The following is a 72089-nucleotide window of genomic DNA, read 5'->3' on the forward strand; positions in this document are numbered from 1 at the left end:
GATCCGATGACGTCATGCATGACCCAATGGTGTGTTTCTCACACATATTGACTGTATGGAGAATTTTTCTCTCGAGACAATTTCTGCAGTGTAGTCCTTTTCAAGTCCGAGTGTACACGAATATATTAAATATGGCCGTACACACCTATATTTCATTTAATGCTGCTTCATGTGTCTCTAATTAATTGATACTTTTGTTGTAGTTTTTGTTGTTGCTGTTGTTGTTCTTCATATATTTGCTTCTTTTTTTTTAAACTTTAATTGCTCTCAACTTTTTCTTTCTTTTGTAAAAAGATTTCAGCTCCGCATATCAAGACGATGATGCACGCATCAATTTTAACGATATATAAACTGTATTTCCTCCTGGTATTGATTAAACAACACCAACTGAGTCGCCTCGTATTAAGGAAGACAGCACAGATGGGCATTGCATACGATGCCGCAATATAGAAAATATGGTTGAGTGGAAACGTATAACTTGGACTCTTTGTTACTGGACGTGACACTTTCAGCTCTCCAGTAACAAAGAGTGCAAGCTATACTTCACTCAGCCATACTTGAGGATTGTTCATTTCTCTTCACATCTGAAAGTCTTTAGCATGCACCGTTCAGTAACATAAATTGGCTGTTATGAGACTAAATTTATATTACATAAATAAATGTGTGAGTGTGTAAATACATACATACATACAACCACACACACACACACACACACACACACACACACACACACACACACACACACACACACACACACAATTGACGGTATAAGTATAGACATTTAAGGCGGCAAGCTGGCAGAATCGTTAGCACGCCGGGCGAAGTGTGTAGCTGTATTTCGTCTGCCGTTACGTTCTGAGTTCAAATTCAGGCTCGATTAAATAAGTACCAGTTACGCACTGGGGTCGATAAAATCGACTTAACCCGTGTGTCTGTCCTTGTTTGTCCTCTCTGTGTTTAGCCCCTCGTGGGTAGTAAAGAAATAGATATAAGTATAGACATTAAGGTTATGACTTTTTCACAACCTACTAACCCTATGCTGTAATTCGATGAATAATTTTATAAAAATTAAGAAACTAACATTTATTTTGCTTTATTTGAAAAAAAAAAACGTCACCACCACTTAAGAAATCAATAACTACTTTTGACCCAAATCACGCAAAATTCCAGTAGGGGTGCATAACACCTGCTAAAGTTGTTACCAACTTTTGTGTACTGACTCAAATGCAATACAGAAAGAATTTATCTGAATTTTCAGCCTTCTAGTTGAAGTTTCGGAGTTATGGGCTTTTTAAACTATAATCATTATGTGGATTCACACTTCAGTATTTCCTCAGCCTAAATCCTTGCAAACGCATGGAAGATGTGGAATAAAAGTGTATTTATACATTTTAAAAGATTATTGAATTGAAATTGCTCTGTGCAAAGGTTCAAAACTATACTATTTTAAGACAGAGGCCACTACAAGCATTCGATAACTAACAAAATTAAAAACAATACATATTTTAAATTGTATAGGTTTAATTCCAATTTTGAATAACTGTATAAGAAAAAGGGTACTTAATGTTAAATTTTTTAACATAACAAAGAATTAATATGCTTTGTTAGATAAAATAAATCGAAGCTGAGGTTTCTCCTTGTTTTCAAAAACATCATAAAGATCTTGAAGGCACTTGATTGCCCATTCTGCACTCTGATTTGTTCTGGGAATTTCCAGTTTTGATGGTTCTCGACTCCAAAAGTTTTTTACTGAGTTCAGTGCTTTTTTATAAACTTGCAGGCTGCCACATAACTTCTGATAATCATGTTCATTGAACATTTGGTCAGTAAACCAAAAATCTGCCCAGCTGTAAGAGATGAATCGACAAACATTGAGAAGTAAAATTCTTTTCTGTGGTAGAAGAATAAATGCCAAAAGAGCTAGTATTGCTCGAGAATTCCATCTTGCATTACTTATGTTGGGTATTTTTTAAAACTTTACAGTAGGAAATTTTCCAGTTTCTTCAAAGAAACTAAAAATTCTGGTCAAATGAAATAGAAATTTCATGTCATCTCGCCATCCTTCTGATTCAGTAATTTTTTCTTCGCCATTGTTGAAATTAGCCTGAAATTTCTCGTAATTACTTAGAAAGCTCTGGGATGGATGTATATTCAATATTGGAAGATGACTTTTTTTTCTCCAAGTTCGTTATCCATTACAACACAAAGAACTTTATCAAGGATATGATGCTGACAACCAATAAATTTTGCGTTTCTTCAGAACCCTTTTGAGCAGACAGTCTTTGCAACTGAATGACAATGCCATTTCTTTTCCCAGTGTTCACACTCGTTGTATCAGCGACAATCATCTTTAAAACAGCTGTTATTCATTTCACAACAGTATCGGATTTTCCGTTTGGTAATTGGAGAGCTTCTAACTTAACTTCTCCCTGTTCATTCTTTTAAACTAGCACTTGGTATTCTTGGTCATCAATACCTTTACCAGCAAAATACAATGACTGTAATTATTGGGGCACTGAGATATATAACTGTTGTAGAGGAAATGGTACACCCCTCCTACGGGACAAGTGTACCAGCCACCATAAAGTGAGACAACGTCAACCAGTACGCGGAGTCGTGTGTCAGTCATTGTATGAGTTCTCAGTCGGTGTTAAGTGTCAGTTAAGTGTTATAGTCGAGTTTGAGTCACAGTCAAGGTAGACGGTTCAAATTCGGTGTCTTGCAGAGCTGTCAGCGAAAGCACGATAGACAAAGCGATATATTACCATTCCGGTATAGAAGAGATACACTGTGTCTGATACCAAGAAAATATCTTGGCTACTGGAGCAGATAGGACAGCTACAGTCACAACGGTGGGCACACCTTACAGATGTGGAAAACACCACGTCATAACAGTAACACATGCCTAAATACCAATCTTGAGAAATTAGGCTTCTCAAAACCAGAATAGAGAAAGTTGATTCGAAAACTACAAATCCAATCCATCACTGGAACTATAAAAATCTGTAATACTTTCCGGAAGTTTATCATTTAAATATATTTGAGTATGTCTAGATATGCAACTATAATGCATGAGAATACATACATAAAGCAAAACATACAAATCTGCACACACACACATATACATACATACATACATACATACATACATACATACATACATACATACATACATACATACATACATACATACATACATACATACATACATACTATTGATGGTGTTGAAGTTCCAATGAAGGAACCTTGGGTCTAGGTTAGAAACTGGTTCTTTCTTTATTGGCAAGAAATCTTGAAATAAAAATGAATAATGACATACATATATATACATAAATATACATACATATGCATGCATATATACAAACGTACATATGCCAGAACAAAAGTGTGTGTAGAAGTGAGAGGGATTTGCGGACGAAGATATTAACTAATTAAAAATTTCTTGCATTCCTAAACAAAATAGACTTCTTCCGATCCTGTTCGTGTAAGAATCTACTAAACGCAGACAAAAAGCTGGTTGTAAGTAAATGTTAAAATATGTAACTGATCATAATTTACATCATCAATCCCTGTAAAATTTCACAAAACTGTTTGTGAGTTGTGGTTATAATAAAACATTACATCTACAACAGTGAAGACTAATAAAATTGATTACACGGTATCAATAATAAATGTGTGCATAATGTATTATGGTACCGTACATACATATCTTTTTCGTTTACAAAGTCGATTTAATAATTTGAGTTGCAATTCTTACGTATTTTCTAGTTTATAAGGTCAATATATACAAATGTATATTACTGTGAAAAAACATAATATACGTGTTTTTGAATTGTTAACATTATTAACAAATATGATTTCACATTCAGATTCAAGTATCGCACATTCTAAGACTGCCGATTTAGTTTTATCGAAACTAGATCAAGAGCTAATGTTTTACTAATAGTTAAGTGGGGAGCGAAGTAAAGGCATATGGATCGTGTCTGGATGTTAACAGACAGGAGCAAAAAAAAAAGAGAGAGTTTCACTTAAGTTTCGTTGCCTAAAATTCTAGTATTTATAATAGAGCAGACTAGCTAAGAAAATAGATACACCGTTCTAAAATTGGCTAAATTAATATAGGTCATTCATGATATATATTTCTTTACTACCCACAAGGGGCTAAACACAGAGGGGACACACAAGGACAGACAAACGGATTAAGTCGATTACATCGACCCCAGTGCGTAACTGGTACTTAATTTATCGACCCCGAAAGGATGGAAGGCAAAGTCGACCTCGGCGGAATTTGAACTCAGAACGTAACGGCAGACGAAATATGGCTACGCATTTCGCCCGGCGTGCTAACGATTCTGCCAGCTCGCCACCCTCCATTCATGATTTATTTCAACTTTGCATGGTATAGAAAAGGTTAAGAGTCAAGTGGAAAATACATAGATCTGCGTTCCTCCTTGACAGAACAATAGGCCATATGGCTAAGGAGAATCTACAGATTCAGTTTCGAATCTCAGGTAGGACCAAGCGAAGTCCTACACGTTCTTGTAAAATTTCCTATCTTCTTAATGAATGTATGATTACATCTGATTTAAAAAAAAAAATCTAACACCTTGTTTGCTTTTCTAAAATCTTTTTTTTTTTTTTTGTGGATAATATTTTGCCAGATGCGCCTATGGTATTGTAAAGTTATTCCACTTTGCGGAAATAATCCACATTGTTTTTTACGGCATTTAAAGCCATAATCTTATAATTACTTTAATATTAATTCCAAATTATCAAGATATTCTTCACCTGTTGCCCTGGTGACAGTGACGTCATCTCTGTATTTATTCCAGACAAAAGGAATCTTTATCACAAGTAATTTTTGTGATTCTTCAGTTAATTCGATTGGTAAATGTGAGTATTATAACGAAACTAACTAAAGAAATGTTTGCCTAATTAATAGGAAAGATATAATGATAATTAATTATAAAATTAGGAAGGCAACTAATTTACAACTCTGGACAACTAGTAACACCATAAAGTTCGAATGGTTTGAAACGATTATGGAGGAAATGAATTCTAGATTTACGTAGGTTAGAAATGTTGACTTTTACCTGGCAATAATCATTTCTTTATAAGAGATTAGAATACGTCCATTAATATTTTGCGTTGACGAAATTGTCATAGAGATAATCTTACATGCTAAGAAAACTTTACTGTTTGATAAAGACTCTGTCAGCGTAAAGGCATTTTCACTTTGAGTACGGAGTCATATGATAGTGTAGATATCTGTGTTCTTTTCAGTCTACATATGCTACAAGTCCTAAAGGCTAAATTCGAAAGTCGTAATATTTGTATATACAGCGACGACGGTTTAGTAATGACTTCCCATGCTAACGGCCATACTTTAGATAGATTTAGAAAGGAACTTGACAGCTGAGACTGAAAATCGCCATAAACTCCAACCTTAAGGTAGCTAATTTCTTAGATATTACGTTAATTTTGACATGAATACCCACAGATATTAAAAGAAAATCGTCTGAGAAACTAAAATCATTAATAAGAGCTCATGCCAACTGCCTAAAGTTTTTAAGAACGTAATTAAAAACGTAGTTAAGATCGTTAGTTGAACGAGCTCCATGTCTTCTAGTAAAGTTAATTTTGCCAAGGCAGTACCTATTACAAAAACGTCGCAGCAAATAGTACCTTCAGTGATAGGATTACTTATAAATCACACCCACCAACATAAAAATAGGTTCCAGAATACATCTGGTTCAACATCCCTTTCAGATCTTTTCATTTTGAAGGCCAGATTTTCCTAGTTAACTAAACAATTTGAAACTTCGTATACTGGTAGAATGTGTCAAAAGAAAACATTATTGTAAACAAAATTGAAAACAAAATTGTAATTCGTAACTTAAACGTAGTTTAATTTTAAGAATTTTAACCAATGAAATCGCAGCATTCGAGCTCAAATTATTTACCTCTTCTTCTGTCTTCTACATGTGCTAGAAATAACAGCTATATCTCTTAAATCGATTAATTTCGTCGCCCAATAAAAATATTAACGATATTTTTTGAATATTTTCTTTATTTTTTTTTACCGAAAAGGCTTCTCCCATGGTTTTGAAGGGCCAGAAACAACAAAAACAAAACAATAATATGCCTAAATAACATGAAAATGACTTATAGTGGTAAACCTAATATGATTGATGTATTAGCAAATACAGTCCCAACGCTCACAGCGGAGATGTGTGCATTCAGGAATAAGGAATGGTAATCGTTAAAACAGAGCTATAACAGGAAAAGAGTGAGATGGAAGTCAATGCCATTAATAGAAACGAGAAGATGGAAATCACAATTTAAGATGTTTCAAGATGGAAGAAGCATTGTGTTGGTGGGAGAAAAGAAATGAATATATATTTCTTTACTACCCACAAGGTGCTAAACACAGAGGGGACAAACAAGGACAGACAAACGGATTAAGTCGATTACATCGACCCCAGTGCATAACTGGTACTTAATTTATTGACCCCGAAAAGATGAAAGTCAAAGTCGACCTCGGCGGAATTTGAACTCAGAATGTAACGGCAGACGAAATACGGCTACGCACTTCGGCCGGCACGCTAACGATTCTGCCAGCTCGCCGCCCTCAAAAGAAATTAATATAACCAAGCATCACATTAAGTGTTGGTTGAGACGAATGAAATATGAACGATTGTAACAAGAAGGAACTGGCTGGACACTAACTAAAAGAAAAACTACACCGACAGATGACACTCATATCCTCTCCCTCTCTCCTCTTTCTTTCTCACTCTCCCCATCTCTCCTCTCTCTCCTTCTCTCATGCCTACAAAACTACACTAGTGTTTGAAAAAAAAAACTTTCTTTCAATTTTCCGTAGTACCGTATTAGCATGAAGGGGCATAGCTTAGTGGTTAGGGTACTTGGTTCATAGTCGTGGCTTAGTGGTTAGGGTGCTCGGTTCACGGTCGTGGGTTCAATACTCAGCAGTGCATTGTGCCCTTGGGCAAGACACATTATTTCACGCTGCACCATCTCACTTGGCTGGCAAAAATGATTTGTAATTCAAAGGGGCCAGCCTTGTTACATTCTGTGTCACGTTAAATCTCCCTGAGAACTATGTTAAGGGTACACGTGTCTGTGGAGTACTCAGCCACTTGCATGTTAATTTCATAAACGAACTGTTCTGTTGATCGAAACAATTGGAACCCTTGCTGTCACAGCCAACAGGGTACCAGTAACTCTTTTGGTCCACTGGGTCCAATTCAATCTTTTAAGAATAAAGACATTCTCATGAAACGAAGCTACAACTTCTTTCATCATTCTCTGCCTCCCTATTAATTTTATTTTCGTTAAATTAAAAACATAAATGCTGTAATTCTATTCAATTAATGTAAACGAATACACAATTAGGTGTTCCTCATTACCGAATACTTTCTCCTCGCATTACACAATATTTTGAAATTCATTAAGGTAGCGAGAATCGTTAGCATGCCGGACAAACTGCCACTAAGCATTTTGTCTGTTTTCATGTTCTGAGGTCAAATTCCGTTGAGGTTGACTTTACCTTTCATCTTTTCGGGGTCAATAAAATAAGTACCAGTCGAGTAGTGGGGTTGATGTAATCAACTTAGCCCCTCCCTTCAAATTGCTGGCCTTGTACCAAAATTTGAAACCAGTATTTTGAAATTCATAATTTGATGTGTCGTGATAAAAATGCCGACAGATGGGTTTCATTGAAAGTTTGTCAGTAAAATGGTTCTCTGATGATTTGATAGGAATTATAACCAGTCCCAGAAACAAAAACATCTCTCAGAGAACTTGAACTCGAAATTTTGTCTTTGGCTCAACTGAGTCTGTGTGTATCCTGGTACTGAATTCTTCATTGAAAGTCTGGTCTGATAAATCATTAAATTATGGGCAAACATGTGTGTGTGTGTGTGTGTGTGTGTGTGCGGTGTGTGCGTGCGTGCGTGTGTGTGTGTGCATGCGTGTGTGTGTGTTTAAAAAACTCAAACAAAAAAAACAAAGACAACACCACAACCAAAGTGTCCATTTCTTGTTTCCTCAGAACTTAGTTACGAATTGAAGAAAGTCAACTTTTTCACAGGAAATCCTGTTTGTGATGAAAACATCTTCATCATTGCTAAGGAGCGATACAGTCACAATTTAAATAAATTGTCACATTGTTATAATTTATTTAGTCAGACAAACTACTGGTTTCTAAGGACTTGGATTGAAATTGGGTTCTTGCTAGGGAAAAGTTTGCAAACAATCATGTTATGCAACTTTTGTCAGTTCATCTTGTTTATAAAATACTTTATATTGTCTGTCTGTCTGTATATCTTCATATTTATCTACCTACTTATATATCTGTCTGTCTGCCTGCCTTTCTGCCTGTTTGCCTGTCTGTCTATCTGTCTGTCTATCTGTCTGTCTATCTGCTTGTCTATGTATGTATGTACGTATGTATGTATGTATGTATGTATGTATGTATGTATGTATGTATGTATGTATGTATGTGCATGTGTGTATGTATGTATGTATGTATAAATGTATGTATGTATTTATGTATGTAAGAATGGATGTATGTATGTATTTATGTATGTATGTATTTATGTATGTATGTATGTATGTATGTATGTATGTATGTATGTATGTATGTATGTATGTATGTATGTATTATTTATGTATGTAAGTATGGATGTATGTATATATGTATGTATGTATGTATGTATGTATGTTTTTATGTATGTATGTATGTATGTATGTATGTATCTATCTATCTATCGCTCGATCTATGTATTTGTCTGTCTGTCTGTTTGTCTGTCTATCTACCTTCCTACCTTTGTAGGAAAGATGTAGGCAAGAACTCCATACGGTGTTCCCAGTGCAGGCTATGGGCACACAAGAGGTGCAGTGGGTTAACTGGAAGGTTATCAGAAAAGATAGTTTTTGTATGTGGAAGATGCACAGGATCCATAAAAAAATTTAGAAACTCGAGAAACTGATTCTCTCAAATGCCCTGGTGGCTTATTAAAGGTGGCAGGTAATTTCTGCTATCCAGGAGACCGAATTAGTAGTGGGGGAAGATGCATGGAGAGTGTGGTAGCTAGAATAAGAAAAGGATGGAGGAAATTCAGAGAGCTGGTAACTCTGTTGGCCACTAAAGGTTTTTCTCTTTGAGTGAAAAGAAGATTGTATGATGCACATATACGGACAGCAATTCTACATGGTAGTGAGACATGGATCCTGAATGCGAAAGTTAAAAAGGAATGAATCTAGCGTGCTCTGCTGGATGTGTAATGTAAGTGTACATGTTCGAGCTGGCAGAAACGTTAGCACACCGGGCGAAATGCGTAGCCATATTTTGTCTGCCGTTACGTTCTGGGTTCAAATTCCGCCGAGGTCGATTTTGCCTTTCATACATACATAAATACATACATACATCCATACTTACATACATAAATACATACATACATATATACATACATACATACATACACACATACATACACACACACATACATTAAGTACCAGTTACGCACTGGGGTTGATGTAATCGACTTAATCCGTTTGTCTGTCCTTGTTTGTCCTCTCTGTGTTTAGCCCCTTGTGGGTAGTAAAGAAATATGTACATGTTCGAGAGTGTGCTGGTGTTTTGAGAGAGAAGATTGGCATAAGAGGAATTGGTTGCTGTGTTTGGTTATGTGGTGTGGATTGATGCAGACAGCTCCATAAAGAAGTGCTGATCTCTCAAAGTGGATGGAACACATGGAAGTGGGAGACCCAGGAAGACATGGGATGAAGTACTGAAGAGCAACCTCAGGAAGCTGAATCTTTCAGGCAAGATGACAAAGAACTGAGATGCCTGGCACCTGGCTGTTCCCTGAGAAGAACTGAACCCTGCAGCAGAAGTGTTAAGACCAATCCTGCCACTGATGTAAAGCACTTGTGGTGGTTCCACGTAAAAGTGCCCATGTGGCACCACATAAAAGCACTCAGTACATTGTGAAAAGTGGTTGGTATTAGGAAGGGCATCCAGCCATAGAAAGCATGCCAAATCAGACTGGAGTCTGGTTCAGCTCCCCAGCTTGTCAGCTCTGGTCAAACCATCCAACCCATACCAGCATGGACAACAGACGTTAAATGATGATGATGATGATGATGATATTAACCAAATAACTTGGAATTATTTTGTTGATATCCATTAAGTCTGAAAGTGTTGTTTCTGGTGTTGTTTAACTTCATGCCACAGCTGCTCCTGCAGGCTTACAATGCTTAAGGAACTCCAGCAAGGCCACAAAGCCATGCTCACATATAGATTATATCACACTACATTATCCAATGGGTTGTCTCCTTATTTAAAATGGTAGGGTGTGATTTGGCTGCTACTTCTAGCAAGTTGAACGTTCATGTAGGGTCCCCCAGATATTGCCATTTTCAAGGAAATGTTCTACAGAAGCTTCTGGGTCTTTATAAAGTCTAACCATTCAAATGTAAGGGGATTCTGCATTGAGACCAATGAAAAACTCATAATATGGACTCTAAGAATAGAATGGAGTTTCCATACAGATGGTGCATGATTCCAGAAAATATTTTAAGTTCCACTATAAATTCTTCAAAGCAGTATCACAAAGACAGGATTTCTTCATTTTCAAGGAATTTAGCCCTAATATTTTTCTGTTTCATAAACAGAATCAAAGCACTGGTACAACAACAACCACATTGTACAGGGTGCGTAAGATATTTGAGGACAGATTTATGTTTATGAAAAAAAACCCAGCTATATAATAACAGATGATAACTTTATTTATCAAAAAATACTATGAGGATAAAAATAAGCCTTCTTTTCTATAATGTTACTCAATAAAGCCACCTTCAGCTTCAACAACTGCTTCTATATGAGATCTAAATCATCTACATGCTTGAATCAAGTGGTCCTGGTTCATTTTGGACATTACTCTGACTATGGCAGCTTTCAAAGAACCTGTGGTGTTATGGGCATGTTCATTGACCTCTCTCTCAACAACACTCCACATATACTAGTTCAATGGATTGAGATCTGGGGAATTACAAGGCCAAATGTTAGGGTTATGTGATCATGAAAATGTTCAGCCATCCATTCGTGTGTTACTAGAGCCATGTGTGATAGTGCAGAGTCTTACTGAAACATATATGGCCTTCCATTGCATACAGTGTCTATCCAGGGCTTAACAATTATTTCCAGAACCCCAATGTAGGTGGCAGAATTAACTCTAAGGCCTTGTGGAAAGAAATAAGGAGGCATCACATGTCCTTCATTGCTGACAACCCCTAAAACTATGACAATTTCAGGAAATGTTGTATGCATAACACTTGGAACTTCAGAAGGGTCTGCACATAGCTGTCTGTCATTTCTTCTGTTAACTTTTTGATCTTGGTTGAAGTTTTTCCCATTTGAGAAAAAACCAAATCAAATCTTCTTCTACTGGATTTTTCCAGATTTCTTTAAGAGCTTTTTAAATGTGATGTAGTGATTTTCTTTTGCTTTTTCTGATAAATTGACCTTTCCTTATCATATAAGACTTATATCTGATGTCTTTGTGGACATTTCTGACTGTTCCTTCGGACACATGGAGATCTTTTGCAATTGACCTCATGGACTCTCTGGGATTGTAATCAAAGGGCTGTTGAACTTGTTGGATAAATTCAGGTGTTCTGATGATTTCAGAGCATTTAGAATGCATTTTATCGCTGTGATACATTTCCATCTTCAGTCTCTAGCTCCTTACAAACTTTGAAGACGAAAGATCTGGCAACTTTTAATAACTGAGATATTTTTAACCACAATAATAGCATGCCTCTTCATTTCTTGAGTAAGATGAGGGTCTGCCATTTTTATTTTCTGAAACAAAGATTATACAAAGTTAGCAAAAAAATGCAGCAATGACCCAAAAAAGGTATGTCCTCAAACACCCCTACTCACCCTGTAGAGACCATTTCAAGATGGCAGCAATAACCATGATAGACATATCCACATTTTACCAAACATTGAAATGTCAATGTATTCTTATTTTATTCATTTTAACCCCTTTAGGGAAGACAATGCCTGTGATCTTCTATTGTGGGCCCTTGGAAACTAATGGCAGGAACAGCAAAAGTTATCTTCAAATTGAAGAGCTGTTCCAAATGTTGGAAGACCAACTTTTGACAAGAGTTTCCAGAGCACCTCGAGATTCACGATATCCAAGGCCTTGGTCAGATCGACAAAGACTGTGTACAGGTCAGTATTCTGTTCACATGCTTTTTTCTTAAAATTCTGGTGCCTGGTGGTGATGTTTTAAGCCATCCAACAGAATAAATATATTGAGGATATAAAAGCAACCACATAGGAAAATTCTCCCTTCAGCCCATCTTATTGAAGCTGATTTTCCTGCTGGCTTGATCATGTTTGATCTTAATTAGTATTGGTACTAATATTTATTGTTATTTATCTCAGAATTCCTCACTATTCAATCACAAACGTACTGAGGTACATTTCCTTTGGAAATCTTCAGAAGCCCTCACAAGAAGTACGATTAAAGAGTACCTACATTAGAGAGTACTACTGAATCAATCTGGCTTTTCTTGCATGGGCGGAAATGAATGTTTTTTTTTCCGATCTGGTTCATTCTTTTCTCACCTCTGTCCCAATAGTTACACCATACTGGCTACCATATCACCTCACAATTCTATCATTACCCTAATCAAACCTGCAGTAATTAACTATTTAAGTCTTAACAATTAATGTCTTGGAAACATCTATCAGTTTATTGCACTCATGCTGCATCTTATCTGGGATCAAAACCATTTTTGTATCCAACTTTGGGAAGTTATAAATGTCAGTGACACTGCATGATACGAGGGATAGGTGTTATCCATGGAATAGTTCTGCGGGAATTTGTCCTCTTCATTGGATAAAGGCATCACAGAACCAATTATCTGGTTGCTATAAGAAATGAATGAAGTTAAACCAAATCAAGTTTTGCTTATCATGAAATACAAAGAGGAATTCAGAATTCTTGACACTTCCACGATATCATCATCATCATTTAGCGTCCGCTTTCCATGCTAGCATGGGTTGGACGGTTCAACTGGGGTCTGTGAAGCTGGAAGGCTTCGTCAGGCCCAGTTAGATCTGGCAGTGTTTCTACGGCTGGATGCCCTTCCTAACGCCAACCACTCCGTGAGTATCGTGGGTGCTTTTTACGTGCCACCTGCACAGGTGCCAGACAAGTCAAGAGTGAAGACATTTTTATAGCAAAATGGCGACATTTATTCCATTTGTCTAGAATTTTATATTACATGGTATACCATTCTTGAGTGAAAGGAGTCTAAAAGGAGTATAGTGGTTTAAGCAACCATGCTTCTCTTATGTTATATATTATAGTGAATATTTTCTCGTTAGTTTTGTTTACAGTTAATGCAATGCTACTTATGTTTCCTATTTGGAAATAGACAAAATTATTTAGCTTTTAAAGTAAGGATATATATAATGATAAAACCATCACTTATAACTTACTTAAGTGTTATCATTATACGCAGGTCCTAACTACAGCTATATAAACGCCATAGCGAAATATACTTTCTGGAATGCTAACGAACATTAGCGGGCATGTATGTTAAATATATTTTTGTGTTCTTTTAACCGCTATAAAAAAATACAGTTTAATAATTACAGAAATATATTTTATATATAGTTGACGAACGTGAAGAAAGCGAAAACATTTTCTACATTAATTTTTATTATATACATATAGCATTTTTATATAATATACATTTTGAAGAAAGTAAATTTTGTCGTAGAGATTTACGACTATATATTTTAACTATCTAATTTCTCATTCTCGCTGATATTAAATCTCAACAATTCAAACAAGACTTGTTGGATTTTCCTTGGACATGGCATGAAAAATCACCAATGTCTCAAAGGAGTGAGTGTCGTGGAGTTTAGTTACATCCAACAATCACTGAAGTTTTTCCCCAAATCCAAGGTTTTTATAACTGTTCAACTTGACTTTAAAGAATCGAAATCACATACAAATATTCTTTAACTAGTTCTTAGAATTCCTATATGAGCAGTTATATTAACTAATGGAAAAAGAACAATTATATTTCTTCGGCAATATGACATTACATTATATTGCCAGCTACCACAAATTGGCGCACTTATTTAAAAATTGCTACTTGCTACAGGAGGAATTACATGTTGGTTTACAGAACAATAAATTCTCATCCTGGAACCCCACCTCCCTGACTCACTTTTCATATTTAAGATCCCCATACATTAGCTAATGACATATAGAAAATAATACAGAGTATAAGAGCAAATGTGTATGCATGTGTGTGTGTGTACATATGTGTGCGCGTGTGCGTGAATATAATACCATAAAAGAAAAATTTAATAATAGGTGAAACTAGTCTAGTAACCTCAGAGGTGCTCATGGGGTGGTTATCTCCCCTGTCAGTGTATAGATATTGTGTGCTTCTTACAGCCTTAAGAGTTTTTAACTCTTATTTCATGCAACATAGCTGCTTCGGCATTCACAGTCACAATTAGTGATGATTAAGTTTGCCCTTTATCATATTTTATTGCACCAAACTGTTTATATTAATTTATATATATATATATATAAAAATGTTTGCTTCCATGTCAAGTTACATATAAAAATAATTTCACACTAAATTGAAGTATGTGTGTGTGTGTGTGTGAGTGTTTGTGTGTCTGTCCTTGCTTCCATTGCTTGACAGCCGATAGTGATGTGTCTATGTCCCCATAACTTAGTGGTTCGGCAAAAGAGACCGATAGAATAAGTACTAGGCTTACAAAGAATAAGCCCAGGGGTCGATTTGTTTAACTAAAGGCGGTGCTCCAGCATGGCTGCAGTCAAATGACTGAAGGAAATAAAAGAATAAAAGAATATTATTCAATGTTTTTCAGTATGTTTATTTACTTTATACGGAAAAGGTTGACAGTAACTTCGAAGTTTTGTCTTACTTGCCTTTGTCAGATTTTCTGCACATCTATATACATAAATGTGTGTGTGTTAGGGGTTACTCTAACTCCTCCCACACCATCCAACCAATTTTAATGATTTTCGGCACATATGTAGATCACATGCCCTGAAGTTCAAATAAGGCTGAAATTTTCCGAAAACTCAATAATGCTCAGTTGGCATTGATTTTTGTGAGCTCAATTGGGTGTCTGAATGGAAATTCCCATAACGATGTTATTTTTCCTGCAGCTTTTGCATTGTTTCACATGTAAAATTTCAACAAAATCAGTAGAATAGTCTCTGAGGAAATGCTTATTCAGTACAAAGTCAGAAGTGGGCTTAACATCAACATGGAGAACACGAGCAACGCTGGGTCCAACAGCTAGTATACACATAAATGCGTATGTGTGTATGTATTTATGCAGACTGAAATATGTGTGTGGAGAGATTAGTAGTCTTCATATTTTTTACGCCTGTATTTAGAAGGTACAAACTGAACGTTGTAGTTGTCTTCCGAATAATCACACTGAGTTGTACTCCGAGTATAAACTATAGCTTCACCAGAGAAGATATTCCTCCGGAGATAATTAGACAAGTCTCTGTAACGTAGTTGTGTTTGAATAGCAGATGGATAACAATGATTCAGTTGACCTTGTAGGTAATAGTTACCTCCCTTCTTCTCACGGAACTCTTTTCTTTCAATCTTTGACATTGTTTCATTGACCATGTTTTCGTTGTTCAATAATTCACTGCAGACAGCGCTACCTGTTGGTACAAGAAGATACAACTTTTAAGAATTGTTAAAGCAATCAGATAATGACTTTACAGACAAGAGTCCTATAATAACTGCTTATATTAAATGGAACATTGTCAATGGATTTGGTAGGCAAGAAATGAAAGAAGCTTGTTATATATATATATATATATATATATACCTATTTCTTTATTACCCACAAGAGGCTAAACACAGAGAGGACAAACAAGGACAGACAAATGGATTAAGTTGATTATATCGACCCCAGTGCATAACTGGTACTTATTCAATCGACCCCAAAAGGATGAAAGGCAAAGTCGAACGTAGCGGCAGATGAAATACCGCTAAGCATTTTGCCTGGCGTGCTAACGTTTCTGCCAGCTCACTGCCTTTTGTTGTATATATATATATACCATCATAATCTTTTAAACGTCCAACTTCCATGCTGGCTTGGGTTGTATGGTTTGAGAGGAGCTGGCAAGCAGGAGAATTGCACCTGGCTCTACTTTACAGTGTGTACCGGCTGCCTTTTGTGTGGCACCGGTACCAGTGGGGTTGCCAGGTAACTTGCAAGACAAAGAGCCCTTGGCTGGGAGAGTGAATGGAACCAAAGGGAGGCGGGTTTGAGTTGGTTGAGTGGTTAGGGATAGAGAGGGGTGTCTTGCTATGGAAGAGATATTTGGCTAAGCAAGAAGGAAAACAAAGGAAAGTAAGATAGAGAAACAAACAGTGAGAGAGAGAGAGAGAGAGAGAGAGAGAGAGAGAGAGAGAGGCCGGTAAGTAGATGGTGTTGGAGAAGCATTGAAACATAACCTCAAGGGGGATGGAATATAAGTATTACAGTGGGGGAGAGTGGGAGATGTTTCATTATGTATTATAACTCACAACCTTCCATCTGAATGGAATGGCAGTCTGTGACAGGGTTTATAAATTAATGGCCAAGTGGACTGGGGCAGTGTGAAAATGAAGTGCTTTGCTCAAGGACACAATGTACTGCTTGTCCTAGGAACTGAAACTATGACCTTGCCATCATGAGAGCTACACCCTAACCACCAGGCAAAGCACTAGGATGGAAAAGGGGATATAAAATGGTGATTATGATGATGGTGATGATGATGACTACAATAGCAGTGACAATGATGACAATGACAATGATGATGATGATGATGGTGATGGCGGTGATGATGGTGATGATGATGCTGCTGCTGACGATAATGGTGATAATGATGGTAATGCTGCTACTGTTGCAGAAGATGATGCTGCTGCTGATGGTGGTGGTAGTGGTGCTGCTGCTACTGATGATGAGGATGATGGTGATGGTGATAATGGTGATGCTGCTGCTGATGATGATGACAATGGTGATGGTGATGATGGTGATGCTGCTACTGTTGCAGATGCTGCTGCTGCTGCTGCTGCTGATAGTAGTGGTGGTTCTGCTGCTGCTGCTGCTGATGATGATGACGACGACGATGATGATGATGGTGATGAAAATAAAATGTTTTCAGAAAATTACCAAATTGATGTTTAATATTTCTGGGTAATTTTGGTCGTTCGTAAATGTCAATTGGCGATGCCACTTGTGGGATTGTCTGTCTTCTGTTAGATGGGATTCTTTGGAAAACTTCTCTTTCACTGTTGTCGGCATCATGATCAATTTCGGTCAGAAGAAACCGTGTTCTTGGTGTTCCAGATCTGTGGGACATTGAGACATGTCTTGGTAAATGGTAAGAATTGCTGGGAGCACTTCTAAGAAGTCTGTCACGGTGGAAATAATCATTTTCATCATCATCAAAATATTTACACCTGTTAATTGCTTTCACCTGCGGATTGAATTTTTGGTTGGTGAGGTTACTGGAAGAAGGAAGGGTTCTAATAGTCTGTTCATTAGCACTAAATGTTAAATAAGCTTTGGTGGACTTTTGCCAATCCTTCATAAATGTTGCTAATTTCTTCTTTTGCCTTTTATATTTATCTTCAGCATCCCAGAGAGTGTAGTAATCTGTGGAAAGAATATGCAAATATGACATAGAATGGATGGGCAGATATGGAAGGGTGGGTAGACATAGATGGGTCAGTGGGTACAATGTGATTAGGTGCCTAAAAAGCTCACTACGTAACTATGTGGTTTCAAGTTTGGACTCCACTGAGCAAAACCTTGGTCAACAAAAATGGATGGAGAGTCTTGGGTGGATTCATTGCTATTGTTGGGTGGAACACTTAAAGCATCACCCAGTCTCTTTCTGCCTTAGGTTCTTTTAGTGGAGTCCATTCTGTTGCAAGTTCTTTGAATAAGCTCCCTGGTTTGACAAAATCTTTCATCCTTCTGCCTATTAATCTTAGAACCTTGGGAAGGGTTTCAGTATTAACTCTTCCTTCTCTCATTCAACCATATAAAAAAAGTGACATATAACATTGCATAACAACACGTATATACTATATATATGTGTGTATGTATATATCATCATCATCCTTTAATGTCTGCTTGCCGTGCTGGCATGGGTTGGACTGTTTCACTGAGCACTGGCAAGCCAGGAGGCTGCACCAGGCTATATATGTGTGTATGTGTGTGCATGTGCATGTGTGTGCGTGTGCATGTGTGTGTGTGTATTATATTAGAGGGAGAAGGACAACAAAAACCATGTCAAGACAGATATCTCAAGAATTTCATTCACACATATTCACCTCATCTCTGATAATGGAATACTCAGTATCTGCCATGACTAAAATTTTATTTGGCTTGATGGGTCTTCTTCAGAAGCCCAACATAATGCCAAAGGTCTTGGTCATTCGGCATTGCCTCCATAAGGCCCAACACTTGAAAGGTGCTTTTCATGTGATACCAGCATCGGTCACCTTGCCTCTGGGAAGCCCAACATTTGACATGCTACCAGAACAGATACCAGTTATGTGACACCAGCATCAGTCACAGCCACGATTTCACTTGGCTGGAAGAGTCTTCTCAAGCACAGTTTATTGCCAAAGGTCTCGGTCACTAGTCATTGCCTCTGTGAGGCTCGAAGTGCCTCTATACACAAATATACATATATAATGAAGGCACATAGCTCAGTGGTTAGAGCATCGAGCTTACGATTGTGAGGTTGTGAGTTCAATTCACGGACTAGGCTGTGTGTTGTGTTCTTGAGCAAGACACTTTATTTCACATTGCTCCAGTTCACTCAGCTGTAGAAATGAGTTGTGACGTCACAGGTGAGAGCTGTATTGGCCCCTTTGCCTTTCCCTTGGATAACACTGGTGGCATGGAGAGGAGAGGCCGGTATGCATATAACCTTGCCCAGACTTGTGCCTGGGAGGGTAACTTACTAGGTACAATCCCATGGTCAGTCATGACTGAAGGGGGTCTCAGCTTAGCTCATATATACATATATGTATGTATAACAACATAAAAAGACACACAATGTAACATTACATAATGCTAAGGATATTTAATCATCATCATCATCATCAACATAATTTTATGTCCACGTTTCCTTGTTGATATGGGTTGAGCAAGTCCCATCACATGTTAAAGAGCATGGGATGTGGCACAACACACACACATGCACACACACACACACACACTCAAAATTGTCCATTTTTGTGGTTGTGAATGACTTAGAATCTCTTTTATCTTTTCTTTTATCTTTTACTTGTTTCAGTCATTTGACTGCGGCCATGCTGGAGCACCGCCTTTAGTCGAGCAAATCGACCCCGGGACTTATTCTTTGTAAGCCCAGTACTTATTCTATCGGTCTCTTTTGCCGAACCGCTAAGTGACGGGGACGTAAACACACCAGCATCGGTTGTCAAGCAATGCTAGGGGGACAAACACACAAACATATATATATATATACATATATATGACAGGCTTCTTTCAGTTTCTGTCTACCAAATCCACTCACAAGGCATTGGTCGGCCCGGGGCTATAGCAGAAGACACTTGCCCAAGATGCCACGCAGTGGGACTGAACCCGGAGCCATGTGGTTGGTTAGCAAGCTACTTACCACACAGCCACTCCTGCGCCTTTTGTATTTTTTTGTATCACAACACTGGAGAGGTTGTCTTATGCCTCAAGGAAGACTAAAATCTCGCCTTTCTCCATCATTGCTTTCTTAGTGTTATGTGTTATGATGTCTCTAGAATCGACATAGATCCATAAAGCTAACATTTATCTTATGATTCATTGCTAACGAAAGAAACATAAACTGAAGTTTATGTATTCCATGTTAGATGAGTGAACAAAATCATTTAGAATTAATGGTAGCACCAGGCCCAGGCAATCCTGGGCTTCTAAAAGACTTTCCAGGGTTTGCAAAACATGATTTTTATTTTCAATATAACATCATTCGTTCCATGTTTGTGAATGAAAGAAGAAAAAAATACCTGATCCTGCTGCTGCTGCTGTAGTTGTTGTTGTTGTTATCATTTAGGTGGGGGTGAGGGAGCTGACAGAATTGTTACGGCACCCAGACAAACTGCTTAACAGTATTTCTTCTGGCTTTACATTTTGAGTTCAAATGCTGCCGAGGTGAACTTTGCCTGTCGTCCTTTTAGGAACAATAAAATAAGTACCAGTTGAACACTGGGGTTGATGATATCGACTTACCCCTCCACCAAAACTGCTGGCCTTGTGCCAAAATTTGAAGTCATTATTATTATTATTGAGTGAGAGAGAGCAATTCATGCCATCAAAGTGACACTGGGGTAAAATATACGCAGCCCAGCATACCCATCATGACTAACTGTCTGATAAGGGTACACTAGGCACATGCATCACAACCATATGCGCGCGACATGGTGATCTCATATCAAGATAAACAGCACATGACCTTGCAGGTGGGGCTCAGTTAGAATTTTCTTCAGGTCGAGTAACCCATCCCACTTAAATGGTCCCTGAATAAGGGATGTTTAAGGAAGTTGAACGAAACACCCATGTTTCCAGAGGTGAATTATTCAAGCCCCAAAGAATCACTCTCAACACATGACCATGATGCTCCCCCACTACTTCTGCTCGTGATCAGAGATGCACATATCGTCAGCCACTAAGGGACATGCTCAACTGGTTAAGGTCAAACAACTGACAGGCAAATCTGTGGTATTGAGCAGAATATTTGCTGTAGACCATCTTTTATACCAAGAGAAAATAATTCACATAACACTTCCAATCAGTTAAGATCAGAAGCCATGAAAGCTACTGTCTGGTACGGCATCAGGGCATTTATTATTATTATTATTATTATTATTATTATTATTGAGTGAAAGAGCAGCCCATGCTATCAAAGTGATGCTGAGATATAAATATACGAAGTGTAGTGTACCCATCATGACTACTTGTCTGATAAGGGTACACCAGGCACATGCAACATGATCATATGTACATAACATGATGATCTTATCAGAAGACATGGGAGCCACTACTTGGTACTGAATCAGGACATTAGTATTGTTGTTGTTGTTGTATCTCGCAGCAAACTTTGACATCTTATGCAATCAGGATCAGGTGTTGTACAATCATTCTTTCAAGAGAGAGAGAGAGAGAGAGAGAGAGAGAGATAAGATAAGATGTTTATTGATGTTATTCTTTTGGAAACCCAATGATCCATTTATCAGTGAAAGAGAACAGCTTTGTTATTGTGTGAGTGTGTGTGTGTGTGTGTGTGTGTGTGCGTGCGTGCATGTATGCATATATGTATGTTTGTATGTATGTATGTAGGGGTGTGTGCGTGTATTTGTGTGTATACAGTGACTTAAACTAATTTAACTAAATCATCTCAGATAATTACCTGATTGAAAATGCTTGTTTCTATTCATATTATCAGTTCTGCTGTTAATGTATCGCTGGAGACAAACAACACAAACACATTTACATACAATATTATCAGCCTGAGATGATAACAAAGCAGAAATATTTCTGACTGGCTGAAACAGAGAAAACAAAAACAAAAATAAGAAAAAGAAGGACAATAAAATGAAACTTCTGTAAAATAAATTTTGTTATTTTCTGGTTGAAAGGGAAGGAAACTGTCCAGAATATGTCATCCTAGCGTGAAATAATGGAGTTTATCGTGAAGGGATGGGATATACAATGAATAGCGATTCCTTTCATACTGACCCTACTTTTTCGTGACTTTTTTTTGAAGGAAGAAGGCTGGGGACAGGATATTTTGGAGTTTGAGTTGTTCATACTGAGTGATAGAAAGTGTCCAGACTTGTGTCCAGACACTGGCTCCTTGATATGGGCGTAACAGCTTACTTAACTTTGCTGTAAATCCATGCCCTGCTTCATAGATACTTCTTGCAGCAGTAAATTGCATTAAAAAACAACAACAACATATTTGAGCTTTGTTATTGTGTTGTACTAAATTCAAATTTGCTTTAACCGTTTAACTTCGTCAGTAGGATATTTTCTAAATTGATTCGCATTGCAAGATTTCATGCCGCAGAGAATAGAGAGGAGGAAGTGAGTTGGAGATGAGTAAAGAGATGCAGAATTTTCTTTGTTTATGTAGTTACAGGAGAAGATACAGTGAGCATTTAAAACTTAATATTGGGGTAGTATCTGGATGGTTCACCTATCAAACTAATTACCTTGGCTACACACCTGCTTGATCTTAGCTATTCACTTCAATGACATATCAATATTTCTTGAAAATGATGAACAATATAAAGAAGATTATTGCAATTAAAACTGCTCTGATGAACTCAATTTTACTTACGTCTTAGAAGCTCAATACTTGATATGGATAACTCTGCTTATCATACCAGTAATACACCAACCCCATTCCATGTCTGAACAAATGAAATCAATATTATTATGTTTTGGTTAATTTAATTTGCTGAATCCTGAGTTTATCTTTGTTTCCAATTCCACTTGTAGAATTTTTTTTACTTTGACCATTATCTCATCCATCTTCTGTTCTTTGTACTTTCTCGCCAATAGTTCCATAAGCCTAAATCATATAATATATTCATGTTCTTCAGTTCTAAAGATGGTTCTACTGTCAATGAAACTAGGTTTTTTCTGTCCAAGAAAACATTGTCTTTTGATTGATAATTCCAGCTTTAATGTCAGGAACTGCTAATGTTAACTGATTTTAAAAAACTAAGCAATTTATAATTCCCTTGGACTTGATTTTAATAATTTCAGATCAACTTGTTTAAATGACAATTAAAAGAATAATTTTACTTAACATTAACTTATCAGGATTCTTTCAAGTTTCAGGAATTAACTTAGGCTGTGTGGCTTAGGACTTTGCTTTAGAATCACAGGATTCTGAATTTGATTGGGCAAGTGTCTTCTGCTACAGCCTTGACTTTACCAATTCTTGTGAGTGGAATTTGGCAAACAAAAACTGTGCAGAATCTCATTATATACCATTATTTTAAAAACAATTCTCACGAGTTGAATGGGTCTTCAGGGTCCAAACCAATTCTTACTCAGAGTTCTTGCTCTCCATGATGGGTCAGAAAACTATGTCTCACTCATGTCCTCCATTTTGCTATGGTTTCTATAAAGCTAGATGTCCTTCCTAATGTCAACAATTTGATGCATTTCATCAGGACAAGATGGAAGGGTTCTCTTGATGCTGGCACTGTCTGCACTTGATTGTTGGTGACATCACAAAGGTGCATTTTATTATGGAACCAGCATTAGAGAAATTGCCCCCTGTCCCTTGCATGGCTGAAGGGTCCTCTATATCATCTCAGTTCATTTTGTGATCAAAAGGTTGAATAAGATAAGAAAGTGGTGACAGAAAATGAACTGGAATATGAGGGTGAAAGAAACGAGAGTATGATAGGAGTGAGAGAGTAGTAGAGAGGGAAACAATGGAAGGGAAACAGTAATAGCAGGAATGGGAGGTAGAGAGAGAGAGAGAGAGAGAGAGAGAGAGAGAGAGAGAGAGAGAGAGAGAGAGAGAGAGAGAGAGTGATGAGTAGTGACAGAGATGGACAATGGTAAGAAAGAGCGATAGGTGTCAATATATTTCTTTACTACCCACAAGGGGCTAAACACAGAGGGGACAAACAAGGACAGACAAGGGGGTTAAGCCGATTACAACGACCCCAGTGCGAAACTGGTACTTATTTAATCGACCCCGAAAGGATGAAAGGCAAAGTTGACCTTGGCGGAATTTGAACTCTGAACGTAACGACAGACGAAATACCACTAAGCATTTCGCCCGGTGCGCTAACGTTTCTGCCAGCTCGCCGCCCTAATAGGTGTCAATAGCGAGTAACTGGGATGAGAGGGAGCAATGGCCAGATGTATAGAGCTCTTGAGATATTGGTGTGTATGCGATATGAACAGTTTTGATGATGGGAGAGGGAGGTGGAGTGATGAGGATGGAGGTAGGGGAGGATTAGAAATAAATTTAATGCAATTCCATGTTACATGAGCAGCATGGTAGAGTGAAAAGAAGAGAAAGGGTGAGTGATAGAGAGATGAGAGGATATTGTAGAAGTAGGGGAGAGCAGCAGATGGAGACTCATCTGGAATATAATGCGAAAGAGAACTCAAATGTAGACCGATCGTGCATCCTGTTAATCATTATTTTCACCCATTGGGGGATAGGTCTTCTTCTCCAGTACCACATGTTATCAAGCATCATGGTCCATTGCCATCTGCTTAATAAATACTCACATCTTGATTATTTCATCCTATGTCTTCCAAAGGTTCTCACTTCCACATGTTACATCCATTTTGGGCACTTAGTCCACCCATCTCACATCTGCATCACATGTCTGAGCAAGTACGTCTTCCCCCTTGCACACTACACTTAGTTCCTCTTATGACCAGCTTTTATTTCACTTCATTTGGCTTCCATTGTTCATACACACAAACATTATCCAGAAGAGTGTGCTCACTTCATTTTCTTTCTCGTTTTCAAAAACTTCAGTTTAGAAGCTCCACGTCTCACAGCCATGCAGTCTTGCATTTTGTACATGCGCATAGAAGCAAACATCTTACTGAACTTACTCTGACTCATTTTCTCTTTGGTTACGATGATTTCAGTACGTCCACCTTCACTGCCAATGAAGTCATCTAGATCAGAAAAACCATCAACCACTAAAATGTACTTTCTGAGTCTTTGAAGAAAATAATTTCCTTTGTATTTTTACTCCTAACTACTCCTCTTCCCATCTGATGTCTATTCTTTTTATCAGTCAGCTTATAACTTCACTACATCTCTTGTCTTTACACAAGTCATACCATTTGCAATTTCAGCTTATCAAGCCTGAATGTTTCTTTGATGGTAGCAGAATAATGGTTTTTTTTCCTATTTACTAAAATTTAGTCAACACCAACTTTACTTTGAGGCCTTTTCATTCTAGGTTTTGTTACTGAGTTTGGAATTTTCATTAAAAATTTTCTACACAATTCGCTGTAACAATTAGTCACTGTGAGAAGAGTTTCCACAGAGAGCCAGGCTTAAATTCCTTTTGACCCAGTACAGCCATCCTACTAAGTAAAATCACTGACATCCATACATACAGGCGTGTCCTTTAAGGCCATGCCTCAACTCCTTCCCTCAACTGTGAAGTCTTTGTTTTGCAGATGCAAGTGCAATGTAAACTGTACTTGTGTTAGTGTCACATAGAATGCACTTGTGCTGGTGCCACGTAAAACTCACTCATGTCAGTGGCATGTAATCGCACATGTAATGGTATCACTTAAAAAGCACTCAGCACACTCTTGTAAAGTGACTGGCATTAGGAAGGGGGTCCAACCATAGAAACCTTGCCAAAGGAAACAGTTGGAGCTTGGACAGCTCTCTGGCTGACCAACTCCTGTTAAACTGTCCAACCTATGCCAGCTTGGAAAATGGATGTTAAATGATGATGATGATGATGATGATGGCGACGACGACAACAATGTATATGGTGATGGTAGGTGAGCTCCTGAATTAACGTGTAAGTGGCTGAGTATTCCATATACACGTGTATCTTTCCTGTAATTCTCAGGTAGAATCAATGTGACGCACATGGTGTGACAAGACTGAACTTTTCGAATTACAGGAGCAATCCATTCGAGGAGCTTCGGTACAGTTTCCGTTTTCCAGTTTCACTTTTACAGGATTTAGATCCAACACGAGGTTTAGGAATATTAAGGATATTTGTCTAAGACGTCACGAAGTGTGACAGAACCCGGGATTCCGTGGTTTCAAGAGGAACTTCTCAACCATTCGTTGCGCGCGTAGACAGACAGACAGACACACACACACACACAAAAACACAATCATTTACGCTAAATTCCTTTTAAAAAATGATGGAAAATACCATAAAAACATATACATGCGTTCTATTAGAATCGTGAATTAATTCTTTACGAAAAAAAAAAACATTGAAAAATTATTATTAAAATATTTTCAAGAAACTTTTCAACAGATCGTAATATAAAGCTGTTTAACAACTTCTTTTAATAAAACGATATCTCCGAAAATTATTACCATTTCTTTCATTCGTTGTTTTCGTTCTTCAGCCTTTCATGAGAAATCGACACATTTCCCGTGGTTGCATATTGTTTTAGCAACTCGTAACTAAGTAATTGAGACACGTACTCGTGACGTAGATCCCACTTTTATTATTGTACGCACAGCTTGATGACGAAACAAGCATCCGTGTTCCTTTCGTGTTCTCATCCCAACATTGCTTTGACTTCTATTTGTAAGTTTCTTGTTTCTTTTCGTTCGTTGTTGTCATGCAGACTTACATCTTCTTACCATTACATGGATCTGTAATACATCCGTGTTTACATTACCCTTTTTTCTTATGTTACATTTCACAAACTCTGTTTTCTTCTTTTTCTCTTTGTTATTTTACACTTTCGATACATTTGACCTTGTTAAACATTACGCGTGTTTATTATACAACACATGTGTTGCGTATATAAACTGTTAACTGATTCCAAAACAACGGAGTTTATCGTGAAGCAATGAGATGTACAATGAATAGCAATTCCTTTCATACTGACCCTACTTTTTCGTGACTTTTTTTTGAAGGAAGAAAGCTGGGGACAGGATATTTGGAGTTTGAGTTGTTCATACTGAGTGATAGAAAGAGTCCGGACTTGTGTCCAGACACTGACTCCTTGATATGGGCGTAACAGCTTACATAACTTTGCTGTAAATACTTCATAGATACTTCTTGCAGCAGTAAATTGCATTAAAAAACAACAACATATTTGAGCTTTGTTATTGTGTTGTACTAAATTCAAATTTGCTTTAACCGCTTAACTTCGTCGGTAGGATATTTTCTAAATTAATTCGCATTGCAAGATTTCATGCTGAAAATTTTATCTTACTCTCGCAGTTCGTCTTGAGTAAACTCTTCTTACGAAGACTTCAGGTTAATTTCCGCAAAAGATAATTGAACCCCAGTAAATTACTGATACTGATTTTGAATGACTTCGTTTTTGATTTTATTACTCTGTGTAATAAAAATTAAAGTCAGACTCAATTTCAATGTACAGATTTTATTAGTTTGTTAGAAGAAAAGGGACAAATTCATGACCTTTGTTAAGGTTCAAAGAAGGTGAAATTCATCTATAATAATAATAATATGAAATTATTGTATACAGTGCTCAGGTGATTCACAACTTGTCAAAAGTGCGTATAAAGTATATGCAGTAATGTAAAAATGTCTGGAAAGTGAACAGTGTATGAGTCAGATACATGCTTGCGTGTGTATGGAGGTGAGAAAATCAGGTGTAGTGTTGGCGAATCTCAGGAAGCATGGAAGTTTTGAAGGATGCAGTGCTCCGACAACTAACAACTGATGCCGGTAGTTTGTTCCATGCTTCAGCAATTCTTAGCATGAAAAAATGTTTCTGAAAGTCATGGGAGCTGTGCTGTTTTCTGACTTTGTAAACATGTCCATGGATGGGGTTTGAAAAGGTACTCAGAGTTATTGTTTGTAAGATGGTTAATAATTTTATGGGTGTCTGCCAAGTTAGCTGCCAGACGTCGGAGTTTCAATGTATCCATGCCCAGGGAAGTAAGGCATTCAGAATATGGCAAATGCCTGATGGAGGGTATTCTCGTGGTTGCACGTCGCTGAACGGCTTCCAGATGATTAATATCCTGGGCAAGATAGGGGTTCTAGACCAGTGATGCAAATTTCAGGTGAGGTCGTACCATAGCTATATAAAGCCGCGGATAGATAGCCAGAGAGTGGCTCACAAAGGACTTGGTAAGTGATGCCAAGACACCCTCGGCCTTGGCAATTTTAGCGATGTGTTTTGTCCAACTCAAATCGCTGTCGACAATAACGCCCAGGTCATGATCATCAAGGTGTTTTGTGAGGGATTTCCAAGTAGGGGCCAATAAGATTTAGTTGGGGTTTATGTAGCTAGTTAGTATTAAAGGTGCTGGAGTGTATGTAGCTAGTTCGTAAAGGAACTGCAGTAATGAAAGAAGAGAGTGTCTTCATGAGCCAATATTTGATATGAGTTGCTCAGTATTTGTCAGTTGCATTATGATCTTTTGGTAGCAGTCTTGGCTATTGGTAGGCATGGTAGCAATACTGTCTGAGTCAAGGTGGCCATTTGTCAAGTCAGAGCAACAGCATAATTCTTATGTCCACTTTACTATCTTTGCATGGGTCAGACTAAATTTACTGGGGCAGTTTTCTATGGCCAGATGCCTTTCCTTTTTCCAACACTTACCTACCTCCAAACAATGAAATATTTCTCCATGGCCAGTCATGTTTTTTCATGGAAGACCTGAAATGAAAGACATTGTTTCTATGATGATAATGCTTGTCTACAATCATCACACACACACACACAGTGGCTTATAGTAGAAGTCACTTGCTGAAGGTGCTGTGTAGTGGAACTGAACCCAAATTCACAAGCAAGCTAATGCCTTGTATTTGTTCCTACTGTGTATACTTTGTGCCTAAATCCTGGCAAACCCTACTTTGCCTTTCATCTTTTTGGCGTTGATGACTAAATTCCAGTCTGGGTGAGGGCTTGATTCTTGTGTCTCTCTTCCTTTCTCTCTAGAAGAAATCAGTCATAAGAGGCCCTGAAAGAGAGAGAGAGAGAATCTTCTATGGTTTTAAAAAACTTAAGATACACTGTACGTTATAATGATTTCAAGCAATTTTGGGGGTGGGGTAAGTCGGTTACATTGATGCCGGTGATCAACTGGTACTTATTTTATCGAACCCTAAAGGATGAAAGATGAAGTGGATGTCAGCAGGATTTGAACTCAGAACGTAAAGATGAATGAAATGCAGCAGAGCATTTCGCCCAGTGTGCTAACGATTCTGCCAGCTTTCTGAATGGCACCTCTTTGACACCATCAAGGCTTAATTTATCAAAGTACTATGGAAGCCCTCTAACATAGGTAACATTTGTATTTTGTTGTATCATGATTAGTAACTATTTCTGGTTGAAGTAGTTCCTGGCCTGGAACTGTAGAGACCCTGTCTTTGTGCTGTAGTTTTTACAGCATTTGCTGCAATGCCAAAGTAATTTTGCTCGTTATGTGCCATTCATGGTTGTTTCCTTGAGGTGTGAAGTGATTGTGTCTTGGAGTTGTTGAAATCCTCTCAAGTTGTCCAGCATATTTCTGGAAGCAATACAGAAATGTATTTAGGTTATTACTCTACTATTTGTGCCATCTTACTGTTCTTTTTGAGAAGACTTATTGTGGGAAGATAGAAAGGAAATTATGTGACCTCCATGTTTCTTTAATGGGCGCGTAAAAAGCACCAACTGATCGTGGTCATTGCCAGCCTCCCCTGGCACCTGTGCTGATGGCACGTAAAAAGCACCCACTATACTCCCAGAGTGGTTGGCGTTAGGAAGGGCATCCAGCTGTAGAAACACTGCCAGATCAGACTGGAGCCTGATGCAGCCTCCTGGCTTCCCAGACCCCGGTCGAACCGTCCAACCCATGCCAGCATGGAAAACGGACGTTAAACGATGATGATGTTAGCCATGCTACATGGCAGTGAAACATGGGCTGTGACTGCAGAGGACATGTTAAAGCTTGAAAGAATTGAAGCTACTTTACTCTGCTGGATATGCAATGTCGGTATGCATGTATGACAAAGTGTGTCTTCAGAGAAAAATTGGGTACGTCAGGCATCAGATGTAGTATGCAAGAGAGAAGACTGCACTGGTATGGCCATGTGATGTGTATGGACAAGGACAGCTGTGTAAAGAGGTGCCAGTCCCTCACTGGAGGGAACCTGTGGAAGAGGTAGACCTAGGAAGATGTGGAATGAAATGATAAAATATGATCTTTGGTTGTGGAGTTTCACAGATGTGATAATAATTGACTGAAACTTTTGTTGGTTTGCTGCACTTGAAGAACCATGTGAAGCTTGTCATGGCCAATGCCAAACACTCTCTATAATGATGCCATCCTATAGCAGATATCATTTGCAAGTGATCTGGTATTGATTATTGAGTGTTTGGTAAATGAAGACATGTTATATTAAGAGTCCTGTTTAAATATATTTATGCTGGATTTGAAACCAAAACTCTGGAATTTTTCTTCTAACCTGTCCATCTGTCTGTTCATCTCTCTATCCATATGTTCAGAATTTCATAGTCTAAAAATTCCACTTTTTAAGATGGTAAGGTTAATTTGGCTACTATTTTTAGCAAAATCTAGAAACTTTGTAGAACTTACCACATTGTTAGTTTGAAATTATTTTGCATTTACAACACAAACTTCTTCAAAATGCAGAACGTACATAATATTGAATTATAAAATTGTAAAGTGATTAAAATTTCCTCTTTTAATTTTTGCTTGGTTTAGGTCTGTTGAAATGGCTGGAAGACAGTTCTCTAGATTGATTCCTTTATGTAGAAACATCCCAAAACATAGGATTTCATTCCTTGCTACCAGATGTCTTCATCAAAGATCCATGTTAAGTGGAGCAAAGTCTCAATTGCTTCTGATTACCTCAAATAAACAGATTAAACCATATTCTTCGGCTGCTGCTTTGGAATATATCAACATTCAAGATGAAAGTGACTTTGAGAAGCGAGTTCTGGACAGTCCAAAACCTGTCGTTGTTGATTTCCATGCTACGTGAGTTTCTTTGACTTTTTCCTTTTTTTGATTTTAAATATCCATTCCTTATTATTCATATTGGTTTATCTTTTTGATTATGTTGATTGACTAGCTTAGGTACCTGGTAAAAAATTACCATTAATAGCCGTGAAAAATTTTTTGTCAAATTTCAACATTTTTCAAAAAATTAAAATCTATATTAATGTGTAGGATCAATTCGATGAAAAAATGAGCAGTCTGGGAGCGAACCCATGTTGTTGTCGTTTTTCTGTATGTGCGTAATATGGCGAAATTTTACACTTTGGGGCAAATTTTGTCAAATTGATGTCACGACGGCTAGTGCACAAAATACCTAAATTTTGCTTCAGAAATAAAATGGTTTTATCTAATCAAAACCTGAAACACTGGAATTAAAACGAATTTAAATAATAAGTTTTAGCAAATCAAAACAATTTGCATTGAAATGAAGAATTAGCAAATGCCAAATAGATTACCATTAATAAGCTGTCTGTTTATACCCATGAAACATTTTTCTTCAAATTGATGTCACAATGGCTAGTGCAAAACATGCTGAAATTTTACAATTTTTGGAAAATCGATTTTTAAAAATTCCAAGCCCCCCCCCCCATGTGTCAAGTTTCATCAAAGTCTGTTGGATAGTCTCAGAGAAGTTGAAGCAAGAAATTCACAAACACACAAACTTTCCATTTATTATTATAGATTATGTGATACGTTGTGATCCCTGTGCCGGTGGCACGTAAAAAGCACCATCCGAACGTGGCCGATGCCAGCGCCACCTTGACTGGCTTCCGTACTGGTGTCACATAAAAAGCACCAACTGATCGTGGCCGTTGCCAGCCTTGCCTGGCACGTAAAAAGCTCCCACTACACTCACGGAGCGGTTGGCATTAGGAAGGGCATCCAGCTGTAGAAACACTGCCAGATCAGACTGGGCTTGGTGCAGCCTCCTGGGTTCCCAGACCCCGGTCGGACCGTCCAACCAGTACCGCCTGACTGGCCCCCGTGTCTGTGGCACATAAAAGCACCCACTACACTCACAGAGTGGTTGGCATTAGGAAGGGCATCCAGTTGTAGAAACTGCCAGATCAGATTGGAGTCTGGTGCAGCCATCTGGTTCGCCAGACCTCAGTCAAATCGTCCAACCCATGCTAGCATGGAAAACGGACGTTAAACATTGATGATGATGATGAGTGGCCTTACACTTTAGTGATTGTTGTAGTTTAGCGCAGATCAGCCTAGTATCAGCAGAGCTAGAATCAGTGGTATTCTTACCATGATCTCTCCATCTTTCTCTCAGGCTTTGCACATCTAAGACTACATTACTGAATGTATTCCTCTTTTTTCAAGATAGTAGGGAGTGATTTAAGAGATATTTAGCTTATTTCTAGCAGATTTGAGTGACCACATTTATCATTCCTTGAGAATTTAGCTGCCTAAGTGAAATGGACGTTTATGTGTCCATCCATGGCAATCACCACAATATTTATGAGATTATCTTGTACTGAGATTTACTGGTCTGTATGATAAATTATCATTATTAAAGGAATTGGTCTCAAGCTGCCAGAATCATTAGCATGTGGGACAAAATGCTTAACAACATTTTTTCCAGTTCTATGTTCGAATCCCACCCTGGCCAACTTTTGCCTTTCATCCTTTCGGGGTCAGTGGAATAAGTACCAGCTTCCCACTAGGGTTCATGTCATTGACTAACTCCCCAACTCCCCAAAATTTCATGCTTTTGTCTTTAGTAGAAGGAACTATTAATGGAATTGGTAGAGTTTTAGGTAAAATGCCTTTGAGTGTTTCATTTCATCTCTTTATGCACACAGTTCAAATCCTGCTGTAGTCAGCTTTGCTTTCATCCTTCAAGGGTCAGTATAATAAAATAACAGCAGCTGTTGTTTTTTAGCTTCAGTTCAAACCTGAATACAAGAGAGCCATAATTATGCTATCATGCAATAATTAGATACCATACACCCAAAGCCATGTTATTTCATGTTGTCTTCAGATTGTCAGCTGTGATATGAAATTTGGTTGCTGTTTCTAGAAGGTCAAATGGCCAAATAGTGGTGCTCTCCCCTGCTGCAATGTTTAACCATATTTCTATGAAGAACTCTTTGTTTCAATCCATTTCGAAAATAGTAAAGAATTTTGTAGAGCCACTTTGTCGTTATTAAGCTGATGTTTGAAAATTAAATTAACAAGAAATTTCGATGCCAGGTTTTAATTCAGATCACTTTAAAACGAGAAGTTGGTATCCTAGAACCAGGGGTTCTATGATGGATTGGTATCAAAAGGGTCAAATATCATCATCATATGTTTGTTTTCTATGCTGGTATGGGTTGGACAGTTTGACAGGAGTTGGCCAGGCCAGGAGCTGTACCAAATTCCTTAGTCTGTTTTGGCATGGTTTCTATGGCTGGGATACCTTTCCAACAGGAAAGGTATCCTTGTCTTGTATATAAATTTCTTTGTTTTCACAATATGTATTTTTTATTTCAACATAATAATAATCAATAATATTTACAATTAAAAAAATTATATTTAAATGAAACTAAAATAAAAAGGAAAGGAGAGAAGAAAAAAAATAAATAAAAAGAGAATTAAGCTACAAAATACTTATGTTCTTTTGATTTCCTGTAATTCAGAGCACCTCATGGTCCCAGCAGACAGAATGGAAAAGGTGTTACCTTGGAGGATGGTGAGGGAGATGCACTGGAACAGCTACCCTGACTCACAGGGCTTGCACTTGCAGAGAGCCATCTCTGCCCTGATATTGGGGAGCAGGGATATGGTCGGGGGTGCCAAGAATGCACCACATTACTTGGCAACAGGGAAAATGAGACAAGTTCAATTGGTGCATTTGTGTCTCCTATAAGTGCAGCTTCACTCGAAATGCCTTCACTGCATCATACATATCACATTAAAGACCTGGTCTTGGATGTTTAAAACGTTGAGATGTGCAGTTATGTCAACCAGAAACACTATCTTGCATTTCCACTTTTCATCCCACAGAACATTGGATTCTTTTCTTTTCCTGTCCAAGAACTGACACATCTCCTCAACCAGCACAAAAACTATATTGAGAACCTTTCCTCGACTGAGCCACCACACTTCTGTATGATAAGGCACATCACCAAACTCTGAATGCATTTCCCACAGGAAAGACTGAAATTGGCAGTGATTTAACCCTTTGGCTCGGATAAAGTTTACAGTTTGCATTACACTGCTCATTCCATGTCCCATTTTTAAGGCTTCAGCGCTCAGCGTTTCCTGGTGTATGATCCAGTGATATGTTGTCCACTCACCAGTGCAGTTCTCTTCTTGCATCTTTAAACATATCCTACCCACCAGTCCACTTTTTTCATCGCACATCACTGGTGCTCCATCTATTGTAAGTCCAATAAGTTTGTCCCAAGGCAGTTTCATGTTGGTTACACTCTGACATATCGATTTCAAAAAGGTCCTTTCCTGTTGTCCAGTGCATCGATTTAATGTCTAAAATTTCCTCCATGACAAACAAATTGGAGTCTACTCCACGGATGAAGATAGCCAGCTGTGCTGTATCAGTCATGTCAGTAGTCTCGTCCATAGCAAGAGAGTATGCCATAAAACCTTTTCACTTATCAATCAACTGTGTTTTCAAATCAGTGGCTGTCTCACACACCTGGTCAGCAACTGTATTTCTGCTAATGCTCACATTAGGGAACAGTTGCTTCTTGTCTGGACACAAAACATCACACATTTTCATCACGCAGCTCTTCGCAAACTCTCCTTCAGTAAATGGCTAGATTGATTTTGCGATCTCCGCTGCCACAATAAAACTTGCTTTAACAGCAGCTTCACTCTGTGAATTTGCTTTGGTTAAAGAAATGTCTGTTGTAATGTGAGATTCCTCTTCAACTCATCTACCTTTCGTTGCTTCTGTTCAGCAGTGAGGTATTTATACTTGTCCTGATGTTTTGTCTCATAGTGGCCTTTGAGATTATATTCTTTAAGTACAGCAACATTAGCACCACAATTAAGACACACGGGTTTGCCATCAATGTCAGCAAACATGTACTCGGTTTCCCACCGGATTTGAAAGGCTCTGCTTTCAATATCGACTTTTCTCATGGCCATTCATGTAGATAGCTATTACAACTGAATGACATCACGTGAAAATGATCACCCGAAAGAGTGGCAAGGTGGCTGTTGCAGTGCATTATGGGATTAGTAGATTTTGCATCATCAGCGCTTCACAACGTGCAATTAGAGAATCGAAGGAGGCATTTCCCAGCATGTTTGTTGCAGTTACAATTAAGACATGTGACTGTGTTATCTTGCCTCTTTAATGTGCTTTTTTTTTGTACAGACAAGGTGTAATAGTCATAGTGGTGTTGTTTCTAATCGTGTATTAAATTATTGCTACTTACACCCTTAGTAAGAAAGGTAGTGCAGTCGGTGCTATATATAATGTAATGGCCTGCTTTGGCCACACCCTTTATATGTGTAGTTGTAACAAGAAGGCATGGGTGTTGCTGAGGGCGGCAAAGTACTCTATTTGCTGATGCTGCCATTTGGACTAATTTCACATTGATATCAAGCTGGTCCTGCAGGCCAGATGAAATTGCTGCTCAGGCTGGGAATTTGGCATGTCTGTCTTAGATTTACTTCTGTGCTATTTCACCTCCGTCTTTTCATCATCATCATCATCATTTAACGTCCGTTTTCCGCGCTAGCACGGGTTGGACGGTTCGACCGGGGTCTGGGGAGCCAGGGGCTGCCCCAGGCTCCAGTCTGGTCTGGCAGTGTTTCTACAGCTGGATGCCCTTCCTAACGCCAACCACTCCGCGAGTGTAGTGGGTGCTTTTTACGTGCCACCTGCACAGGTGCCAGAGGGGTCTAGCATCGGCCACGGTCGGTTGGTGCTTTTTATGTGCCACCTGCACAGAAGCCAGTCGGGGCGGTGCTGGCATCAAAAATTTGATTTGTATAGATCTCTAATCTTTTTTCAACTATATATATATATATATATCCCACACATTCCACCCCTACCCCACATTCTCACCCCCACCCTCACATTCCCCCCCAACACCACACACTACCACCCTAGCACTAACCACTTCTTAGCACCCACACCATCATCCACACAGCCACACATTACACTTACACATCCACACGTCATAGTCACCAACCCCTATCCACATGAACATACTTACACACTGTCACATACACATGCGCACCTTTGTTTTGGGATCATCAATACTTTATTATCTCCCCTTCTACCTAGCTCTCCCGTCTAACTACCTCTGTCCAGCCAGCTGCCATGATTGACTGCTAGCTACAAAAGCTTTTTTCATTCTTTCTCTGTTTGTTTCCTTGTGTTCCTTTCTGTTGAAGAGCATAGGCTCAAAACATAAAAGACTTTCTCACCTTCCTGAGCGTTAAACTAATACACCTGTTTATTGTTTATACACCTGTCTTCATCTTTTGTTTTTCTGTAAATTCCAACTATATCTATACATATATATAATTGCTAAACAGGATGTCAAACATTTAGGCAAGGCAAACATCTCAAGTCATATACAATATTATTATGGAAAGAAATTCAAAACCTTACAGCTGTTTCTTGGATATCCCCAAGTATGGGATATTCCGTCATCAAAGACAAATAGGGGAAAAATATGGAAAATGAGAATTGTATATATCAATAAGATGAAGGGAGTAAAAGAACAAGGAGATGGAAAGAGAGAAGAAACAAGAAACATAAAAGTTCATGGTTCAACTTTCTGAAGTTATGGAAAGCAAAGCATGAGTCTTTAGGTGTAATCCTGTGGAGATCCATGAGCGTAGGTCCTTAGGTGCAATTTTACGTAGATCCTTGTTGGTTAAAGTCCTGATATAGTAGACATCCCAAGAAAAAGACGTGAACATATCAACGTTCAGTAACAAAATAAATATATTTATATTTATAAAAAATTAGAAAAAACCTCCTTTTATCAATTCAAAATAAACAATTAAATTACACCATCTAGAAAATTACATATAATAGAAATATTAAAATTAAAATAACAATAAAATACTAATGATTAAGTAAATTGCAAAAAAATAATAAAAACGTACATATTTCTATTATATGTAATTTTCTAGATGGTGTGAAATTTGATTTAGTATTTCTAAATTGAATTTTTTTTCCCCGTAAGTTAGGATTAATATTCCCTCAAATAATTATTATATTTATATTTATTTATTGGTGGGAGCAACAAAAAAAGTACTCCACCCAGTAAAAAATAAATATTATTTAATACAAATAAAGTTTAAATTTGAGTTTCTATTAGTTCTATGCCTCTGAAAATATGGTGGTGGGACTAGTCTGTATAGCATGCCTCATATTTCCAAGCAGTTGTCAGTCAGTCAGATGACTGCTTGGAGATATGTGGTATGCTATACAAGCTTGTCCAACCATCTCATTTTCAGATGCATGAACTTTGAACCTCATGGACGCAATGACTAGTGACCGAGACCTTTGGTGCTGTGCTTGAGAGGACTCATCAAGCCAAGTGCACCCGTGCTGGTGGCATGTAAAAGTACCCCGGTGTCATGTAAATAGCACCTGTGCCGGTGGCATGTAAAAGCACCCATTACACTCTCAGTGTGGTTGGCGATAGGAAGGACATCCAGCTATAGAAAACCATGCCAAATCTTACTGGAGTCTGGTGAAGCCTTCCAGCTTACCAGTCCTAGTCAAACCACCCAACCCATGCCAGCATGGACAATGGATGTTAACTGATGATGATGATGATGAAACTATATTAGCTTGAATTTAAACTCTGTATTAAAATTATGTGCGTGCATCTGTATATATCTATATATATATATATATGTATACTTTATTTAAATGCAGCAGAAATATCACAAAAACTGTTACTCAGAGTTTCACGTTCCCGTTTGTCGGACAATTTTGTTAGATTCTAACAAAAAACAAAGACAGGTGTATAAACAACAAACAGGTGTATTATTTTAATGCTCAGGAAGGTGAGAAAGTCTTTTACGTTTTGAGCCTACACTCTTCAACAGAAAGGAATATGAGGAAATAAACAGAGAGAGAATAAAAAATATATATATATACATGTGTGTGTATATTTATGCAAGTGCTATTGTTTTATTTTTAGTTGGTGTGGTCCATGCAAACTACTGGCTCCACGATTAGAAAAGATCTGTGATGAACATAAAGATGATATTATTTTGGCCAAAGTTGATATTGATGAGAACACAGAACTTGCAATGAAATATAGTGTAAGTATTTCATTTAGATTATTGTTTTTTTTCTAGTCCTTATTTTGCAAGTCTATAGTTTTTGTCATCTCAAATTTAACATGTGTAATGGTTAATAAATAATACCAAAAAAACTTTTCCAATTTCCTGTTGTGAGATATTATTACTCTGTAAACAATATTTCCAGAATTTTAAACTCTAATATGGGTCTCACTTAAATATAAAGTCTACATACGAAAGTGTAATACTGGAATAAGCTGAAGTGCTTCAAGTGGACACGTCTTGGATTTTAACCCTATCTGCACTGTGTGTGTGTATGCATGTGTGTTTGTGTTGAAGGGGAGGGTGTGTGTGTGTTGCGTGTTCTTGTTTTGATTTTGTGTGATGGTTGTAAATGAGCATCACTGTCATATAAGCTGTGTCATTTATTTCCATTATTCTTTGAAAGAGGTGAGGGTTGGGAACAGGAAAAGCATTCAGTCTTAGAAAACCTACCTCTATACACTCCATCCAAATCATCAAGCATAGAAAAGTGGATACTGAAATATCAATGATGATGATGATGATAGTGATTATCTACATTTGTAGTCTTAGAGTATAATCTGAGGGAGATTTGACTGTCATCTTGGAGGTTGAGCGGCCATGTAGGGATACTGTCATTATTTCAGAGAAGTATGGTAGACTGTACATGAATAAAACCATTTATTGTGATGGTTAAAGAGAAACTGTGAGTGGTGGTGGCAGTGGTGGTTAGGTTGAAGGGGTGAGAGAACACTTAGGTTCTGTAAACATTGACCTTTGACCTGACATGATATTGAAACAGTCTATGTTTGTGTCAGTGTCTCCTCCACTCCACTAATCTTTATAAAGTTTTCCAGTAAATATTCTGACTTCACAGCTATCAGGAGTGGTGGTCATTATTGTGTTAGTTGTTATTTCCCAGATCGATCCCGTTGGACAGGCCTATGATTATTGCTTTACCAATGTTGTTTATTTTTAGGGTATTTTGTATTCAGAACTACACTATTCTGTATGATATTTTTTACAACAGTGGCCTGTGGTTTAAGGGGGATTTGGCTACTATTTTTAATAAGCGGAACTACAAAATAAAGGCTCTCACAGTTGTTCATTTCTCCTAATTAGGGAATTAATAAAAGGAATCTCATTTATTAATATATCATAAATGTAGTTAGTTATTGAATTAATTCTTCCTTATTTGGGCGCAAGGCCAGCAATATGGAGGGGGAGAGGGCAAGTCAATTACATTGACCCCAGTATATCACTGGTAGTTTGTCATCTTCGAAAGAATAAAAGGCAAAGTTGACCTCAATGTGATTTGAACTCGGGACACAAGGAACCAGAATGAATACTGTAAAGCATTATTCTGATGCCCCAACAAATTTGCCAGCTCTCTGCCTTCAGGTGTTAAATGAAGGGCTGAAAATAGAAGCGTTGTGTTAAACCTGGTGCTAGTGCCACATTAAAAGCTGTGATACTGGGTTCCATGTGAAAAGTACAAGTGCTGGTGCCACATAAAAAAAAAAATGGTGTCATGTAAGAAGCACCCAGTACACTCTAGAGTGGTTGGTGTTAGGAAGGGCATCCAGCTGTAGGAACCATGCCAAAACGGACTGTGGAACTTGGTACAACCCCCTGGTTTTGCCAGCTCCTATCAAGCAGTCCAACCCATGCCAGCATAGAAAACAGGTGTTAAGTGAGGATTAATGATGAATGCAAGATGAACAAGATTTAAAATTAGGTTTTAGATTCACTTTCTGCTCTTTAGGGTCTTCCATAATTCTGTATAATTCTCTTCACATGACATCAGTGGGCTGGGCCTTTTATCATGCATTAATGACCTCGGGTGGAATGGGGGATCTTTGTCCTGTTTACTCAGCTCAGTAAGCCTGTTATGTAATGTATGACAGGAGTGTCTGCTCTGTGTGTGTGTAGTTGGCTACAGTAGAAACAGTGGAATTTAGTAGTTGTTGTTGTTGTAGTAGCTCACTACTGCCTAATAATAATAATGATGATTTCCTGATTTTGGCACAAGGCCAGCAAGTTTGGCAGAGGGTATAAGTCGATTACATCAACCCTAGTGCATAACTGGTACTTATTTCATTGACCCTGAAAAGATGAAAGGCAAAGTCAACCTCGGCAGAATTTGAACTCAGAACATAAAGATGGATGATATACCACTAAGCATTTCGCCCAACATGCTAACAATTCTGCCAGCTTGTCACCTTAATAATGAATTTACCCATTTCTGGCAAAGTGGGAAAATTGTCAAACTTCACTGACAGGCGCAGGAGTGGGTGTGTGGTAAGTAGCTTGCTTACCAACCATATGGTGCTGGGTTCAGTCCCACTGCATGGCACGTTGGGCAAGTGTCTTCTACTATAGCCTCGGGCTGACCAAAGCCTTGTGAGTGGATTTGGTAGACGGAAACTGAAAGAAGCCCATCGTATATATGTATATATATTTATGTATGTGTGTGTATGTGTATTTGTGTGTCTGTGTTTGTTCCCCCAACATCGCTTGAGAACTGGTGTTGGTGTGTCCTTGTAACTTAGCGGTTCGGCAAAAGAGAACCTATAGAATAAGTACTAGGCTTACAAAGAATAAGTCCTGGGGTCGATTTGCTCGACTAAAGGTGGTGCTCCAGCATGGTCGCAGTCAAATGACTGAAACAAGTAAAAGAAAGAAAAGAATAAAGAACAACAAAACTTCAACTGTAAATTAACTGAAATCTGTTGCCAGGCAAGGTTTTATGATATCGTAAATGAATAAGCTGTAGCTTTGTAGTTTGTGTTTGAGTTGACAATGGTGGAAGTGGAGGGAGAGAGAGAGAGAAAAAGAAAGAGATGATTGAGAAGCATTAAGTCGGAATCTAAGTTGTGACCTTTATTTTGACTTTATTTCCTGCCATTTGTACTTTCAGGTCAGTTCAGTGCCAACCGTTATTGGTGTCCGCAATGGGAAGACAGTGGACCAGTTTATTGGCCTACAGCCTGATGACTTAATTGAAAGCTTTATTGAGAAGCTCAAACACTGACCTCATTTCAAGCCATTAAAACTGTCAGGAGTGGTGGTGTTGTTGTTGTATGATAATGGTGGTGGTGTATATATCAGCTGTTTATTAGTCAGCAGCAAAAAAGGCCTAAGCAGGAATGAAGATGATGTGTGTATATATGTCTATGCGGGTTTGTTTATGTCTATGTGTGTGTGTGTGTGTGTGTGTATTTGTTTCTCAACATTAGATAATGTTTGGGCACAGGCCAGGCAGGGAGAGGGTTTGACAAGATCCAGCAAGCCCTTGGACCACGTGGAACTATTATGTCATCTCAATGTGACCCTGTTGCTCACCAGATCCTGTCAAGCCATTCACGCCATCCCTGTAAGGAAAACACATTCAATAAATATGAGGACCTAATATTCAATGTGTATATTTGGGTGTCTGATGTCTTGTTTTTGTGTATATAAATATGTGTGCATTATATTTGTATGTATGTTTTTTTTTTTCCTTTGTGTTGATTAAATTTTAGCTTTAATGTAATGATGTTTGAGATTTGTGTTTTCTTTTATATTTTTTTAAAACTTATCTATTTTGAATTGAAGAGATGTTGGTATGTGTTAATTATTTTTTTAATGAACCTCTCTTAATTATGCCCAGCAGATTGAAATAAAATATAAATGCATACAAAGATTCGTTAGTAATTCATTTTATGAAGTTTAATTTTCTTTATACATCATCATCATCGTTTAACATCCGTTTTCCATGCTAGCATGGGTTGGACGGTTCGACTGGGATCCTGGGAAGCCAGGAGGCTGCACCAGGCTCCAGTGTTTCTACAGCTGGATGCCCTTCCTAAAGCCAACCACACCGTGAGTGTAGAGGCAAGGCTGGCAACGGCCACGATCGGTTGGTGCTTTTTACATGCCACCGGCACGGAGGCCAGTCAAGGCGGCACTGGCAACTGCCACGTTCGGCTGGTTCTTTTACGTGCCACCGGCACTGGTATCACAACTGCAATTTCCATTGGTTTTTGGTGTTTCAGCCATGACCTTAGCCACTGTGTCTTTCTCCATTTAAGTTAGCAAGGTGAGACTTGAAGGAAACTTGGCTACCATCTCCAGCAGTTTTAATAACTTCATAGACTGAACAAACCAATTACAATAACAAGAGCACTCAGAGAGTGCAAATGTCCACCAAGGCAACACCAATGTCCTCTCAATGATTAGCTGGAAATGACTTTTAAAATGAGGATATCTGAAATAAACATGATTGCTCTCACAAACGAGAATACTAAATATGAAGTAAAGAAAAAGGAAAAATAGTCCAGAATCCTTGTCCAGTACTGGATTAATCCCAAAATCTAATAGGTTTGTGCCAGTTATGTGGCCAAACATCCCTGAAAGTTTCATCCGAATCCATCCAGCGGTTCTTGAGATACCTTGTCTACGGACAAACAGGCAAACACAACTGGAAACAATACCTCTGCATTCGCTAAGGCAAAGGTAATAAATTAAAATATAGACAGGAACAGATAATTTGTTTGTTACTGTTGTTGTTGAAGGGGGTACTTTGTGGGTAGCATCAGGGGGTATAGGTTAGCATCAGGAGGTATAGGTTAGCATCAGGGGGTATAGGTTAGCATCAGGGAGTAGAGATTAGCATCAGGGGGTATAGGTTAACATCAGGAGGTATAGATTAGCATCAGGGGGTATAGGTTAGCATCAGGGAGTATAGATTAGCATCAGGGGGTATAGATAAGCATCAGGAGGTATAGGTTAGCATCAGGGGGTATAGGTTAGCATCAGGGTGGTATAGATTTGCATCAGAGGGTATAGGTTTGCATCAGGGGGTATAGATTAGCATCAGGAGGTAAAGGTTAGCATCAGGCGGTATAGGTTAGCATCAGGGGGTATAGGTTAGCATCAATGATATAGGTTAGCATCAGGGGGTATAGGTTAACATCAAGGGGTATAGATTAGCATCAGGAGGTATAGGTTAGAATCAGGGGGTATATATTAGCATCAGGAATAATAGGTTAGCATCAGGGGGCATAGATTAGCATTAGGGGGTATAGATTAGCATCAGGGTGTATAGGTTAGCATCAGGGGGTGTAAATTAGCATGAGGGGGTATAGGTTAGCATCAGGAGGTATAGATTAGCATCAGGGGGTATAGGTTAGCATCAGGGTGGTATAGATTTGCATCAGAGGGTATAGGTTTGCATCAGGGGGTATAGATTAGCATCAGGAGGTAAAGGTTAGCATCAGGTGGTATAGGTTAGCATCAGGGGGTATAGGTTAGCATTAGGAGGTATAGGTTAACATCAAGGGTATAGATTAGCATCAGGAGGTATAGGTTAGAATCAGGGGGTATATATTAGCATCAGGGGGTATAGGTTAGCATCAGGAATAATAGGTTAGCATCAGGGGCATAGATTAGCATTAGGGGGTATAGATTAGTATCAGGGTGTATAGGTTAGCATCAGGGGGTGTAAATTAGCATGAGGGGGTATAGGTTAGCATCAGGAGGTATAGATTAGCATCAGGAGGAATAGGTTAGCATCAGGGGGTATAGGTTAGCATCAAAGGTGTAGATTAGAATCAGGGGGGTTTAGGTTTGCATCAGGAGGTATAGATTAGCCTCAGGGGGTATATATTAGTATCAGGGTGTATAGGTTAGCATCAAGGGGTATAGATTAGCACCAGGAGGTATAGGTTAGTATCAGGGGTGTAGATTAGCATCAGGGTGGTATAGGTTAGCATCAGGGGGTATAGATTAGCATCAGTGGTGTAGATTAGCATCAGGGTAGTATAGGTTTGCATCAGGGGGTATAGGTTAGCATCAGGGGGTATAGATTAGCATCAGGAGGTATAGGTTAGCATCAAGGGGGTATAGGTTAGCATCAGTGATATAGGTTAGCATCAGGGGTATAGGTTAACATCAAGGGGTATAGATTAGCATCAGGAGGTATAGGTTAGCATCAGGGGGTATAGATTAGCATCAGGGGTGTAGATTAGCATCAGGGTAGTATAGGTTAGCATCAGGGGGTATAGGTTAGCATCAGGGGGTATAGATTAGCATCAGGAGGTATAGGTTAGCATCAAGGGGGTATAGGTTAGCATCAGTGATATAGGTTAGCATCAGGGGTATAGGTTAACATCAAGGGTATAGATTAGCATCAGGAGGTATAGGTTAGAATCAGGGGGTATATATTAGCATCAGGGGGTATAGATTAGCACCAGGAGGTATAGATTAGCATCAGGGGGTGTATAGGTTAGCATCAGGGAGTATATATTAGCATCAGCGGGTATAGGTTAGCATCAAGGGTGTAGATTAGCATCAGGAGGTATAGGTTAGCATCAGGGGGTATAGATTAGCATCAGGAGGAATAGGTTAGCATCAGGGGGTATAGATTAGCATCAGGGGGTACAGGTTAGCATCAGGGGGTATAGGTTTGCCGCAGGGGGTGTAGGTTAGCTACAGGTGGTATAGATTAGCACTAGGAGGTATGGATTAGATTCAGGAGGTATAGGTTAGCATCGGGAAGGTATATATTAGCATCAGGGGGTATAGGTAAGCATGAAGGGTGTAGGTTCGCATCAGGGGATATAGGTTAGCATCAGGAGGTATAGATTAGCATCAGAGGGTACAAGTTAGCATCAGGAGGTACAGGTTAGCATCAGAAGGTATAGATTAGCATCAGGGAGGTGTAGATTAGCATCAGGGGGTATAGGTTAGCATTAGGAGGTATAGATTAGCATCAGGTGGTATAGGTTAGCATCAGGGGGTATAGATTAGCATCAGGGGGAATAGATTAGCCTCAGGCGGTATATATTAGCATCAGGGAGTATAGGTTAGCATCAGGGGGTATAGATTAGCATCAGGAGGTATAGGTTAGCATCAGGGGGGGTATAGATTAGCATCTGGGGTGTAGATTAGCATCAGGGTAGTATAGGTTTGCATCAGGGGGTATAGGTTAGCATCAGGGGGTATAGATTAGCATCAGGGGTGTAGATTAGCATCAGGGTAGTATAGGTTAGCATCATGGGGTATAGGTTAGCATCAGGAGGTATAGATTAGCATCAGAGGGTACAGGTTAGCATCAGGAGGTACAGGTTAGCATCAGAAGGTATAGATTAGCATCAGGGAGGTGTAGAGTAGCATCAGGGGGTATAGGTTAGCATTAGGAGGTATAGATTAGCATCAGGTGGTATAGGTTAGCATCAGGGGGTATAGATTAGCATCAGGTGGAATAGATTAGCCTCAGGCGGTATATATTAGCATCAGGGAGTATAGGTTAGTATCAGGGGGTATAGATTAGCATCAGGAGGTATAGGTTAGCATCAGGGGGGTATAGATTAGCATCAGGGGTGTAGATTAGCATCAGGGTAGTATAGGTTTGCATCAGGGGGTATAGGTTAGCATCAGGGGGTATAGATTAGCATCAGGGGTGTAGATTAGCATCAGGGTAGTATAGGTTAGCATCAGGGTGTATAGGTTAGCATCAGGCGGTATAGATTAGCATCAGGAGGTATAGGTTAGCATCAGGGGGTATAGGATAGCATCAGGGGTGTAGATTAACATCAGGGTGGTATAGGTTAGCATCAGGGGGGTATAGGTTAGCATCAGGGGCTATAGATTAGCATCAGGAGGTATAGGTTAGCATCAAGGGGGTATAGATTAGCATCAGGGAGTATATATTAGCATCAGGGGGTATAGGTTAGCATCAAGGGTGTAGATTAGCATCAGGGGGTATAGGTTAGCATCAGGGAGTATAGGTTAGCATCAGGGAGTATAGGTTAGCATCAGGGAGTATAGGTTTGCAACAGGGAGTATAGGTTAGCATCAGGGATGTAGATTAGCATCAGGGGGTATAGGTTTGCCACAGGGGGTATAGGTTAGCATCAGGGGGTATGAATTAGCACCAGGAGGTGTAGATTAGCATCAGGAGGTATAGGTTAGCACCAGGGGGTATAGATTAGCATCAGGAGGAATAGGTTAGCATCAGTAGACATAGATTAGAACCAGGGGGTATAGATTAGCATCAGGGGGTATAGATTAGCGTCAGAGGGTATAGGTTTGCCACAGGGGGTATAGGTTAGCATCAGGGGGTATGAATTAGCACCAGGAGGTGTAGATTAGCATCAGGAGGTATGGGTTAGCACCAGGGGGTATAGATTAGCATCAGGGTGGGTATAGATTAGCATCAGGGTGGTATAGGTTAGCATCAAGGGTGTAGATTAGCATCAGGGGGTATAGGTTTGCCACAGGTGGTATAGGTTAGCATCAGGGGGTATGAATTAGCACCAAGAGGTATGGTTAGCATCAGGTGGTATAGATTTGCATCGGGGGGTATAGGTTAGCATCAGGGGGTATAGATTAGCATCAGGAGGAATAGGTTAGCATCAGGAGACATAGATTAGAACCAGGGTGTATAGATTAGCATCAGGGGCTATAGATTAGCGTCAGGGGGTATAGGTTAACATCAGGGGGTATAGGTTAGCACCAGGGAGTATATATTAGCATCAGGGGGTATATATTAGCATCTGGTGGTATAGGTTAGCATCAAGGGTGTAGATTAGTATCAAGGGGGTATAGGTTAGCATCAGGAGGTATAGATTTGCATCAGGGGGTATAGGTTAGCATCAGGGGGTATAGATTAGCATCAGGAGGAATAGGTTAGCATCAGGAGACATAGATTAGAACCAGGGGGTATAGATTAGCATCATTGGGTATAGATTAGCGTCAGGGTGTATAGGTTAACATCAGGGGGTATAGATTAGCATCAGGAGGAATAGGTTAGCATCAGGGGTATAGATTAGCATCAGGGGATATTGGTTAGCATCAGGGGATGCATGAACTCAAAAAGACACACTGTGTGGGAGCTAGTCATAAGTGTGTGTGTCGGCCTTCCCTCCACGCACCAGTTGATAATCAGTGTTGGTTTGTTTACGTTCCTATGAATAGCAGTCTGACAAAAGAGCCTTATACAATAAGCACCAAACTTAGAAATAAGTCCTGAGGTTGATTTGTTTGACAAAATCCTTCAAGGTGGTGCTCCAGTATGGCCACAATCCAATGACTGGTACAAGTTAAAAAAAAAATAAATAAAGATAAACTATCCTGTGTTTGAATGAAATGAATTGTGGTTTCAAAACAGAATGGAGAATATCTTCAAAGAATGCTTCCAAGGATTGAGATGTGTTATTTCTTTTGAGAAATGTGAGTTTTAAACAAATCTTTTAATCCAAATGAACAAGTGGAGGTGTTTGAATCTATTCTATGTTGGACTTGCTTAACCCAGAACACCAAAGTGAAATGGGGTCATGATAAAGAATCCTTTTTCCTGTGACTATGGAATGGTTTTGCACAATGAGTCACATTGGAGGATTTCAGAAATTACACTAACCATATGCAAAGCTGTCAAGTGGTAGAATAATTCTTTGATGCACTGAAGAATTTTTATGCAGACAGAGAACAAATCTGGAAAAATAAGAACTGAATGAAGTCTTGTCCTCAGTTAGCACCAGGTCTATGACTAACCATTCCACTTTTTTCTTTTCTTAATCATCAAGAAAATTGGACTGAGGATGCCTTGGTAAAAGCAACGTTATTGCTTCAAAATTGAATGAACTGCAGGAATCTCCAGTGGACATTAAAACAATGATGGTGGTATATAATTGTTTTAATGTCTATTTTCCCATTCTTGCATGGATAAGAGCACCATCTGAACGTGATCTTTGCCAGAGTGGCTAACTGGCTTCCTTGCCGGTGGCATGTTAGAGGCACCATTCGAGTGGGATCATTACCAATGTCGCCTTACTTGCACCTGTGCCATTGGCATGTGTAAAAAAAAAAAAAAAATTGAGCGAGGTCGTTGCTAGTTCCACCTGACTGGCCCCCATGCCAGTCGCATGTAAAAGCACCCACTACACTCTCGGAGTGGTTGGCATTAGGAAGGGCATCCAGCTGTAGGAACTCTGCCTGATTAAGACTGGAGCCTGGTGTAGCCATCTGGTTCACCAGCCCACAGTCAAACCATCCAACCCATGCTAGCATGGAAAGCGGACGTTAAACTATGATGATGATAAGATGAAATTTGTTGAGACAGATTCTCCATGGCCATATGCTTTGCTTCTCACCAACACTCGTGTTTCCAAGAATATTTTCACAAAAGGAGCAGAAATGAAGAATGCGGTTTGTAAGATAGTGACATCTTTTTTATTTATAACTACCACATGATGCCAAGACAAGGAGATGCAAGTGTGCACACGTACACCCCCCCACACACATATATATACACACATACATATATATATATATACACACACACACACATATACATACATACACACACATACATACACACACACAAATATATACACACACATTTACATACACACACATATACACATACACACGTATACATACGCAGACACACACACATATATACATATACATATACATATAGATATATAAACACACACACATGCATAAGCATACACACATACACACACACACACTGTGTGGTGAAGAAGTTTACTCCCAAGGACATTGTTTTGGGGTCAGTTCCACTGTGTGGCACTTTTGGCCAAGTTGTGGATTTGCTAGAGGGAAACTGATAGAAGCCTATTGTCCATGGTTATCATCATCATTGCTTTAATCTCTTCTCCTCCATGAATGCATGGAGCAGATGAAATTTGTTGAGGCAGACTTTCTACAACCGGATGCTCTTGCTGTTGCCAATCCTTGTCTGCTTCCATGCAGGATATTTATTTTCTCATGGCTGGATTGAAAAGGAATAAGACCGTTTGTATGTTAGTGATACTTGTTTACAAATCTTGACAGGCTTCTTTCAGTTTCCATCTGCCAAATCCACTCATAAGGCATTGGTCAGCCTGGGGCTACAGTAGAAGACACTTGTCCAAGGTGCCATGCAGTGGAACGGAACCTGGAACCATGTGGTTGGGAAGCAAGCTTCTCAATCCCACAACCCTTCATCATCATCATCATCATCATTTAATGTCCGCTTTCCATGCTGGCATAGGTTGGACGATTTGACTGAGGTCTGGCGAACCAGATGGCTGCACCAGGCTCCAATCTGTTCTGGCAGAGTTTCTACAGCTAGATGCCCTTCCTAACGCCAACCACTCCGTCAGTGTAGTGAGTGCTTTTACATGCCACTGGCACGAGGGCCAGTTAGCTTGTACTGGCAATGGCCATGCTCAAATGGTGCTTTTTATGTGCAACCTGCACAGGAGCCAGTCCAGCGGCACTGGCAATGACCTCACTCGAATGATTTTTTTTTCACGTGCCACCAGCACAAGTGCTAGTAAGGCGACGCAGGTAACGATCACGCTTGAATAGTGTGTTTAATGTGCCATTGGCACGGAGGCCAGCTTGTTGTTCTTGCAACGATCTCACTCGTATGGTACTCTTAGTGCTCCACTAGTAACGGATGCCAGTCACCAAGTTTGATTTAGATTTTGATTTCACTTGCCTCAACAGGTCTTCGCAAGCAGAGTTTAGTGTCCAATGAAGGAAAGGCATGCATAAGTGGACTGGTTACACCCCTGGCATAGGCCACAAGGTTATGGTCTCACTTGCGCTTGCCAAGTCTTCTCAATCACAGCATATTTCCAGAGGTCCCGGTCACTAGTCATTGCCTTGATGAGGCCCAATGTTTGAAGGTCATGCTTCACCACCTCATCCCAGGTCTTCCTGGGTCTACCTCTTCCACAGGTTCCCTCAACTGCTAGGGTATGGCACTTTTTCACACAGCTATCCTCATCCATTCTTGCCACATGACCATACCAGCGCAGTCGTCTCTCTTGTGCACCACATCTGATACTTCTTAGGTCCAACCTTTCCCTCAAGGCCCTAACATTGTCGAGTATGCACACTGACATTACACATCCATTGGAACATACTTACACATGTCCTCAGCAGTCACGGCCATGTAGCATGGCTGTTCGTACACGTGCGTCGTAAAGTCTGCCTTTTACTCTGAGCTAGAGGCCCTTTGTCACCAGCAGAGGTAAGAGCTCTCTGAACTTAGCCCAGGCTATTCTTATTCTCGCAGCTACACTTTCAGTCCACCCTCCCCCACTACTGACTTGGTCACCTAGGTAATGGAAGCTATCAACTACTAGTTTTTCCTCTGGAATGTGGCGGAAGTTGTTCTCTGCACATTTTCAGAGTTATTTATAGCTCCCGAGCATCTGCAACATACAAAAACTATCTTCCCATTTAGCTTTCCATTGATATTGCTGCACCTCTTATGTGTCCATAGCTTACACTGGGTACATCTTATAGAGTTTCTACTTACACCTTTTCTACAGATCGAGCAGGGACATCTACCTGAAGGGATTTGTGGTTTGCCTGCCTTTCTACTTATTAGGACTTTGGTTTCAGCTAGGTTGACTCTAAGGCCCTTCAATTCTAATCCTTGTTTCCATACTTGAAACTTCTCCTCTAGTTCTGATAGTGACTCAGCAATTAGAGCAAGGTCATCAACATAGAGGAGCTCCCAGGAGCATCCTGTCTTGAATTCCTCTATTATTGCCTGGAGGACTATGATAAATAGGAGGGGCTGAGGACTGAACCTTGGTGGACCTCTACCTCTACCCGGAATTCTTCACTGTACTCATTGCCAACCCTCACCTTACTGATTGTATTCCTGTACATGGTTTGCACAACTCTCACTAACCATTCATCTATCCCTAGTTTCCTCATTGACCACCAGATAAGGGATTGGGAGACCCTGTCAAAGGCTTTCTCCATATCAATGAAAGCCAGGTACAGGGGCTTATCTTTGGCGAGGTATTTCTCCTGCAGTTGTCTTACCAGAAATATAGCATTGGTGGTGCTTTTCCCGGCACAAAACCAAACTGCATCTCATCCAAACTGACTCTCTCCCTAATTAGTTGGGCTATGACCCTCTCCGTGACCTTCATAACCTTCTCTATACTAAACACATACATACAGTCACATTTGTAATTTGTATGTGGGTGTTAATTTGATTGTGTGAAAAAGAACACAATAAAATGAACTAAGGGTGATAATCCCGGTGGATTAAAAGCATGGATTTACTCAAGGGTTGATGAGCTGAAGGATGTATGCAAACAATTTTTTCGATGGATTAGAATTTTAATTCTTACTCTTTTACTTGTTTCAGTCATTTAAATGTGGCAATGCTAGAGCACCACCTTTAGTCAAGCTATAGTAGAAGACACTTGCCCAAGGTGCCACGCAGTGGGACTGAACCCGGCACCATGTGGTTGGTAAGCAAGCTACTTACTATACAGCCACTCCTACTTAGAGCAAAATATCAAAACTTGAGCAGAAATAATGGCTCTCAGAGAAAACGGTAGTAGAGGGTGGTGGGAATGGTAGCGTTAGTGATGGTACAGATGGTGGTGGTGGATTATTTTCTCTCTCAACTTGAGAGAACTTTTAATTAAGTGGTGATATTTTGCTTATGTCCCTCAGTACATCACTGTTAAAAATGTGTTTCCGTGTGTATATTCTTTTTACTTTTTGGCTCAGTAATTGGACTGCGGCCATACTGGGGCACTGCCTTGAAGGTCATGCTCGTAATACTATTTGTAATACTATTATACCGAAGAGGTAACTTCGGTATAAGTACCGGTGTAAGAAAGTGTTGTTTTTTTTTTATATATATATGGGGAGTTAGGGTTAGGGGTGGGAGAAAAGGGTTTCTATTATCTTCAAAAATGTAAACAAAGCCACTTCCGGTACTTATACCGAAGGATCGCCCTTGAAGTGTTTAGTCGAATAAATCGCCGGCGGAGGTAAAGAATACGCATACCACCCGTTTTCGGCATAACCCTAACCCTAAAACAAACCCTAGACCCTAAACGCCAGGTGTGCGTATTCCTTACCTTCGCCAAATATCCTCTCCTACTTCTTTTATAAGTTTAATACTTAGTCTATCGGTCTTTTTGCCGAATCGCTAAGTTACAGGGACGTAAGTAAACCAACACCAGGTGTCAAGCGGGGGAGGAGACAAACACAAAGACACGCACCCGCACGCACACACATACACACGTTAAGTATATATAATCATTGTAAGTTTTCGTGCCTCATGCAACATAGATTACTGTTGCATCATAAATCTAAGCCAAATAAAAGATAAAGTTCACCATTTAATACAACGTATTAAACTGTTTTGTAAATAGTATTACGAGCATGACCTTAGTTGCAATAACTAATGCAAACAAAAGGTCAAGCACCCAAACAGAGAAATTATATTATTTCAACATTTAAATTCAATCTTTTGTTGAAATGTTATTTTTTTTAAACTCGTGATTCAGGTTCTATAACTAAAATTCCGGGCACCCAGACTGAAAGGGCCCAAAGTTATTAGTTCACCGGTCGTTTATTCAAAGGCCACTGTTTTTGTGTGTACACCGGTCTTTTCCGTCAGTTAAATATGTGAGCGTCGCCCTTAAGTGGAGCGAAGTTTGTTTTTTCTTTTATTTCTCGCCATTCAGCTATTTATTTTATTTATTTATCATGAATATTATACCATTATTGTGCGGTCTTGTGACTGTTATTATTATCATAATAGCATTCATTTATGATTTAACCGAACCAGGCACTTCTTCGACCCCTACCGAAGTCTATTACAGTGTCACCAAAGAGAACGGCAAAGCTTTAAAACAAGATGAGGATAACACTGTTTTGAACGGAGAACACGACAAACTATTCTGGTTTATTCAGGTAACTGATATGCATTTTAGTATATTCCGTGACTTAAAAAGAGGACCGGATTTAATACAATTTTGTCAATCCCAGATAAGTATCATTCGTCCAAAGTTTGTTATCGTTTCGGGTGACATTGTAGATGCGAAAACTGAAAATATGCTTGGTTCACAACAATATTTAGCTGAATGGAAAATTTACCAGCAAGTGACGGATGAATGTGCTCGAGTGGTGCAAGGACAATGGTTCGATATTCGAGGAAACCACGATGTTTTCGACGTGCCCCATGTTAATAGTTCAAATAACTATTTTAAACGCTACACAAGTCAAAAGAAGTTCAGCAACCAAACATCATACATGTTTGATTTCAATACCGGTTACGGTCGTTATACATTCATTGGTATAGATGCTTGCTTAGCACCCGGTCCGAGAAGGCCGTTTAATTTCTTTGGGCGGCTGAGAGAGCAGGATGTGAACCAACTGTTGGAATATACGCACAAAAGTCGCAATAGTAACCTAACGATATGGTTTAGTCATTATCCAACTTCTTTCATCATCTCCCCAGACTTACGTTCGGTAATGAAAAGAGGTATCGCTCACTTATCTGGACATCTACACACGCTAGGTGGACATGTTCCTAATATGTACACACGCCAAAAGACCGGAATGCTGGAATTAGAATTAGGGGACTGGAAAGACAACCGAATGTTTCGCCTTCTCGCTATCGATCACGACCTTTTATCATTCACTGATGAAGTAATTAACACCTGGCCACTTGTTCTCATCACTAATCCGAAACATGCTCTGTTTTTGGCACCCAGGCACGAACCTTTATACAGGATTGCCACGTCAACGCACATACGGATACTAGCATTTAGCCCCAGTCTCATCAAATATGTGAATGTCTCTATTGATAATATATTTCTTGGATCAGCAGAACCTGTAAAAGATGGTCTTTTTGTGTTACCCTGGCAACCGGCTTCTTATGCAAAAGGTTTACACAAAATATCGGTCTCAGTCGCAGACTCTCAGGGACATCAAAAGACTGTCGAACAACCATTCTCTATTGACAACAGTCAGCCGAACTTCAGTTTTGTACCTAAGCTGTTGTTAATGATGAATCATTTTGTGGTCGGTAGAGTATTATTTTGGAGCATTTTCTTACTTTGGCTGACTATATTAATTTTACTTCGAAACTGTTATAGAATCAGAAACTATCTTTTCATTTCGGACGTCCGTATTATTGACTCGGTTTGCGGCTGGTGTAACTTTTGGATTATGTTGCTCTGGAAATTAACGCAAGTGGATAAATTATTTTATATTATTATCTTCATATGCATCTATACTGGTATTGGGCCATGGTTTATTGGAGAATTCCTCGAAAATGAAATCGGTGCCATGTTTGTATGGGGCATCGTTGTTATGAAGTCTTATATACCCGGTAGTTTTACATACTTTTTCGGTATATTTCAGTTTATTACTTTCAACATACCACTAACATTTTATGTGAGTTATTACTTCGATAGAGTTAATTACAAATTCCAGTGTTGGAATCGTTCATGTCACAACCGACAGAATAACAGATTTTGGCTTCCTACATGGTGGTTAGCAATGATGGAGATTCCATTTATCTGTTTGTTTTTATTTCAATTCTACCTCGCCTTAACCGGTTTCCCCAAAGCCTATGGCATCATGGCATTTTACACATGTCCTGTACGAACATGGAGTGCGATATTTCTGGTTGGTATAAATATTTATACATACCAATTAGCTTGCAGGGACCCTCCGGTGATGCGACGTTCACCAAGCCAAGATAGATAAAAAAAAAAATGTTTTCGTATATGGTATTATTTTAATTGTTATTATTATAAAGCTGTGTTCGTTTATTGATACGTTGCTATCAAAAGTTTTTAAGCTACTGCTTTGAAACTTGGTGCACTGGTTTCCACATCACTTCACAAAGGGTGTTTTGGCAATACGAGTGGTCTGAAAGAAAGAAATAAGGAAGTTTAGTCTCTTTCCTTCCTTGGCAATTCTACAGATGTTACTAACATTGGCTCACGCTATTTGTACTGTATGTTTTTATTTTACTGTCTCAGTTCATCCAGTTTGTGTAAATTTGTCAATATTTCTTTCTGTAATTGGAGTTATTCACTCCAAGCTGCGACTCATCACCAAAATGGTAACGAATTTTATAGAATTTAAGTCTAATAAATGAAGGATGTTTAATATAGCCACAATGTAAGCCAGCAAAGTTACAAAGAGAAAATAATTGTAAAAAGAAAGACTGAATAGTGGCATGGGGATCTTGGAACCAGTTTGGGGACGTTCTATGTTGGTGTGAGGGAAGACATGTATCAGTGTGCGTATATATATATGTGTGTGTGTTTACAAACAAAGGGAGTAAGTACTCAATACACAAGTTGTGTGTTAATATTTGACATTACTCTCTGTTACTAGAGTTTCTCTAGTATCACTGATCACAATACGGATTTCCAGTGATTAAGACCGGATATTTATAATATGGTGGACAGTCATTGAAATAAAGTATGCAACCCCCCTCCCCAGAAAAAAAAACCAAGAAAAGTATATATTATATATAAAATTAATGAATATAAATTAAAATATTCAAGTAAATTTTATTTTTAGATTTTTCTTTTGTATTCTGCAATACTGTGTATGTTGTGTTTATATGAAAGGGTGTGCAGGGCACTGGCATAATTTTCAACTGTTGTAGATCTTTGCTGGGAAAAGAAAATGAATTGAGTACATTCATACAGCCACACATAAGCACACATATCTTCTTCCTACTTTTCTCTTGGTTTGATCACCTTTCCCCCTTTCTTCTGAACTGCTTGTGAGTGCACCAATGATGCACAGACTGCTGAAACAGTCTGTTTACAGATATAAGTTGTTAAGTATTAAATAATTAACAATACATCATCAAACAGCAAACCACATTCCATTTTATTATCTCCCTTACACAAAACAAAGCAAACGAGCCGATCACAACTTTTTATGTTAATGTATACAAAAATACAACAAAAAGGGTGTGTTCCTCCTCTGGCAATCTTGTTCATAAATATGAAAGACGTCCAATTTTAAATTGATTTATTACATTCTTACAACACGACCAGCAAAGTGAATGTTTGTTAAACCTTATCAGAGAAGTAAAGATTGCTTGCCAACATAACATAGCAGTCCTGGTTTAGGATGAATGTTGCTGTAATTTAGCCCCAGGAGACATTGTCTCCAGCTGGCTGTACGACACGATCAGTGGGTGTCCTTATATTTTCAAACAAGGGAATCTAGCACCCCCACTCAGCTCAAAACAGTATCTCTGTATCGAGATTTCTGGGTTATTTATATAAGGACACAGATCGTGTCGCACAGCCACAACATTTGTCCTAATCCAGGACTGCCATTTTATGTTGGCAAACAATCTTTACTACAAAATACTGTTGTTGAATATCTCACTTTGTGATATTTAAAAATGGTAATTTTCTCATCAGAGAAGTTATACATACATACACATGTGTGTATGTACATAGCCAAGCTTATATTGAAATACATACATGTCAACAGCACACAAACTCATGCTCTTACACAAGACAACATTGATTATTATTTGTTGTTGTGTAGTCTGTAATTCACATAAGTCTTTGCCAATGTATAATACATTTGTCTTACCTGTATTATTTTTTATGGGTGTATATTACATTCACATGCATCTATCTATCTATCAATGTGTGTTTGTATTTATATATGGTGCTGATATAATGTAAAAAGCACACAGCCCACTCTGTAATATGGAAGGGCATCCAACTCTAAAAACCACATCTAAAAGAGACAGTGGGGCTTGGTGCAGTCCTCTGGCTTGTCAGCTCTTGTCAAACTGTCCAACCCATGTCTGCATGGAAGGTGGACGCTAAATGATGATGATGATATATGTATGTATTTTGTTTTACACTAAGAAATTTCGATTCGAGTCAAATATAGCAAACTCTTACAGATTGTTAGAATATCCACATAAATGGAATTAAGACTGGATAGTTCTTGAGTCATATTAGTTGTAATAAGGAAGTCAAACCAAATATTTTGAGATGGTTTAAAATATAGATTTCAGGCCTGCATAATATAGAATAGGAAACAAATCCATTATGTGAGACCTTCCTCAGTTAAAAAAAATATTTCAAAATATTTTGAAATATCTTACACGGACCTGAAACACATGTATTAAATGATTTCAAAAGATCTCTATTTTTGGTTTGACTCTATGATTATAATTTACTAGCACTATTGCCCGGCAATGCTGGGTTAAACTGCTAGTGCATGCATATACAGCTGCGTGCGTGCACACATACACGTGAGTACTGTCCAAATCTCCGACCAATCACGTACAGCTAGCTGGTATTCAATTGGCGTATCAAGTTTCGGGCATTTTGATTGGTTTTGGATAGAAAATTCACAAAAAAAGTCACTTCTATTGATTTTTTTAATGGCTTTGTGGGGTGACCGGGGAAATGTAAAGATGTGCACGACCACCCTTGGACGGTTTTGAATGACCATAGAAAGTGCGAGCCCTCTAACTGAAAAATTGTGGATTTGTATAAAGGACACACACAGACAGACATTTTGCCGTTTATATATATAGAGATAACTTAATTGCGTGTGTGTGTGTTCAATTGAAGTCTGTTTTTCATGCTGGTGGGGTTTGGATGGTGAGCCAGGAAGCCAGAGGACTGCACCTGACTTCTTCAGTGTCTACTTTGGCACACTCCTAATGCCAACCATCCAACAGATTGTCCTGGGTCCTTTTTATGTGGCACCAGCACCAGTGAAGTCACCAAGTAACTTGCAAGACAAGAACCTCCTCAACAGAATGGTTGGCTTTATGCCAGGTGATAAGAGGGGTTCAGGCATGATAAAGCAACTAATTCGGTCGTCTTATATCAATGCCTGTTTTTACGTCAAGTTATTTTATAAAATCATTTCAATGTTAAACTGAAGGCTTCGTTATTTTTTTAGTTGAGAACATTTTGTTTGTTTCAGTCATTTGACTGTGGCCATGCTGGAACACCACCTTTAGTTGAACAGATCAGCCTCAGGGCTTATTCTTTGTAAGCCTAGTACTTATTCTATCGAACCACTAAGTTATGGGGACGTAAACACACCAGCATCAGTTGTCAAGCGATGGTGGGGGGACAAACAGACACACAAATATATACAAACACACACACACACACACACACACACACACATGCATACATACATATATACATACATATATATATATATATATGATGGGCTTATTTCAGTTTCTGTCTACCAAATCCACTCACAAGGCTTTGGTCAGTCCAAGGCTATAGTAGAAGTTACTTGCCCAAGGTGCCATGCAGTGGGACTGAACCCAGAACCATGTGGTTGGTAAGCAAGCTACTTACCACACAGTGACTTTGAAGCCTTTAGCTTGCTCAGCACTGTCTCTCTCTTTCTCTCATTGTGTGTGTCTACTCCTCCCTGCTCGTATGGGCTGATGAATACATTGGGGCAGAGTCTTCTTTTGGCTGGGTTCCCTACTACTTGCCAACATCCCTTTGTTTCCAAATGCGATAATCATTGAACATGTATGTGTCATGATTTAAATGTTCATATTCCATTGCTGGCATGGGTTGGATGCGTTAAGCAAATTTTGTTGACCTCACAGGACTGCATTGAGCTTCAAATATCTGCTTTAGCCTGGTGTCTATGGCTTGATGCCCTCTCTAATGCCAACCACTTTGTAGTGCATGGTTTTCTTGTGGCATTAGTGCTAATGAGGTCACCAAATAGTTTGTAAGACAAGACCACTTGACCAAGTAAGAGTGCAGTATTGAGAGAGGTAAGTTTGTCCCAGGTGTTGAGCAGCTACAGTATGATAGAGGGACAGGAGCAGGGGTCTTACTGTAGAGGAGATACACACCATACTCCCTGCTTGTGAAAAAGAAAAGATGGTGGAAATGAAGTGTGAAGGTATTCCTTTCCAGGGCAAAACACAATATATGTAATAAGGAAAATACATTCCTCTACCCAATATCTTCCACTCTCCTTTCACACCCTCTCGAACTTACCTGCACACAATGTGTCCCCATGGAATCTTTTCCCTACAACATACTCTTAATAGTCCCCTCTTTGTGTCCACTTACTGTATCCCCTCCCACCCATCCTATCTAATCCACTTTTATGTACCCTCTGCCGGTTACTTGAGTGTACAATCACCCCCACCCATCATATTTTCTCCCTCCCCGCATGCATATGGTGTGTTATGAGAATTTATGGAAAAATATCCCAAAGAAACTCAACAAACCTGTTAAAAATGGAGAAGAGAAGATGTTAAAATTATAACAGAAGACTTAATAATAACTAGTGCTGTATACTTCTTGCACTAAAGAGAACAGTGATATGTAATTAATTTAAATTAATCTAATTAATTTTAATTATTCTACCATGTTATTTACATGTTAATATCACTGTTCGAAATGAGCATGTGCATGTATTAAAATTCTTTCAAATTTTAACATCTTCTCTTCTCCATTTTTAACTTATTTGTTGAGTTTCTTTGGGATACCTGTCCATAAATTCTCATAACACACCATATACATATATAAAATTAAATGAGGGTAGAAATTGATATTAATCAATTAAAGCCTAGCATATTTAAAAAAAATCCGAAGATTAAAAATTTTTTTACATAAAAAATTTAGAGGATTGACCACTAAAAGTGGACAACTTGTATGCTAGATATAGACGTCAAAATTGCCATTTTCCATGGATATACATATATTTATATATAAACAAATATAAGAGAGTGGTCTTAAATTAGTATCCAATTCTATCACCCTTATTAATTAATTATATTTATATATATATATGGAGGCGCAATGGCCCAGTGGTTAGGGCAGCGGACTCACTGTCATAGGATTGCAGTTTTGACCGGGCGTTGTGAGTGTTTATTGAGCGTAAACACCTAAAGCTCCACGAGGATCTGGCAGGGGGTAGTGGCAATCCCTGCTGTACTCTTCAGCCCACAACTTTCTCTTTCTTCTGTAGGCCTGCTTGCTTAGCCAGCGGGGTGGCGTCACTTGATGGCTAAAACAATGCGAAGCGCATTGTGACCAGCGATGTGTAGCAACATCTGATAGCCTGGTCGGTCACGGTGATCATGGTGATATAAATATATATAATGTTGAAAATGAAATAAGAAGTGGATAATACAAAGCGAATTGTATTTAGTGAAATGAGTGATGGAATTGAAGGTGTTTTGTAATAAATTTGATGACCTGAATTCTGTAAGATATTGATATAAAATGGATTTTATAAAACACTTTGCTTGCTGTGTTTGGTGAAAGGCTTTTAGCCTGTCTGGTGCCAGAAGAAATGTCTGAAAAAGTACTGGGCTTTATGTTGACATTTTCCCATCTTTTGCTACTGTAGAGATTAAGGGTTCAGGCCGTTGCTTGATTCTTGATATCGAAGTGACATTTTCAGTTCACCTTTAATTAACCTCAGTGTATTTTTATTGAAATATTTGTGACACTTTTGTGAATTTTGGGGAAAACTTATTTAATAAAACTAAGAAATTTGTGTGTGTGTAAATAATTGTCAACATAGGCGCAGGAGTGGCTGTGTGGTAAGTAGCTTGTTAACCAACCACATGGTTCGGGTTCAGTCCCACTGCGTGGCATCTTGGGCAAGTGTCTTCTGCTATAGCCCCGGGCCGACCAATGCCTTGTGAGTGGATTTGGTAGACGGAAACTGAAAGAAGCCTGTCGTATATATGTGTATATATATATATATATATATATATATATATATATATATGTATATGTGTGTGTCTGTGTTTGTCCCCCTAGCATTGCTTGACAACCGATGCTGGTGTGTTTACGTCCCCGTCACTTAGCGGTTCGGCAAAAGAGACCGATAGAATAAGTACTGGGCTTACAAAAAGAATAAGTCCCGGGGTCGAGTTGCTCAATTAAAGGTGGTGCTCCAGCATGGCCACAGTCAAATGACTGAAACAAGTAAAAAAAAAAAAATATTGATTTTTTTTTTTCATGCTTGCACTGGTCATTCGGTTTATTGAAGCAGATTTTCTACGGTTGGATGCTCATTTTGTTGCTAGCCTTCGCCTGTTTCTAAGGAAAGTAAATTTCCCCATGGACAGGCATTCTATTTATATCTATCATGTGAGAGTTGTAAATGATACTAATTTGTGACTATCACATGACATCTAGTTAAGGAGACACACACACACAGTGCCTACACGGTCATTAACTATTTCTGAAATGTTTCCCTGTCAAGAATAGTGTTGTTTGAATTACATCAAAGTTTAGAAACATTTTAAAGTTTTTGATTATTAAAAACATGTCAATTTGTGCAAGGTAGACTTAGCCAAAGGATGAGAAAACTGATTTAAATCTGCCGCAGGGATTCACCACATCACTCCATATGAGCCACAAGTTGTTAATATTTACCACAATGATGGATCCTTTTAAAATAATCCTTTAGAATAACACACTTTCAGTATGATCCTTTAGAATATTACACGAGAGAACGTGAGTGACAAAGTGTCACTTTGTTACTTATCTCATTATTTCTAGACAAACCAAAAGATTAAAGAGTTAGCACTGAAAGTCATATAATGTGTGTGAGAGAGACTACATCTCTTCTTTTCCTTCAGCCACCCATATTTCTTCCATCTCTCCTTTATTGATATTTACTATCAACCACACTTCCACCCTTGTTTCATTTATTACATTCACCTCTACCCTCTCGCCATCTCTAATCACCTGTTATTCTCGTCTCACACTCTAATGAACTTACCCACCCACCCACCCCTTCTGATTCTCCATGTGCATTCTCTCTTACATTCATCTTCTTTTATCCTGAAAGTTCTCTCTGACACATCATCATCATCATCATCACCATTATTGTCTTCTTTCCAGCTTTAGCCGTACACCTATTTACATAATGTGGGGTAGCCATGTATCTCCTCTGTAGCATCACACCTGTACCTGCCCCCATTCCCATCCACGCCTGACACAAAGCCACCGTCCTTCACAGCTGACCAATTGAGAAGTCTTTTCCTTGGTCTTGTGAGTTACTTGGTGGCTTCACTAGTACAAATATATGGGAAACTACTACCTGTATCATCTCTTGTGAAAGGTAGAAGAGTCCAGTTTGCTGGACATTGTTGTAGAGCTGAAAACGAGGTAATTTCTACTCTTCTCTGGAAGCCATCTGCTCGCGATACCAGAGGGCGCACACTCTCCTACCCTGATATAATCGCCAGGGATACAGGCATCTAGCAACAGGACCTTCGTAATGCTATGATGGACCATGAAGTGTGGCGTAACATAGTAAATTCCATTGTCTCAACCACGGTCGAACAGTGATGATGAATGCCACTGTCATGAAAAAACTGCACCCAGTCCACTCTGCAAAGTGGATGGCACTAGTAAGGGCAGCCAGCCATAGAAGCCATACTAAAGTAGGCATTGGTGCTTGATGCAGTCCTCTCGCTTATAAAGTCAAAAGCAGAAAACTTACAAGGTATTTGGGTGTTTTGGGAGGAAAATTTGGTAATCCTTCCCAGCAATGGATTAAAGGATTAGACAATCATTTGTCTAAATGATTAGACAATCTGCCTGTGACCTGACTATCTAGCTTGCAATTTTGACAACCACCCCACTGGGAGAGCAAGCATGTCAGACAGTGTGGACACTTTTTGATTGTTTTTTGAACAAGCTTTTTTTTATTTTAATACTGTTTCAGTCCATTGCTTTGTTGTGCTGGTGGCATGTAAAAGCACCAACCGATCGTGACCATTGCCAGCCTGCCCTGGCACCTGTGCCGGTGGCACTTAAAAAGCACCATCCGTATGTGGCCAATGCCAGCGCCGCCTTGACTGGCTTCCGTGCTGGTGGCATGTAAAAAGCACCAACCGATCGTGGCCGTTGCCAGCCTCACCTGGCACGTAAAAAGCACCCACTACACTCACAGAGTGGTTGGCGTTAGGAAGGGCATCCAGCTGTAGAAACACTGCCAGATCAGACTGGAGCCTGGTGCAGCCATCTGGTTCGCCAGTCCTCAGTCAAAATCGTCCAACCCATGCTAGCATGGAAAACGGACGTTAAACGATGATGATTTCCATGGGAGAAATGTAATATGATAGAAAACATATTATTGATAGAGATCAATATAGTGATACATTGATCTGTTAGGTCATATGTAACATCTGATGGCCTTGTTCCCCGTGTTATCCATCAAGTTTTCTTGATACATTATGGCTGTATTGGTGTTCCATATATTCCTCTGAAGTTCAACTTCTCCCACCGTGGAAGTTGACTTGGTACCTATTAACAGCAAGGTGAACTGAGCCATATGAGAATTAAGTGTTTTAACCACTGTTACAACACATTGGTCATAACGGATTGGGAATCAGCGATCTTCTGCCTACCTGGCTATCTGCTATCTCAGCCCTAACCCCAATCACATTATGTGAATAGATTTACTTGTTCACAAAAAAGGAACCTGTCTATGGTTGAGGAAATTGACTTCAACCCCCCCACCCTCGAATTGCTGGTGCCAAAATTTGGACCAATTATTACAGGTGGTGGGTTGGCAGAATTGTCTGACTGTCAGATGAACTGCCTTGCTGTGTGTTTAGTAATGACTGTTTACATTCCAGGTTCAATTCCCCGTAAGACTAACTTTACCTTTCATACTCTGGGGTTGATAAAATACTGTTCCTGTCATGTGGATGGGTTGGGGGAAGGAATGGTAATTTAATCAGTTGACATTGGGGTCTCCAGAGTTCTTCAGGCAACAGACCATGACTGAAGATCCTGAAAGAATATTCTAAAAAGGCAGTAAACTAGCAGAACCATTAATGCATTGGACAGAGGGCCCAGTGGCATTTCTTCCAACTTGTTATGTTCTAGGTTCAAATTTTGCAAAAGCCAACTTTGTCTTTTATCCTTTTGGGGTCTATACCGATAAAGAACCAGTGAAGTTGTCAGGTTGATGGTATCAACTAAACCCATCCCCACAAATTGCAGGCCTTATGCCAAAATTTGAAATCATCATTATTATTATTATTATTATTATTCCGAGCGTGGCCGTCTGCCAGCCTCGTCTGGCACCTGTGTCGGTGGCACATAAAAACACCATCCGAGCGTGGCCGTCTGCCAGCCTCGTCTGGCACCTGTGTCGGTGGCACATAAAAACACCATCCGAGCGTGGCCGTCTGCCAGCCTCGTCTGGCACCTGTGTCGGTGGCACATAAAAACACCATCCGAGCGTGGCCGTTCGCCAGCCTCGTCTGGCACCTGTGTCGGTGGCACATAAAAACACCATCCGAGCGTGGCCGTTCGCCAGCCTCGTCTGGCACCTGTGTCGGTGGCACATAAAATCACCCACTACACTCTCGGAGTGGTTGGCGTTAGGAAGGGCATCCAGCTGTAGAAACACTGCCAGATCTGACTGGCCTGGTGCAGCCTTCGGGCTCCCCAGACCCCAGTTGAACCGTCCAACCCATGCTAGCATGGAAAGCGGACGTTAAACGACGATGATGATTATTATTATTGTGATTGTTATTATTATTATTGAGTGAGAGAGAAGGGCATGCCATCAAAGTGACATTGGGGTAAAGTATATGAAGCCCAGTATACCCATCGTGACTACCCGTCTAATTAAGGTACACCAAGCACATGCATCACGACCATATGTGTGTGATATGATGAACTCATATCAAGATTAACAGCACATGACTTTGCAGGTGGAGCCCAGTGAGAATTTTCTTCAGTTTGAGTAGCCCATCTCACTCAAAAGGTCCCTGAATAAGGGTTGTTTAAGGACGATGAACAAAACACCCATGTTTCCAGAGGTGAATTATTCAAAGCCCAAAGAATCCCTCTCAACACATGGCTATGATGCTCCCCTACTACTTCTGCTCATGTTCAGAGATGCACATATCATCAGCCACAAAAGGACACGCTCAACCAGTTACGGTCATGATTAATGTATGTCATGTCATGATTCATATACTGTTCACTTTCCTGACATTTATACATAAGTTTGTGTACTGTACATGCACTTCTAATTAGTTGTGGTGCACCTGAGTACTATACACAAGAATTTCATTATTATTATTATTATTATTATTATTGTTTTATGTTTGACTTTTGCTTTGCATTTGTACAAGTTGGCTCTAAGTCACACCCAGAGACCTCAAGAGACAAGTTGGAAGTTCATGTTGCTGTTATGCGTAGGGTGCCATATATTTGGTTTTATACACAGTATTGTTTTAGAGGATGTTTGAGAAACCATAAAAAAATTATGTGTTTATTTTTAAACTTGAGATTACATAGATAGTATTTTACGTAGGATATGGGCAGTTCCCATGAGCACTATCTTTTGAATTTCTGCCATTTTGGGGTTTCCTGGTATCTGAGCTAAGTAGCAATCAGCCTCTTTTGCTATAATTCCTAGAGCACCTATGACAACAGGTATTGTTTTAGTCTCATTATTATGGTAATATGTCATTTAGTGCTTGAGGTAAGTTCCTGATAAGACAGCGTTAATTGAAACTGCCAAATGAGGTTGTTTCCATTCTTCCTGAAATCCACCGCCACCACTCCTCCTCACCCTGCTTATCCACCTTTCATTGTTACCTTTCTTTATTTCAATGTCTTCTTTCTGTTTCCTTTTTAACCTTTTTTTAACGAGTTGTTTTTTACCTGAGTGCTGTTTACATTAATATAGTTTTTCTAATTTTTTTGCTTTTGGTAGTTTCATGCAGGTTTCTATTGCTTTGAACGATGAACAGTAAAACTGATCACCACACGACTTCCAGAGCAGAAATGTTAAGGCTGCATTCCTCAGTGAAGGGGATTGGCCTGCAGGAGTCCTCTGTTGGTGCCATGTTAGAAGCATCCAACACACAATCTTGGAGTGGTTGGTGTTACGAAGCTCAATCAGACTGGAATTTGGTGCAGCTCTCTGGCTTGTCAGATCTGGTTAAACTGTCCGACCCATGCCAGCTTGGAAAACGGACGTTAAAGGATGATGAGGATGATGATATCTTATATATCACAGTATCAACCAGACCATCAGAGTTTGTTATACATCACTGATCACAATGCGCTTCCAATTTTGTCTTGATTGCATCAGTCTTTTCTATCTTCACCCAAATTACTTAATCAAATTATCTTCTCTCCATTGTCGTGGAGGCCTTCTCTAATCCACTTATCGACTGCATGGGTCCACCTGTTGTCTGTGAAACTTGAGACATTCCAGCCCAGCAGAAATTGTGCTTTTGGTATTCTACAATCACTTTATTCACTCTGTTCCATTCTTGAATTACAGCTTTGTTAGCATGGTCGGCAGCTGGTCTGTGTTTTCAGCGAAGAGTTCAATGTCATCTGCAACTCAGACGTGTGTTAGTTGCTTGCCTTTTATGCTAACGTCAACAGTCCAATCAGTGTTCATCATCATCATCGTTTAACGTCCGTTTTCCATGCTAGCGTGGGTTGGACGGTTCAACCGGGGTCTGGGAAGCCAGGAGGCTGCATCAGGCTCCAGTCTGATCTGGCAGTGTTTCTACAACTGGATGCCTTTCCTAACGCCAACCACTCCGTGAGAGTAGTGGGTGCGTTTTACGTGCCACTGGCACAGGGGCCAGACGAGGCTGGCAAACGGCCATGATCGGTTGGTGCTTTTATGTGCCACCGGCACGGAAGCCAGTCAAGGTGGCGCTGGCATTGACCACATATGGAAGGTGCTTTTTATGTGCCAGTGGAGGCTGGGAATGGCCATGATCGGTTGGTGGTTTTTATGTGCCACCGACACGTAAGCCAGTCATGGCAGTGCTGGCATCGGCTATGTATGAATGGTTGGTGCTTTTTACATGCCACCAGACTATTTGTAGACATGTGGTAAAGAGCTTTGGAGAGATGGTATCTCCTTCCTTGACATCTTTCCCATTTTGGGATCCTTACTGGTGGTTATAGCAGAGGTATATCTCTTGTGCATACAGAGTTTGGATCTTTGATGTGTTGTGCCTTGACACCTTGCCTTTCCAGAGATGTCAACACTGCATTCATCTTGACACTGTCAAAAGCCTTTCTGTAATCAACAAATGCGATACCCAGAGGAAGATTGTATTTATCTGCTTGTTCTATGAGCCGTTTTCGAGTGAATATGTGATCTATCTTAATAGGGTTCTTATGGAAACCTGTTTACTCTCTTGGCCATTTGTCATTAAAATGCTTTGATAGTCTGGTGGCTGTGACCTTTGTAAACAGCTTATAGAAACAAGACAAGAGACATGGATGGGAGGTGGGTGGGCATAGTTTTTGTTAAAATCTTCTATATAACTCTTGTAATGAAGCAGGGTGGTATTTGACTCTTTCCACAGTGGGGCTATTTTATTTTCCTTCAGATGGTGATTAATGCATAGAACGAGGATTTTTGCAGCTCTTCTCCTCCACTTCTTAACATCTTTGTTGTGATGCCATATTTCTCAGGAGCTTTGTGTGCTTTCGTCAGTTTGAGGGCATTTTCAATTTCACTGATCATTGTCCAGAAACCAAGCCAAATCAGATTGGAGCCTGGTGCAGCCTCCTGGCTTGCCAGTCCTCAGTCAAATTGTCCAACCCATGCCAGCATGGAAAGTGGATGCTAAAAGATGAAGATGATGATGATGATACTATAATATACTATATATGAATTACTTATAAGCATACAATGGACCCTAGGCACATCAACACACTGGAGATCAGAAATGGCTAGGTACAATAACATAGACTTGACAGTGAGATATACAACAATGAGGGCATCGAATGCTGATAGAATATTGAGGATATGGAAGTACCAAATCCAATTTAAACCATAGATCTAACTCTGGGGTTGGTTGCAGGTGTGCGTGTGTATAGTAAGAAGATTGCTTTCCACTCACGCTGTCGTGGGTTCAGTCTCACTGTGTGGTGTGTTGGGCTAGTTTCTTCTGCTATAGCCTCAGACCAACCAAAGCCATGTGAGTGAATTTAATAAATAGAAAATGAAAGAAGCCCATCATGTATGTGTGTGTGTGTGTATATATATATATATATATATATATATATACATATATGTGTGTGTGTGTGTGTGTCAGACTGTCGTCATTGTATGTAGTGCTGCACATTACAACGGCTGCTTGCCTGAAGTAGGGAGAGACAACGATGAAAGAACAGGGAACAAAGACAGTTGCTGCTTTCCTGGAAGATGCCTCACCCACCTCTTCCATTCTTCTCACTGCTGCACTCTCTTTCTACTGCTGTTATTGATGGGTGTTTGCTCTGTGAGTCCTGGCCAATGACATGTAAAAGGCACCTGTGCCAGTGGAACATACAAGGCACTCGCTACATTCTTGGAATGGTTTGCATTAGGAAGGGTATCCAGCTGCAAAAATAAAGCCAAACCAGACTGGATCCTGGTACAGCTCTCCGGCTTACCAATTCCAGTCAAACTGTCTAACCCACACCAGCGTGGAAAATGGACATTAAATGATGATGATGTGTGTGTGTTTGTCCCCCATTACCTCTTGTTAACCAGAGTTGGTTTATTTATGTCTATGTAACTTAGTGGTTTGACAAAATAGACCAATAAAAAAGGTATTGGGATTGATTTGTTTAACTAGATCCTTCAAAATCGTGCACCAGCATGGCCACAGTCCAATGACTAGTTGCCACCATCTTTTCTCTCTGACTGGGGCAGCCATGTGTCTCTTCTACAGCGAGCCACCTGTTTCTGCCCTGATAGCATAGTTTCACCTCTTATCTCCTGGAACAAAAGCCACCTCCCTCAATACCATTCCTCCTCTCATGTGAGAGGCCTTTGACTCTTGCAAGTTACCTGGTGACCTCACTGGTGCTGGTGCCACATAAAAAGCACCCTGTCCACACTCTGCAAATGGTTGAATTAGGAAGGGCATCTAGCCATAAAAAAAAACAAAAACCATGCCACAGCAAACAGCAGAGCTTGGTGCAAAGCTCTGACTTGCCAGCTTCTGTCAAACCATCTGACTTGTGCCAGAATAGAACTTAAATGATGTAGAATTTCCTTGGATTCTGCTAGTTTTGGTAATAAAAATGTAGCTTCCATCTCGATGAAAATATTGTCTTTGAGAAATCTAGGTACAATATTACAAACAATAACTTTGAGCACCTTTTCAAACTCCACCTGTCTAACACCCGTGGACATGTTTACAAAGTCAGAAAACAGCACAGCTCCCATGACTTTCGGAAACATTTTTTCACACTATGAGTTGCTGAAGCATGGAACAGACTGCCTGCATCAGTTGTTAGTTGTCGGAGCACTGCATCCTTCAAAACTTCCATGCTTTCTGAGATTCGCCAACACTACACCTGATTTCCTCGCCTCCATACGCACACAAGCATGTATCTGGCTCATTCACTGTTCGCTTTCCAGGCATTTGTACATTACTGCATATGCTTTATACGCACTTTTGACAAGTTGTGGTGCACCTGAGCACTGTATGCAATAAGTTCATTATTATTATTATTATTTTATATGCCAGAAAAAGGGAAAACGATGGATAAGTAAGTTACTATTGGAATGTCAGTGATCACGTGCATGCTTGTTCAGAGCTGACCTGGGTTAAAAAGCAACAGCTAAATTTCTTTTCATTTCATTAATTCATTTTAAAGTATTGTAGGAGTTATTCCCCTTCCAATAAAACCCGAACCCTAACAACCCCTATTTCATTCCCTTTTCCTCATGGCACACATGAGGGAGCATCTGATATGGCCTTCAGATAGCTAGTGAATCTCAAATCACACACTAGTATCTTACAAAAGGAAGGACACACTGGACACTGATATTACTGATATACTGAAAGGTAGTGACAGTCATGTTTGGATAGTCTTCACTGGATGGCTCTGTCCAGTCAGGGCTGACTTGGCACTAAATAACAATACCACAAAATTTAGAACCTTGCTAAATGATAAACAATTTATCACAATATTTACCATGATTTACAAGGGATTGAACTCTGGTAGACCAGCTTCACTCTTACCGGTATTGTTATTATGCCAGGCGCCACCTGTGTTAGCACTTACCTATTATTGAAGACTGGGTCTTGGAATTCCCTTGTGCTGTATTCTGTGTCATTTAATGTCAATTAATTACCTCTTTAGATGTTCCTTTAACAGCAATTGGGTCTCATAGTGGACAAAGAATCTGGTATTTCTGCTAGAAGAAGATATTGTAAGTGAATGATGCCAACAGATTTCTATGTGAGTTCTACAAATTCTTCATCTCGAGATGCTACCAAAACTATATTAATATCACTCAAACCTATCTCAGCCTCTCACCTGCCAGGTAGATTGTTGTTATCTCTCTTCTGTTGTTGTCTCTCTCTTATCATCATCATCATCATCATCGTTTAATGTTATTCTTTAATGCTACTACAGTGGCCTTGTTTCCTCAGAGCTGGCTGGTTTCATGTCCCATCGACCACTTTCATCTCACTCATCTCTCCTCCTCTCATCACCCATCTTGTGTTCACCTCCCCAACATATCCCGCACTAACTCCTGTAACCATTTCTTCTTCCCCAGACCTTCCTTCTGGAGCCCCTTCTCATGTCTTTCCACCTTCATCATCATACATCCATTTTTCCATGCTGGCATGGGTTGGACAGTTTGAAAACTGGTCAGCTGGGGAGCTGCACCAGGTTTCAGTCTGGTTTGGCATGGTCTCTACAGCGAGATGCCCTTCGTAACACTAACCACTCCAAGAGTGTAATGGGGTGCCTTTTTTACATGCCACTGGCACAGGTGCCAGTTATGTAATACTGGCATCAGCCATGACTACAGTTTTACTTGGCTTCATGAGTCTTCTCAAGCACAACATATCGCCAAAGGTCCCAGTCACTTGTTACTGCCTCTATGAGGCCCAACGTTTAAAGGGTGCTTTCTATGTGCCACTGGCACAGGTGCCAGTTTCATGACACTGGCATCGGGCATGACTATGATTTCACTTGGCCTGACAAGTCTTCTCATGTACGGCATATCACCAAAGGTCTCGAAAGGTTGCAAATTATTATTATTATTATTATTATTTGGTGAGCTGACAGAATCAGTAGAGTGTTAGTATAAAATACTTTGAAGCATTTGCTTCAGCTCTTTTTACACATTCCAAATTCAAATCTTATCAAAGTCAACTTGACGTTTCCTCTTTCTGCAGTCAGTGCTATCAACTAACGTCTTTCCTCCAAAATTGCTGGCCTTGTGCCAAATCATTATAATCCTCTTTATTATTATTATAGATGTCGCACAGTACATAATATCATTAGGTTGTTGATTAAAGATATTGTGTCTAACGGGGATTTGTGCTGTTTGTCAAGTCACAACAAGCACCTCAGACAGACAGTACTTTACGTAATATGCGTACAGTTCCAAGTAATGCTGACTTTTGCAATACATCTAGATTGTAGGGTATTTCTAAGGTTTTCAGAAGTTTGTTTCTTTTTTCAGATTGGGTCATATTGAACTCAATGCTCCGATGATAATAGGGATAACCTCTATGCTTGACTCTCATAGCTGCCACATCTTGGTAATCTCAATTCTCAGGTCTCCATATTTATCAACTTTTTCTCTTTCTTTCATGATGATGTGTTGATCTCCTGGCACTGCTATGTCGATTATTAGGCACTCTTGCTTGTCCCTCCTAAAGGTTACTATATCCGGCATTCGATGCTCTAACATTGTCTGTCTGGGAGTCAAAATCCCAAAGGATTTTTGCCTTCCCCTTTTCATCCATTGTTGTTGTTATTATAATAATAATAATAATAATAATAATTATTATTATTATTATAGACGTTGCACAGTATACAATATCATGAGGTTGTTGCTTGAAGATATTGTGTCTACCGGAGGTTTGTACTATTTGTCAAGTAATGACTAGGACCTCAGACAGACAGTACTTTATGCAATATGCGTCCTGTACCAAGTAATGCCGACTTTTGCAAAACGCCTAGATTGTAGGGTATTTCTAAGGTTTTCAGATGCTCTTTTCAGATTGGGTTGTATTGAACCCAATGCTCCAACAATAATTATTATTATTATTACTAAGGTGGAAAACTGGTGGAATCGTTAACATGCCAGGCAAAATGCTTAGCATCATTTCATCCATCTTCATGTTCTGAGTTCAAATGTCACCAAGGT

General features: G+C 39.3%; 3 protein-coding genes across 4 annotated transcripts; 2 read left to right on the forward strand and 1 right to left on the reverse strand.

Annotated features, from left to right (window-relative positions):
- Positions 1-14913: 14913 nt before the first annotated feature.
- On the reverse strand, positions 14914-26362 carry LOC115210424. 2 transcript variants are annotated; one of them, XM_036501951.1, is made up of 5 exons: positions 26220-26362; positions 22488-22560; positions 21555-21690; positions 17288-17773; positions 14914-15785 (listed from the first exon to the last, which is right to left on the reverse strand). In XM_036501951.1, the coding sequence occupies exons 3-5, from the start codon at positions 21580-21582 to the stop codon at positions 15469-15471; spliced, it is 831 nt and encodes a 276-aa protein (XP_036357844.1). In that variant the 5' UTR covers positions 21583-21690; positions 22488-22560; positions 26220-26362; the 3' UTR covers positions 14914-15468. The 2 variants fall into 2 exon arrangements, with proteins under 2 accessions (XP_036357844.1, XP_036357843.1); XM_036501950.1 differs by lacking the exon at positions 22488-22560.
- Positions 26303-41775, forward strand: LOC115210624 (thioredoxin, mitochondrial). Its single transcript, XM_029779228.2, has 4 exons — positions 26303-26436; positions 30546-30821; positions 37979-38102; positions 41023-41775. The coding sequence occupies exons 2-4, from the start codon at positions 30556-30558 to the stop codon at positions 41134-41136; spliced, it is 504 nt and encodes a 167-aa protein (XP_029635088.1). The 5' UTR covers positions 26303-26436; positions 30546-30555; the 3' UTR covers positions 41137-41775.
- A 10672-nt stretch (positions 41776-52447) lies between these two features.
- LOC115210746 (transmembrane protein 62-like) lies at positions 52448-55460 on the forward strand. Its single transcript, XM_029779459.2, has one exon. The coding sequence runs from the start codon at positions 52635-52637 to the stop codon at positions 54642-54644; it is 2010 nt and encodes a 669-aa protein (XP_029635319.1). The 5' UTR covers positions 52448-52634; the 3' UTR covers positions 54645-55460.
- Positions 55461-72089: the final 16629 nt, after the last annotated feature.

The sequence above is a fragment of the Octopus sinensis genome, linkage group LG4 (genome assembly GCF_006345805.1).
Source record: "Octopus sinensis linkage group LG4, ASM634580v1, whole genome shotgun sequence".
Taxonomy (NCBI): Eukaryota; Metazoa; Mollusca; class Cephalopoda; order Octopoda; family Octopodidae; genus Octopus; species Octopus sinensis.

What these genes read in the sequence shown, in the direction of transcription:
- LOC115210424 (XM_036501950.1), bottom strand. An exon ending in AAACAAGCATTTTCAATCAG is followed by an intron (nt 17,774 to 21,554) that starts GTAATTATCTGA and finishes TTCTTTCCACAG; the next exon opens with ATTACTACACTCTCTGGGAT. An exon ending in AAATATTAAACATCAATTTG is followed by an intron (nt 15,786 to 17,287) that starts GTAATTTTCTGA and finishes TTGTACCAACAG; the next exon opens with GTAGCGCTGTCTGCAGTGAA.
- LOC115210624 (XM_029779228.2), top strand. Translation starts at nt 30,556, where the DNA reads ATGGCTGGAAGACAGTTCTCTAGATTGATTCCTTTATGTAGAAACATC. An exon ending in GTTGTTGATTTCCATGCTAC is followed by an intron (nt 30,822 to 37,978) that starts GTGAGTTTCTTT and finishes TTTTATTTTTAG; the next exon opens with TTGGTGTGGTCCATGCAAAC. An exon ending in AACTTGCAATGAAATATAGT is followed by an intron (nt 38,103 to 41,022) that starts GTAAGTATTTCA and finishes TTGTACTTTCAG; the next exon opens with GTCAGTTCAGTGCCAACCGT.
- LOC115210746 (XM_029779459.2), top strand. Translation starts at nt 52,635, where the DNA reads ATGAATATTATACCATTATTGTGCGGTCTTGTGACTGTTATTATTATC.